We start from the raw sequence: 55,754 nt of genomic DNA on the forward strand, positions 1-55,754 counted from the left end.
TTTTATTGTAACATCTACGCTGATTTTCCTAAATCCTGACTCTGAAATATGCAATCCACACAAAAAGAATTAAAAACAAATTACAAACAAAAAGTCAAAATGAACTAAAAATAAAAAAAACAATTAGAAAATACAAAACTTTATTAACTCCTTTCTGAAGACTTCCATGTGAGCATTTGTGATTTTAACATGAACTTGAAACTTGCACAGAGAGCTGATTCACGTCTGACGAGTCCGATTTTTCTTTCCTTTTAGAGGCACAAGATTCATAAAAAGACAGAGACTCTTATCTTTGTTTAATCCATTCAAAAAGTACACTTTCAGTTACCTGGCAACTGGTACTCAAAGTATAAATAATCACTTTCCCAAAATGTTTGATTTCCCTTAATTACACACAAAAAGAAATGTTGATTAGTTTCCATATGAAAACACAGGGAACACGTCATTCCTTGATTAGAACGTTTTCCGACTAATGCCAGAAATCCTTCACTGCTGTAAACTGATTTACGGTTTGGATCAGATAACGTCTCTGAAGAAACTATGATGAGGGTTACCAACAATTGCCATTTACTCCAGCCTGGGGTTAATGACGGTGTCTAGGCTGAGCCTTGCCATTCTCCGAGTGAATCCCGATTGTTCAGATGTAATTTTTCAGCCATGAACACAAGACCATTGCTTGACTGTGATTTTTGACTGGTCGATTGGGGTTGAGATCCTCATTAAGAACAGGTACTGATAAAGCAACACAGCAAAGCTTACGTGGTCCTTTGCAAATGTTTAAGGGGACTTTTCTGGTTCTTGTGGGCTATGCAGAGAGCGGACGCCCCTCCCTGTGTGTGAGCTGCTCTGTGGTGTTTGGCTCCCGAGCTTACATGACACCATGCGTCTGTACACTGGCCAGCCTAACTTTCCTTCTCGTTTGACTTTAGTGACTGCTTTTATTACAGTCTTACATTCTACTTTGCAAAGAAAGTGAGAAAGTGGAGAAATGATTTCAAAGCTCACGCGGAGAGGAACAGGAAAGCTGTTTTACAGACCCTCGGGGCAGAATGTGTCTCATTGGAAAACTCTCAGGGCAAACTCCTTTAGTTCTTAGAATCTGAGGTCATTTTGTTGCAACCTCATTTCCCTCTCGGTCTGGGCCGTCCAGGGGATCGCTTCGCACCCCATTATAAATATGATGCAGTGGCAGGTCCGGAGAGATCGGTAAATACAGGAACCGACAAAGGCTCGACAAGCCGTGGAGCCCATCTTGTCTGATCGCAATCAGCCAGTGCTCAATGTGAATTGAGACAAGCAGAAATATGACTTCATGTCAGCTCAAGAAGCATCAACATCTGCAGCTCTGCTTCTCTTTTCCCATCTTCCCACAAAATATCAGAAAGCCCTCGGCCGAAAGTGTATCACCCCGTCATCTGGTCCTCTTTAACGCCTGGCAGAAGAACCACCCACTTGGGCTCAGTCATTGCGTGATACTTTAGCTGGACATGGCAATTTCTGTTTTTCTTTTTCATTTCTGGACCAATTTGAAGGAATTTCACAGTCTTTTTTTTTTTCAAAGCTACTTTATGAAAGAGTCGATTCTTTACCTTCCAAAAACAACAACCTGCACGTGTTAATTCTCGCTAGAGCTGACAGTTTTGTGCCTGTATCAAAGTGATTTAAAACTTAAACTATCGATTAAGAGTATGTGGAATAACTGTGAGGAAAAAGTGCAACGTGTCATTTTAATGGAAAATTACAAATCGGTCCACGTCCATTGCCACCTGTTTGTCATTTCTGCATTCCTCAGAGTGTAAGTCAACAGACTGTTGCTATGTAGAAATGCTGTATACAATCCCACAGCTGACCCTTGGGGGAGAAGATCCAAATTGGCAGCAGGTCAAATGGCAAGCTCAAGACCGCTCAGGACAGTGGGAGGAAGAGGGGGACGTGAGGGGGCAGGGAAGAGAGGGCTTTGAGTCACGCAGCCCAAAGGAGTGAATCACACCTCTCTGCAGGACTGGCTGACAGACTGATTGACTGATCCGTGTTTGGATCCATCACAGGCGTGGAAATGGCTGCAATCTACGCCGCGACTGGGAAGACGCTCCACATGTGTATACTTGACAGGAGTGTGTGCATGATGGGCCACATGCACTTGCATCAAAAGTCACTTTTGAACATAGACGTGAAATTTAAAAGGGGCATTATGCAAATGAAATCTTTCCTATTCATAGAATCCTAATTGTAGTGTTTATCAACGTTTTTCACTGTCAAGATAATTATAAGATCTGTAGCTCTGGGTAGGACGGGACTTTTTGTAATCGCTACATTGGGATCTGAAGAGTGTGTGCTTCCAAAAAACAAGCTCTGTCTAAGATGGTTTACATACCACAGATGAGACAGATTATGTGGACACACAGAGCAGAGACAGGAACTACGACATCCAAACACAAGAGGAATATTTCACCCTAATGCTAAAGCTGTACTTGACCTAATGCCAGTTTCAGACTGGGACTGACGAAGCTAAAATTAGACACGGAGGGGATATAAGACGACTGTGTTAGATGAAAAAAGATGAGCTTCTGCCCCTTATTTTTCCCATCACTTCCTGTGGGCTTGGGAAAGTCGCTCGGTCAGACGTACTGTTTGCTGTCTGATGTTGCTCTCAGATTACTGCTTGTCTGAACCATCATGTGCATCCCACGTGAGATTTCTGTTGCTTAAAGGCCAACTGAAGAGACAGCCTGTTTCTTTCTCCACAATAATCAGATGCCCAAAAGTGAATAGAGGCATAATATTAAATGTGTCATATGAAGTCATTCTTGTAAAAGCAGGGTTGTGCTTTTTGACCCTTGAGATAAAACAAAACAGATTTCCACAAGTTTCATCACAGTAACCTTTGTGACCTTCTTCAGAAAGCAAATGCTCTATAACCACAGTAGGAAGGATGGCCAGTATTCCCTCCAAAATATTTTATCTTATTCTCTCATGTGCTGAAATGTGGAGGATAGCCATAGTTATCCTGACTGGGAAGTCTTAAATCAATGGCAGAGGTTTGCTTTTTCATTCTGCACAATCATCCTTCTCTTTCTTCCCTTTATGCAATCATATCGTGGCCTTATAAGCCTCTTAGATGTCATTTTAAAAGTGTTGGTCTTAGTGAACAACAAACAAGACTCAAACTGAAAGGAGATTTATTATTTGAGTATAAGGTACAAGCTGTAAAGCTTTTTAGTGACTATAAGAACATTGTTTATGCAGTGTTTGGTTTGGTGTTTGGTTCAGCAAGTTTCACACAAGAATTCCAGTCAGTGTTGGAAAAAACCAGGTCAGGACATTGTTCAAAGCTCAGACTTTCTCACATAAAATTCTCAGTTTGATTCAGGAAAAGGTGCTACTGGAGAGCATACAGGTGAGGCAGAATATTTTTGTTACCATAAATTCACCTGGACAATTACAGTAAAAGAAAATACACCCTCTGTCTGTTCTATTTTTTTTCCTTCAGTCTCACATGCATTAGAGAGTTATCAGGTCCAACTGAGATGGGCATTTGTCTTCTCATGCAAGAAGCAAATGTTGCATCATTTGTAACTTTTTCAGAAAAAAATCCGCAGTAAGATTTTGTGCATTGCATTTGGTAGCCAGGGAATCTCAGAGGTTAGTATCCTGTCTTTTTTCTAATATTTTCTGACTTTGACACATCATTTTCTAGAAACCTGATCATCATCATTTAAATGTAGAAGAATATTCCATTTCAAACATAGGCAAGGCAAGTTTATTTGTATAGCACAATTCAACAACAAGGTGATTCAAAGTGCTTTACAGAGACATTAGAAACAAAAACAAATAAAAAGCATGATTTATAATTGATTAAAGCCAGCAAACAAACTAACTAACTAATTAACAAACAAACAAACAAAACAGTATATATATATATCTGTATATAAAATCAAAACAGATAAAATCAGTAGTTAAAATGTAAGTTTTGAAATTTAAGCTTAAAGTGTGGATTTGGTGCTTTATTCAAATGCAGCTGAGAACAGGTGAGTCTTCAACCTGGATTTAAATAAACTGAGTGTTTCAGCTGATCTGAGGCTTTCTGGGAGTTTGTTCCAGATATAAGGAGCATAAAAGCTGAATGCAGCTTCTCCATGTCTGGTTCTGACTCTGGGAACTGATAAAAGACCGGATCCAGATGACCTGAGGGATCTGGATGGTTCATACTGGGTCAGGAGGTCACTGATGTATTTTGGTCCTAAACCATTCAGAGCTTTATAGGCCAGCATCAGAACTTTAAAGTCTATCCTCTGACGGACAGGCAGCCAGTGTAAAGACCTCAGAGCTGGACTGATGTGGTCCACTGTTTTGGTCTTAGTGAGGACTCGAGCAGCAGAGTTCTGAATGAGCTGTACTTCAACATAGAGGATGAAGTATTCCGTAACATGTTGTGCTAGTTTTATACGGAATAGAAAAAGAAAACATCTACGGTGATGGACATGCTTGGTTGCATAACCAACCGAAGTGAACCCTTCCTAAGAACACAGAGTACAGAGACTCTTCAGAGCTTTTGATATCTGGATTGTCGTCTTTGCTTTGGCCTGGTCTAAGTTAGAGGGATCAAAATGTAGCAGCAGACCAAGTCTCTATCAGATAAAGAGGCCCAAAGACTTGAGAACATTTTACACACTATGCGGTCTCAGCACAGTTAAAGCCCAGGGAATGCTGGGTATGAACATAAGAAACACCCAGAGGGCAGGTCAAAGCCTATGAAGTACATTAAGTTTTTTAAGTTTTTCCAGGGATCCTTTCAAAATTATCCAGCAAGAATAGCAAGGAAGTGGCTTCTTACCAAAGATCAATTCAGCTGGAATAGTGTGAATTCTTTTTATTTTAGAATACAGACAGAACTGTAAGTCTTTTCCCTATGCTGCTTTCTTTGCATATCCACATCAAGCGCTGGTCAGCACGTGTTAGGCATGTGCAGAGAGAGCCTGGAGTTTTAGGGAAACATCAAATCAGCAAAAAGTGCTTTAAAAAAGGTGTGATTACATTAAGAATCCAATCTAAACTCACCACTACCTTACAAAACGACTAACTGGCCTTTAAGTGTGAGCTGTTCTGTGTCCGGATGCCGACGTCTAATTGGGATGACGTTAGTGCTAATGGTAGAACACGACTGAGGTGGCAGGAATAACACAGCAGGCTGCCACGGGGACTGCATATCCTATATTCTGTTGGTTTAGGTTTGGTGGGAGAACAAATATTGAATTCAGCTTTAAAAATGAACCCTGCACGCCTCTTTTCTCTGGAACTTGCATAAAGAGACGGCGACCGCAACGTGCCTTCCTTTCTCTCAGCAGCTGCACAATTCTCATCTGCGGCACACCAGCTTCAATAGACATCTCGTTTGACTGCTGTCAGCATGATCATTAAGTCTCTCGATTTGGGTCTGTTTAAACAAGCTCCTCTGACGTTCAGTGGCCGCACGAAATCATTTCCCAGCCACGGGATGATTTCCTTCTCTCTACCCGTGGTCACGCATTGGTCCATTTAACGGGTGGTCAAACATACTTACTGTAAGGCAGAATAAACACTTCAAGTCATGTTTGTGTTATCTCCCTTGGCTTGAAAGAGTGCAAAAACTGTATCCACCTGTTTCTGTTATCACCCACGGGGAATGTAATGTGTTGTTAGTGTGTGGCTTAAATTTGGTTTTACGCAGTCACTCTGAAACCGACTCCTCACATATTTACTGGTTTAACAAGCCTAGAATAACAGAGTTGTGGTGCCGCACAGAAAACAAAAGAAAGAATGACATTTTTACCTGATCTTAGTGCTTAACTGAAACATTTTGAGGTCATCAAACCTTTTACTATTCATCATAAATAGGACATAAACCCCTTGTGTGATGTGACGACATTTCACTCAAGCACTCCAAGCAAGACTTGAAGAACTACTAGGCTTTAACTTCTTTCCAATACTTATAGAGATATTTTGAGGAGTAAAGGGAAACTTTGACCTAGATAGAAGGTTAGTTCAGTTTCACCAAAGTCAACAGGATTACGTTTCATCCATCGCAAAAAGTGCAAAGAATGATTCAGATGGCGTACATTGAGTTCCAAGGTATCCTCACAGGTCTAGACGGAGGACATACCTTTCTGTCTGAGTCCAGTTGTAGCATGTCATCAGACCAAGAGCATCAATGTCCTCTCATGGAAAAACCATCTGCTATGCTGGTCAAATTCTCTGAATGCTTTGTGTTCTGTGATTTGAGACATGTGTGTTTTAGTAGCGGTGTAGTAGCGGCTGGTAAGGAGGAGGGGTTTCTTTTTTTTCTCCAAAATACACCGGAGATCTACATTATGGATTTATTTGATTCTCTGATTCCTTAATAAATGCTAAAACCACCTTGCCTTCGGTGGAGAGGTCTAATATGCTTTAAAAAGCAATGCTGGACATTATTTCCTCATGATGATTACCTTTACAGTCTGAAATGTGGCTTGGAGGATATAGATGCCACATCTTATTCTCTTTTATCGTTTGCCCAATGGCAGGCATCACACCGTGCGTGCATGCACCCTTTTTGGCCAACGCATCGGCGAAAGCCAGAGGCCACACAGGGCACAACTTTGTGGCCATCTGAATCTTCTCCAAGTCAGGGGAGGTCTGCCTTGTTGACACATGAAGTCAATCTGAGAAAAGAGCCTGTTATGCCAGACTCACCGAAGGTGGGTAAGGAAAAATGCAAGCTTTGGCTGGTTTGTGAGACGCTGCTGTCTCTGCTGAGTGCTGAAAGATCCATCAGTGTTTGCTTCCCTACCAACGTTCTCAGTACCAACAAAGTTTACTGAGTAATAACCTGTACGAACTCCCAATGGGAAATAAGGTGTTGAAATATTGTCTTACGTCTAGAGTCAGGTTATGCCCTTGTCATAACACTCCTACAAAGCTAAATAATTTCCTTTGGGTACTGCTGGGATTGCTTACCACTGGGTGATTGTTGTGTCCAATAGCAGCAGCAGGCATGTGCTTAAAAAGCCCCAGAGGTCTTGCGGTTTCTACTCTTCTATTTGTTTCCTAATGTGAGGAATATGAAGTATGTCCTGTACATGTGCCTGGCAGCCTGTAAACACTCAAAAAGACCTAAGGCACTGTATGTGACATTTTTAGGGGGATAAGAGTTTAAAAGTGCAAACCCCATTACAACCATTAATCATGTCAGACATTCTCGATTCAAGTAATACTTCAGTAAAAACTGAAGTATTCTTTCAACTTCTTTACTCAAGTGAAAGTGAAGAAGTACAGGCTCTAAAATGTACTCCAAGTATAAGTAAAAATTAGATTTTTGGGGGGCATTTTTACCAACTATCTTTGTGAAAAGCTAACTGAACTTCATGACCTATTAATATGATAATAAAATAATACAAGTGAATACAAACTCTGTTTCAACCTGAATTCTAATTCTAGTTAATTCACACAGTTTGAACACTGTTATGTAGAAGACAACCAGAAAGGAACAAAGGGAATTTAAAAAAATATAGTGTAGGTAAGTGACTTCTTCCACAGCTAAACAGAAAAATAAGTACAGTCAGGGGTTAAAGTTGGTTTTTATGGGTGAGGAAAGGTGTAGATTTCTATAGTGCGCTCCAATAGATTTGTGTACAGTTGACCTGTGCTGCTGCTGCTGCTCTGAGATTTACTGCTCTGTGCAGATTTACATCAAGATATTAATTTCCTCTTATGTTGTTTTTATTGTTTTACATTACTGTTTTATTTACTGTTACATTGTTTTATATTTCCATCTCCTGTGTTGTAAAGCACTTTGTGATTTTTATCTGTGAAAAGCGCTATATAAATAAATTTTACTTACTTACTATATAAGCAGAGCCATGAACTGATTTCCAAGCCTTAGACAGTATAAGGTTGGCTGTACTATACGGTACTATTACTAACTATGTCTATGGTTGAAGTTTACTATATCTCTGGACTGGATTACTTCATGGTGGCACGCTGGGTCGAAACCATGGTGCAATTTTGTTTTGATGTAGCTGTTGAGAACATGAGAAGAGTCCATATTTTAAATGTATTTGCTACCCAGCTGGTTTGCTTATTTAGGTATGGGTACATTGCAAAGACAAAGATCCTCTGTAAATTATTGCAGTACACAAATAATTTTAAAAATGTATTAGACTTTTTAGAATGTCTATTAGCATATTTACCCACATTTCTCATATAACTGCCTTAATAATTATCTGTTGGGAACAAAGCTTTTTTTTTTCTTTGTTGGGCGGTTAAATAGTTTGAAGGTGGTTGCTATTGGCCATTCCTGCTCTAGTTTTTGGCACATGCATTCTGGATATATTTTCAGTTGCCACGTTGCTTAGCTAATCACAATAAAGAAAACACAAGCACTTGTTAGCTGGTTGGTATCACTGCTTTAAAATGTTCCTTTAGCTAAAGCTAAAGGGGAAGCTAACTGTAGGCTACTGAAACTTACACATTTCCTGTATATAAGAACTCTGGTGCCCACCAAGGAAGTTTTAGCTTTCCCACAATATAAGCTGCATAAATAATATGAAAATACACAATCAGGTAATAAAGGTAACACTGACTATTTTTTATCAGTGGTTAGCGCTGTTGCCTCATAGCAAGTAGGTTTGAACTTCCTGCTCAGCTGGGGCTTTAGGTTAATAGGTGATTCTATATTAGTCAAAGGTATGCATGTGGTTTCTGTTTGTCTGTGCTGGACCTTTGCTAGGTGTTCCCCATCTTTTGCCCTGTGATAGGCTCCAGCCTCCCCTGTGGCCCTGAGTTACATAAGCAGTTAAAAAAAAAACTAATGTGTGCCTGACCTTGTTATATTAATGTCATTCAGACATCTTGTGGTGACAGAGTGCACGCAGTTGGGCTCCAAAAGAGGTTTATCAGTTTGGGGCTTTAAACTTTGCTTTCAGTGTTATTTCAACCCAGCCAACCTGCTCCTCGTGGCTTTAGGAATATTACTTTCATCAAACGCCCAGTCTGATCTATTTTGGTTTACATTTTTCTTTTGGAGAAAATGTGCTTTGTATTTTCCCTCTTTCACTTTGTGCAAGTAGAAAAACAGAACTGTTTAAGCATGGGTGCTATCTTGTTTAGTCCAGATTTACTGTGGCAATAGACATGGTTCACATCTCCTGTTTCGGTTGATGCTGTGTTGCCAAGCCCTGTAGGTTATTGTGGTGTTTATATTGAGAGTGGAATTATGGTAAGAATGTGCCACGATACCACCAAAGCAACAGCAGGCTGTTCTGGCTGTTGCTTTGGTGGTGGTCTGAGGCTGCTTAATACTGGCACTTTGGTTCTGGAAGAGCATTGAGCCTCTGGATTGATGAAATACCGCCAAGATCCAGCATCTGAAGCTTGAATTCATTACACATGTTCCCAGTCTCCCTGTGATCATTTGCCGGGCCTTGATCACCCGTGGGGAGAAATACCACACAGAAGCCCTCCTGTCTCCTGAGGAAGCTTGTTGTTGAGAGTGAGAGCTACTAGAGACTCTGAAAATAGATAAATATTATTGGTAAGCCACAGAATTTAGCTGAAGAAAATTTAGAGAGTCTTCTCAAGAGGCTTCACAGCTTTTTTGCTTTATAGAAAGAGACATTGGCTTCCCAATCTCACATGTGGTCCAAGGAGAGTTCATTACTTTCTGGGTTTACTCACCAATAAGCTTGGGGTTGGATAAATAGCTGTTGTGTATCATTAGAATTAGCCTGCTGTGATGGAGTTAAGCATGAAGACAGAGTGGCCCTGCCAGTGTCAGGTTAGTTATCTAACGAGACAGAAGATCCGGTTTTACTCCAGTCATCAACTTGCCATGAACTTCAGCTGAGTTAAAGGGCAAATTCCAGTCAAATGTAACACATACTGTAGCCCTTTGACCTCTTGCACTGGTGTTTACAACACACGTATCTATACGATCAGTGAGCAGCAAGGTATTTTAAACGGTTGTTATCAGTCTCCTTAAGTCTTGTTAAACTAAGCAAATGAATCTGATTTCCATCGTTCTGACAATTTCGCCTCTAAAAAAATATTTTGCAATGTGTAAGGCAAGAATGATATCTGTTAACAAACGTCTTTGACCACAACACTAGAAACCTGCTGTGCCTCTTGCTGTAATAAGCCATATTTCAAGCAAAAAACGTGCCGTCTGAAGTCACATATTATTTTCTTCTTGGTCTTTTTTTCCTGGATTGTGATCAAAGAAAAGGAAATCACATGAACTAATTGATGAGGAATGTGTTCGCCACAGGACTTGCTCATTATTTAGGGCAAGAATTTTCCATTCGTCCAGTTTTGCATCATATGTTGCACATAAACAACTGTCTGGAAAACAACAAAGTCTTGCTGGATCATATATATTTGGTTATTTCCATGTGATCTCGAGCTCCAAGCTGGTCTAGACAGCCTGTACTCACTCAGGGCCTCCTCCTCTTCCTGGTTTGGGGTGAGTATGGAATGAGAAGGTCAAAGGTTAGGAACTCCGTAGTGGAGGGCCTACTCCACAGATGAACTTTTACAGCCGTGAAGCTGTGTGTTAGTGGCAGTTAGCAGTGGGTAGACATGCCAAAAAGCATGTGAGCGTGAGGTGTGATCGTTGTTCCCCGTGTGTCTTTTTCCTATGCCAGACACACTGCACTGTGCAGTGTCGACATCAGTGACAAATTCTCGGTTGGCTAGACGCCTGACTTTTGTGTTTCCACAACAACACATCAGCTTCTCACTAATTTGCTTTGACAGATCTTGCGGCCCTGCTCACATTTTGTCTTTTCTTTGATAAGTTCTTCATTTGTCTAAAATAAAATCAGTGCATCCACACGTTGCATTGCATGTGCTTTGGATGAAAGCGTCTTACGAATACAATGACGTATCTTACGTCGTTTGTAGCGTTCATGGATCGCTGCGTTTCTGCATGTAGAGCACGTTGTGTCAACAGAATTGTACAGAGAGATAATAATTGCCTTCTGGCGCTAACAGACAGCTAGACGGCTCAACACACAGATCTATGCAGATGTGCAATGGCTGTCTGCCAGTAGTCATCAGAAGCAGCATGGTGTTATTAGGGACTAATACTGCCACAGTGGTAAGCGTCACGGCATGAGAAACATTCTGGAGAGTCTTGTCTCACTCTGTATTAGCCAAAGCCACAAGCATCCCTGAGTTGCATAATAGTGCTTTTGTGCAGGCGTGAGGTTCCATGTGTCTTTCTGTCTGACGGCCACACAGATGTGCTATCAAATAAGGTTCCAATAACCTGATAGGATTAGCCAAGGGAGAATCTGTCCTCTTGATAGCCTGATAGAGAAGAGACCTGATATGTCTAAGTGCATTTGCAGGTTTTTGAAATGAAAAATATTCTCTAAGGGGAATGCAGATTTTTGTCTGCCAGATTCATCCTGTCCGATTCAGGCAGAAATAAAGGGACCTACATCTACTTTCTAAAGGAAAGTTCAACTAACAACTGAAGCTTACTGCAGTGGATGAATTACAGTGAGAAAATCCAAATATAATCAAACATAAGACATTTTTTTATTCCAATGTTCATAGAAAATCAGAACACCTTTCAGTAAATTACAGTCACATTATATACAGCAAATTTACAGTAGAGTATCAGACTACCGTATTTTTCAGACCATAAGGCACACCGGATTTTGCGCATTAAGCAAAACAAACCAGTCAGATAAGTCAAACTTTACTGAACTCATTCTTCTTGCTTCCTCCACTTCTGTACCATTGATTCATTAATGTTGAATTCTCTTGCAGCTGTTCTAGTCCCATGTTGTTGCAGTATATTAATGACTAACCTCGTATTGTGGATGGATTATCTCAGTTGTTCTCCTGACTGAAGTTTGGTCCGTTTACAGCATCCTGCCATGCGATTGCATTTGTCTCTAACCATTAGGAACCCTCACATTAACTTTCGAGTGGAAAAAGGTTGGCGTTCATCCTCCAGCTTCACTGTGTTTGTTATGCTAACATAGCTGTGTCGCTAGCAATCACGTAGCACATCAATATATACCAGCTAGCACTGCTGTTTAGTTTTCTGTCTTCATTTATGCTGGAAGTGATAGCAGAGCTGTACCTTTTAATTTTCTCAGAAATCTCTCAGTCAGAACATGCTATATCATGCTTAGGTGGAAGCTAGCGAGCTAACTTCCTGCTAACTTCTAACTGTTAAATTTAATAGATTCTGTTTTCATGGATGCCTGGATGTTAAACTTAATTGATACACCTGGTAAAGCAGCAACGCTGATCATTTTATTAAAGATGAAAGAATTTAGACAGTTTTCAACTCTCAGTAATGCCATAGTGATCGTTTGACTTTGGGACCTGAAGAAGACGGAGTTTTGGACCCAGATTACTCCACAATGCTCCTGACTATGGTAGCCGTAATGCTCCGACAATCCATCAAGCGTTGCGGCTTCGTAGCTTACCAAAATCGTACTAAAACGTTTTTTGACAGATTTTTGAGCACAGTGTACCATATAAAATCGGTTCAAAGTCAGTAAGCACAACCAGAATTCATACATAAGGCCTACCGGATTATGAGGTGCACTGTCAATTTTTGAGAAATTTAAAGGATTTTAAGTGTGCCTTATAGTCCAAAAAATACGGTAGGTGTTTTTAAAATTGCACAAGGCTCAGTGAAATCAAATGAGCAGGAATAAGTTTTATGATCACCGCATAATTGGTTTGGAGGCAAAAAGTACTTGTTTTGGGCTCAAAGTGCATTTGCTTTAAGAAAGACAGTCTTCATACCCGGGCAGAGAAGCCATGTTTTTCTTTCACCACCCATATGCGGTCAATCACCTTCCCATTCTGGAACACACAGAAAAGTCTTTGTCATCATCCGAGCAATATTCCTTGGTCGTAAAATGAATCGCACTCACACATTCTTCCTCGTGTGCTCACCTGGTCATCAGACACCTGCTCCAAGTACAGGTGGGTTCCATTGACCACCTGCATACGGCTGTAGCCGTAGTCTCTGCTGCGGAAAGCACTCCACTCTTTGGGGTTTGGATTGAACTTGTCAGTCTTCTCTCTGCAGCCCTGCAGAAGATTAACCAGGAATTACACAGAGCCTTTAAGATAGGAGCCACATGCCTTCCTCAGACTCTGACATTTACAACTGCGGCTGTGCCTCGGTGTGAGTCTGTCTGCATTTTAATATCCCAATGACTAATCCCTCTGTGGTTGGATGACAAAGTGTACTCTGCACTGTTCACCACCACATCAGAAAAGAGTTAACCAGACCAACAGATGGTACTAAACTCATGTAGCAGACCAGCTGCTGCACAGACAGAGCTGTTTACCATACATAACGGCATTTCTGTTGATTTCACTGTCACTTTGCGCACTGACCTGCACACAAAAATGTTAACAGTGACACAGTGACGTGAAACTACTCACAGCAGAGCCTGTGATAATGTGGACTGGAGCTTTGGGGTTCACGTAAGGCTGTTCTCTGCTGCCATTGAATACCTTCAAGGAGCAAAGCACAATAAGTTTGGAACACTGGTTTACAACAGGGGAATGCAAGGATGAAGGATGGGGTGAAGTAAGAATGCACCAGCTGACCTTATCACCATACACAGGCCACAGCCTCTCATACGTGTGCTCATGTGCCCACAACTCCACATCCACTCCTGTGGGGGGAAAAAAAAAACCCTTTCATAGATGAGAAGCATACACAAACAGCTCAGTGGTGCAACTGAAAGTTCCTCAGAACCTGTGCCTATTTAATTTGCAGATTTCTCAACAAACAACAAAACCTTACGATCAGAGAAACAAAACCTGACAGCGATTCATCACAAATTAAATAATTAAAACCGAGCGAAAAGTCTGAGAAACGTAATACAGGAAAAACATTTTGAAAACAGGCTGTTAGCATTTCAGCCAGACAGAAGGCCTGGTGTTTGGTTTGCTCTGCTGTTAGGACATTAGTCTAAGTGTGCAAATTTGCAATATTAAACACCCATTAGCAGCACACAGACTAGGTAGCATACCATAACGGTAAAATAGATCCTCAAGACCTGGAGCCGGTGGTTTTGTGTCATTCCTTCCCAGACGGACCTGAGACATAGGTGAGAGAGGTATAATGACAATATGAATTGACATTAACATCCAAACCACTACCTGCTGGGTGAAACACTATCTGGCAGGCATCCATTACCTGTGCCTGCCTCACTCTCAACAATGCCAAGTGTTGAGAGAAGCAAGCCCCGGTGGAAACTATTTGCTCCAAATTACAGTGATTATGCCAGCACGCCGTGCTGCTTATGGGTTCTGTGGACTGGCCAGTCTGCAACATGCTTGTCATGTCTCCTAGCAGGGGCAATTTAAGTGTAAAGCAAGGCTGTGAAAATAAATCCTGCAAATAACATTATGTGATAAAAATAAAATGTTTAACAACACAAACATGCTGCTGTTTACATAACCGGGAACACAGCTCCCAATTAACAGCAGCTTCTTTAAAGCCAAGGCTCACGGTATTTTAAGGTAATGACAACATGACGTTTGCAGTAGTAAAATTACATCACACCTATAGAGTGAATTACCGATATGGTAATACAGAATAGTACTAGTAAAGAGTCTGGAATTTAGCTAAACAACACCACACTCATACCCCACAAGGCACTGGTATGGGTGGCACTATCACCCTTTACTAAGCTAGACATTCAGCCTGTCTGTACATGTTTTCGATCATTTTTCTATAAAATTTTAGACATAGTCAAAGGTTTAAATAATGAGCCCAGCTTATGTGAACCAAAGCTCAGCCTTCAGATTAATCTGAATGTTTAATATTGTCATATGAGGAACACAAGTCGGGCTTGCCCAACTTCTGTTTTGTTCAATCTTGTATTTGCAAAGGACAACCAATCAGAAAAAATCTTCAAAGGGGGAGCGAAGGAGTTAAAACATCTTCTTTCACACACTGTATTATCTGTGGGGATTGTAAATCATCCAAAGCTACTCTAGTCCAACAATAAAAACATCAGCCTGGGAGTTACATTAACCCTCCTGCCATCCTTTAAAAAACTCACACCCATCACCCTAGGGACCATTCTCAGCCACGCCATAAAAAGACCATATATCCATATTTTATTCCACTTTAAATTAGCCAACCTTGTAAAACTACTTCTCCCTGAAATATTCATGTAAAGTTTTAATTATATTTTCGTTGTTTTAACCCTTCAAATCCCAGTGTTATTACATGAGCGCCCTGTGTTATAAGCCCCAAAAACCAAAAAACGAAACTAAATATTTCCACAAAAAACCAGTTGAAGTAATATGTGATTGTCATTATAAGTAGGCCTTTAGATGGACCAAAGATTGGCACCAACATACATTTTGACCTGCCATTATTTTTTTTGCATTTTTTTTGCAATTTAAAAATTAAAACTTCAAGGCCCTGAGTCTTCATTGACATCCAAGAAAAGAAGAAAAAATAAAATCATATGATGATAATTTGGGGTTGAAAAATAGCATTTATAATGGAAGTCAATGGGCAGGAAATGGTCCCCAGGGTGATGGGTGTGGGGATTTCTGCTGCTCAGCCATTTTAGGCTGATTTAAGGAATTCACACTGGAATATTAACATTGACAGGTAAAAACTATCCTGTGGCAAGTTTGGTTATATTCCACTGAACACAGTGGAAATGGCAGCCATTTAACACATAGCAGTGGCACAAAAAGGTCCCAAGAAGGCAGGAAGGTTAATAAGTGCCCTACACAATTAATTGTGAAAAATTATTATATAATATAAACCATTTCTCACTGTAGCAATGTAAGTAAATTAACAGACAACACTCTTACATACATAGGATTCAAACTTAGTACAGTCATCCTGGTCATCATCAGAGCAGTACATGGGCCGGTGCCCCATGGTTATGATCCAAGGACGCACTGCTCTGTTCTCGGGCTTGTTGGCCTCCTAGATGAAACAAAAGTGGAGCCACACATGTGCCACGTTAAAACAGGGAAACAAATTCAGCAACATGCTCTTACTTTCACTGAAATGAGAATTCTGAATATTATAATGATATAAAATGACCTTGGTCTTAAAATGAGAAAAAAAGAGGTCAAAGCAAGTGTGGGAACAAAAGAAAGGACTTAGCCACAGTGGACAGATGGAATTGTTGTGGTCATTAACCTCCAGGTCTTTCTCCAGCCAGTCGTACTGCTTGAAGAGGAGGTCCTGGCCAAAGTCAAGATAGAAGTAAACCTCGGTGGAAATGGAGATTATGTGCGCTGAGCCCAGGTTCCAGCTGCGGAGACATTGTTAAAATAATACACTGCACTGACCCAGGAGAGGAAGCGTGTTAAAAGTCATCTGATAAGCAAGAGCAGGTCTCACTTTAAACCGCAAAGTGTGAAAAATACTCCGAGATCCAGACGACGTTGCGTCACTCACATGTTGTTATAAAATAGACTAAACTGCTCTTTAAAAGGCCGCACTGTACTGTGAGTGCTTACATGTCCGTGCTGTAGGGTTAATGGAAGAGTGCCACTGTACATGTGTGCTTAATGTTATGAACAGTTTCCAGTTGCAGTCAGTTGCCTGGATGGAGTTTCTCTTTGCCTCCTAACTGTGCACATGAGTGGAAGGCTCTCAGCCAGCAGCCCTGCCCAGAGAGTGGGCAGCTGGCCTGTGGTGTAGCAATGTACTGTATTATCTTACTGTCTGACAGAAGGAGGCCTGTGGTGGGCGATGAGTCACACCTGTCAGATGTATAGCTCCTTTGTGTAGTCTCAGTGTGTGAGATAGGAGAAGTAAGCTATACTAAGAGAGCTCTATACTCCTCTGCTGACTCATTAATGCTTACTGAAATACAGCAGGACGTTTGACACACTTAACATGACACTTCACATGGGCCCGCTGTTAGAAAACAATGAATTACTCATCACGAGTGGTGTGTGCAGGGCTTGCAATGACATGCTTTCGTATTCGTTCACCTGCTTCGGTGCATTAATTGATTGCTGTTAAAGCAGCTCCCTTACCTGTACCACAGGCTCTCGGTCTGGCCTGGCATGCTGAAGCGATTCCTGTAGTTGGAGAAGTTGCTGTGAACAAACAATATAGCGAGAAACGCAATGAGATGGACTGATCGTGCACTCTACATTCCTTGAATAAATGAGAAGCAGCACTTAGCACCTCAAACTGCTGCTTTCTCATAGTTTGAGATGATTATACCAGCGCCTGGAAAAACTGCAATCCATTCAGAATAGATTTAAGATAATTCCAAGCTTTCTCTGAAATACAATAAACCAGCTGTTCGTGGAAAAAAAGCCCCTGCATTTGGTGCAGTTCTTTTGATTTATGTGCTTTTTCATTTGTCATCTAAACCTGGCAGAAGACTTGGAGTTATACCTCATCGGTTGAAAACAACCATCAACCTCTAAGACCTCCTGGAAGGTCATAGATATTTAAAGGAACTATAAACACTGCTACATGCAAGCTATCAGAGGATCCCTCTCTAAATTAAAGGCTGGGCAGAAACGCAAAGTAGCCTCTGTGACATCAACCTATAGCTTAGTGATGGAATAGTCTGAGGCTTAAAATCATGGTCAGCAAGTGGAGCCAGATAATCAAACTCTGGTCAACATGAGGGAGCTTGGGTGGAGCCGGACATGGGATAAGCGAGTAGGAGCCACCATGACCGAGAGTGCCACAGCTGTCAATCAAGAACATGTCTCTAAATATACCTCTCTTAAAACCATGACATCGTTTTAAAAGAAGACTGTAATTTTACATCCAGCAGTCATCAGAGGAATCCAGTTTTGAGGTAGTCCTGCAGTGGTTTCACCACCGAGTCATGGCGGTTTTTATTGATCTAGATATAGCCGGACACTTAAAGTGATCAGTCCATCGCTGTTCATTGCACTACATGAAACAGACACATACTAATTGGAAACTCGAGAGATGCTAAAACACTATCAAACCAGCATCTCCAAATTTTACAACGCAAAAGAGTAAAAATTAAAAAAAATATTTCATGGGAAGCTCTCCCAGACTCCAATCTGTCAGACTCTTTTCACAGTTTTTAATTTAGAAGGCAGGAGCCAGTCTTCTCAACAGGCCATTAACTAAGCAAGGTGATGGGAACAATTATTTTCTTATCTTACGTAGGGGAGGTGGGAAAAAGAGGCAATTTCCTCGGCAGCAGCCAGAGTAGGGTAGCAGATCCCTGAATTGACAAGTTTAATGTAGGGCTAGGGGTAATGTTGAGTTAGGGGTAACTTGAGAGCAGCAGGGTCAGAGGTTAAAGGCCAGGATTCAGGACCCAAAAGGAGGATCACAGAGCTCTTAACTAATGCTGAATAAGTCTTAAAGTAATGTCACCTGTAGTTTGGGTGGGCACCGAGGTCAGGTTTAAATGGTCAGCATGATAACCCAGCAAAGGTCAGTTTGTGAGCCGCTTGTTTCAACATCATTTCATGTGCACAATGGCAGGCTGATCCTACAGATGGCACCTTTAAAATGTTAAAAATAGCTATAGGTACGAACTTTATTTCAAAGTTATTATATGAAGGACATTTTTTCATCTTTTAGTATAGATAATACAAAAAAATCTTTACTTAAGTCATTCACCCTAACGTAAAAGCATAAGGATGAGCTCTTTATCCCAAACAAATCTGTTGTGATTGAAATTTCACAGCCAAATGTGATCACTGTGGTGAATAAGGAAGAGTCCTAATATAATATATATAATATATGGTGTGGTGCTATCTTTTATGGTGTGGTCTGCTGGGGCGGCAGCATCTCTGCTGGGGACAGGAAGAGACTGAACAGGGTGATCCGAAGGGCCAGCTCTGTTCTAGGATGCCCTCTGGACCCAGTGGAGGTGGTGAGTGACAGGAGAACGGCGGCTAAGCTGTCATCCCTGATGGACAACATCTCCCACCCCATGCAGCAGACTGTGACAGCACTGAGCAGCTCCTTCAGTGGGAGACTGCAGCACCCACGGTGTGGGACGGAGAGATTTCGCAGGTCTTTCCTCCCCACTGCTGTCAGACTCCATAATAAAGACTTTAACTGATCAAGCACACACATCCATACATATGCAATAATACTAAGTGCAATAATCCTTTCTGTCATCGTTGTATTTTTACTCAGTTGTATATAGCATTCGTATTCTATTTTTATCTTATTGTATATTTTTATTCTATTTTATTCTACTGTATATAGTATATTATTTTATTCTATTCTGTACAGTTGTGTACTGTATTTATTCTTATTGTATTCTAATTTTTGCGTCATAACTTTTGCACTGTCCACTTCCTGCTGTGACAAAACAAATTTCCCACGTGTGGGACTAATAAAGGTTATCTTATCTTATCTTATAAGTTCATACTCCCATCTTGTGGCTAAAAATGGTATCAGCAGGCATTTTAAGGATCTGGGAACACAGAAAAAGGTTTTTTGTTCTGTTTTGTTTAGTTTTGAATCACTGGATTTTTAGACATACAGGAAATGTATTCACTGGCTGAAACTAAATCAAAAACAAGCTATCAAGTCTGTAGTTCAGCAGTGGAAATGTAATTTGGCACAGACATGACAAGCGTTCATTTGTGTCATTGATCTGTATAGGAGTTCAGCAAAAAATGTGAGTCATTCTAAGTCAGATTGTCATCTTTCCAGCTAAATGTGTGGGTTTTTTAAATTAACACTGAGATAGAAATCTGGATGTCAAATTCAGAACAACCCGTCTGCTTCAACTGGCCCAGTAAGATTTTCCCTGCTCGTCAACTCTTTCCTTTCATCATCTGATGGGCTAAATCCAGGCAGTATGACAACTTAAAGGATCCAGTTGTAATATTCATGGAGCATATCATTGTTTCAGATGATGACCGTTGGTCTGCTGAACCACGTGCTCATCTTGGTGAACAAAGACAGCCTTGACTGGGGCCTTAGCATCTTCCGTGGACCGGCTGTTCTCATGCAGCTGGAATGCTGACTGAAAACCTTTGTGGTCGGCTCCGTTTTAATCGCCTTTAACTCATTAGGTTTTGAGGTTGGAAAGCGAGAGTAACAGAGAAGTACAGTGAGACGGAGCACAACAGAAAGTGAGGAAGAAAAGCAGGGCCCAGCTGCTGGGTATACTTGGATTCTGGACGACACCACAGAACGAAACACATATTTAGGTATAGAAGAAGAGGGGGCGGGGGGGAGAGCTGCATTTCTGGTTATGTAATGCACCGAGCTGGTTTTTGATATCAGGTTCTTATGTCGGGATGCAGCGCCAAGAAAAAGAGACTACTGTTAGCAGCTCCTTAATAAAGAGGCAGACAGTAGTCCTATTACACATGGCAAAGCCAAGAGAGTGAGAACGGTCCCCGTATAGAAGCGGCAAGTAAATATTATGGTGCAGGATCAGACACCACTGAAAGTTTCTAACTCCAGCAGATGTTGTTGGAATTCAGGGATCCATTCGCTGCTGATCCTCATGATAAAAACCATATGAATGTCTATAGAAGTCTGACTTTAACTATAACTAATAAATGTGTAATTTAATGTACTGAAACAGTTAAGTGACATATTGTAATAATGTGTTTTTTTATTTTATAAGGGAGAATTGTCAAGTTGTAATTATGAAGCTAATGGGGGGCAACCCACTGAATAATATCTATGCATACATGATTGCATGTAGAGTCGCACTGTAAGCTGGGGGGTTTTTTATCATCAATTAATCTGCAGATTATTTTATTACATATGGCTCTTTTGCTCTAAAACATTCACTGACTATTTACTGCACAGTTTCTTTAACCCAAGCTGACTCCTTCAGACTGCTTGGTATCTCCAAAACAGCACAAAAGCCTTTATTATATGTGATTTACTAAAGTGTTATAGATAAAATCAGGGAAAGCTGTAAAACCTGACATCTAAGAAGCTACAAGAAGCAATGTTTCAGGGTTTTGTTTGAAAAATTATGAAATAGTTTACTTTAATTTAAGATTTTACCATTTAACTAAGGCTTTGTCTTGTGTTTTCATCCAGATAAGTTCCCACACTCAGATGCAAAGAGCACATTTGGTAACCGTGAGTGAAAATACTGACAGTTCCCACCACCGCAGGCCATCTCTGGAAACTCAAAAACAGATATTAAGCTGATGATTCCCAGTCAGACTAATGTTAGTTTTGGACAGTGTTGACTTGTTTAGAACTTGGTGGCTCCTAATGCTGCTCCAGACTTCGGAGACAAAAATAGCTCCCATCTGTTCAAACGGTACAGTAAAGACTTTTCAGGACTAACCGAGTGTGCTCTCTATTTTGCAGAAGAAAAAGTGCAGCTGATGGGGCTAGCCTTGAGATATAGCATGCACTGCTGTTTTTCTGTCCAAAACCCATTAATTACACTCCTGGCTCTGTGAGCAGAATGTGGTGCAAATATAAAGAAAAAGAAAAACAGAGCTGAAGGCAGACAGCAGACAAACAGATGCTGTGTGAGAAAGAACGTGTTTTTGTAATGAACGTGTGCCTGACTTCCACCTATGGATGCATCGTATGAATGAGAGAGACAGCAGAGAGATTCAGTTGAATTTCACCTACTATGTAGCTTCATGGTTGCCGGGACAGGTCATGTAGGGCACGTAGGCAGCTATGGACTCGATCTGCCTCATGAACTCGTCTCCAATCCTGGCATTATCCTGGAATCACACAGTGTCATTGAGCCATTAAACATGATGTCAAAGAACTTCCTGTTAAGACAGTGTTCATTTTTGCACATTCAGTCCATTTTCCAGAATGCTTCAGGAACGTAGCACAGGCTACCAAATAAACCTCAATGGAACTTGAAGAGTTCGTCTTAAATATCCCAATACTGTCTGCGGTGCTTTAAAAGCACACCGCGGTTCATTTCTCCTCTGATGGCTTTTACCTGCCACAGCCATTAACGACCTTTCAGGCTAAATTCTCTCTCTGTTTTTCTATTTATAATATCAGCGAAGCCGCAGGTGGTGCCTGCACATTCCAGCTGAGAACACAGCTCAGATGAAGTATGGTTATTAATTTTTGCAGCAGCCTGATGATTGCATTTTACATTCTCTCCCTATTAAAAAACAGCATTAATAACGCACAAAGTTATTTAAGGGAAAATGATATTAGCATCCGAGACAAGGTTATGTCCTCTAATATGAAAGGTGACAGCTGTGAGGATTTCATATGAGCCAATATGTTATTGGGACTTAAGATCTGTGGTTTTGAGTAGCACCACTTTTATTCATGAAATACTTGGGCGACACAATCCGTACTCTCATCTTTCACTGCGGGCTTAAGGCGTTTCACAGCAATGCTAATGTCCCAACCACAGCTGAAAGCTCTCACATGCCCTGAGGACAAACAGTGGTGTGCAGTAGAGAAAGGTAAAGTGGCTTATCTCTTCTGTCTTATTGGAATCAGGGATGTATCAGAGTGATTTTAAGAGTATAAGAACTTTGCTGTCAGTGACCTTAATTGAAACTAGGTGCAGGTTTGATCACATTTCACAAGACTGGAAAGATAGAAGGGTAAATTACCTCATGCATGTCATAGGCAAAGTCTCCTGTAAAACAAGCACATAAAATCTATAGATTAGAATCTTTTACATGATTTCACTCTTTGCCAGCATAATGTAAAAACAAGATGTGCAGATTAAGTTTCCCCAAGCAGTACCATCTAATCAGCTTCACTAGATTTATATTGTCAGAATTTATTTCAAGAGAGCTGAACTCTTACGTAGTTTTGGCATTTTGCTGTTTCGTTTCTAGTGTTAGATATAAAGAAGCTAAACATAATGAAGCTAAAACCACAACGCAGCTAGAAACTGGGAGACAACTAGTCTGACTGTGCCTATCATCAAAACCCCAAAATGTATAAATGACAGTTTATAGTTTCACGGGGGATTACATCATCTTGCTTTTCCTTGCTTTCTGTTATTATGGGAAACTAAATTAAACAGTTTCTCTCTATTTTCTTATTCCCGGCACAGACACGATCGCTGCACCAGTCTTTACAAGAACTGCTTCGACAGTTTGGTGATTTAGATGTTGAACAACAGCAAACATGTCCAGCGATGACAGAGTTATTGTAAAAGTATAAATAAACCATTTTAAGCCATCAGTCATCACACTTGAAAAATGTAAACTGGTATTTGAAGCAGAGATGTACATAAATCTGCTGATCTCTAACTTTGTGTAACTGCTTGTGATAAAGCGCCATTTGTCAACAGCTGCTCTCTTTCACTTTAAACTTCAGATGATCCTTAGAAATCCTGACTCTTTTTAACTCAAGAACAAGAAATGTCAACTTAAAGGCCAATATGTTTAAAACAGTAAAGTTTACACTTTACTGTTTTTTATTGGAGGAACTAGATTTCAAGGATTGGTTGATTATTATTTGATGATTTTCATGCATTTTCCTTTTTTCTTTCGTGATTTTTTTTCACAAAAATTGATACTTGTGTTTTTGTTTCTGAGCCATTAGCTTGCTCTGAATTAGGAGGATGGTTTTTTGATTGAACCAGTTTAATGTAACATTTTCTCAGGTTGGTGGTGCATGACATGAGCGTTCTTGTTCGTGAATTATTTAACAAAATATTGATATTTGATGTCACTGTACCAAATAGAATATCTAGCGAAATATTGCAAAATGTGAGGTAAAGGTTTTTTTCCCCACTTTTAATATTACCAATATTACACAAACACAAAATCTATGAATGACATTTGACTGGTACAAAATAACTAAATGCACTGCTTCACCCATTATTCATACATTATGACTTCACAGCATTAAGATCACTCAGATGTCTATATTTAAGAACTAATATATTATTAACCCCCTCAGCAAGTTGTGTTGCAAATTGTACTGCTGTGCCTTCTTGAACCAGCGGGAGAGGTAGTTCACTTAGTGTTTACATTGAGGAGAAATAAAAAGGTAAGAAACATTATTTCCTATTATTAAAAATGGAGAGATTATAAAAGCTGGCGATCCAGTGAATCAAAACTAGGTTCTTTGGCACAACAAAAACCTACACTCTGCAGTTTAATCAGTGAAGTGATGAATAGCAGGCTAGTGACCAGAATCCATCCCATAATGCTCAAAGCAAATAAGTGCAAATGATGACTATGTGTTATTATGGTAATTACAGTAATTACCACAATGATATATTGCCTCCTCATTAGATATCTCTGTCGGATGTCAGCTGGCTTAATTGATTTGATTTATGTTAATACAAGCTGTGGATGACTAATGCCTTAAGCTGCGGTTTATATAACTTAATGCCTCTTTTACAATGATGAATGATAAAATATCTAGAAGGGTAGAAGTTACCTATGTGTAAGATGACATCGTACGTTCCGAGCTGAGTTTCCTTTTGCAGTCGAGCCAGAGACTGGGGGTTCTCATTGCCGAGGTCACCATAAAAAGCAAACCTGGGACTGGACGTAGTGCTGTCATTAAGAGCAGTGAAGAAGAACACGTCGCTCCAGCCTTCTTCACTGCCACAGTGGTAGACTGGAAAAAAATGTAGGAAAAAAGTTTCACAGTTAAGTGATCCATGAGATGGTGTGAGAGCCAAAAGCTAAATGGAGAATAGATTCGTTTGTATAGAGTGCTCTTCTACTCTACATGAGTACTTAAAGTAAAGCTTTATATAACATCCCTCATTCATCCATACGTACAAGCATTTTTTCTACCTAAGTGCTTTCTATCTAACCTTCACACACCAAGGTGGGTTTCAGTATTTTAGGCATACTCACTGGAGCAGCTAGGGATCAAACCACCAACCATCTAATTAATAAAGGACCTACAGATACAGCCACCCTAATGTCAGCTATATAAAAACTCCACCCACCATACGAAGCTGCCGGTTTGAGGCCTCTGAGTGTGACCCTGTGAATGAACATCTTCCTCTTTTCCGTTCCCGAGTCAACAAACAGAGTCGCGTGTCCTATGGCGCTCATCTCAAAGAGCCGAGCCCCCAGAAGGCTATACTCCACCTTGCTCTCTGTCTCATTGAAGGTTGTCCAGGTCACTACCATAGTGCCTGGCATTCCTGAAGAAGAAAAGTCCATTTATTTGAAATGTGATGCAGATTTGTCTGACAGGAACATTGGATACACTTACTGGTGCATTTATTAAAGCCAAAAGATGCTGATGTGAAAAAGCTGACTTTACAAGAGTGGAACTTTTGATCTTGCTGCTGGCAAGATGAAGCATTATAAAGGCAGACTTGAGTTGGCCAGGTACTTGCATAAAGACATCAGTTCAATAATGAGTACCACATGTTTCACCTTCATAAGAAAAGAACAAAAGGGTTTTTATGCTGCATTAGATACAGGTTTGGAAGTTTAGGTAATTAAACGGTGTCCTCAACCTACATGACAAAAAATACAGTCAGGGAATATTTCTGTGAACCTGCCTGAAAAAAAGTCAGATGTAGTCAGTTAACAGAATATTGAGCAATTTGTACAAAACATCTGTAAATCTGCAAGTGACCTGGATACTTGTGTGTATTTCAAAGGGGAAAAATATGTCTGTGAAGGTTCTCAGTCATCCAGGTCATCGTAGTCAAAGGAGCTTGCAAAGAAAAGCGTCTGGACTTCTTTAAGTTGCTTGAAGACGTTTCATCCGAGAAGCTTCTTCTAAGGTCAAATGGTGGAGAGTCCCAGATTTAAACCTAGTGGGAGTTTCCCCCCAAAGAGGGACAAAAGGACCCCCTGATGATCCTCTAATCGCCTGAGCCAAGGTGTGAAACTGGGTGTGGGTCCCCACCATTTGACCTTAGAACTGAAGAAGCTTCTCGGATGAGAGGTGAAACGTCTTCAAGCAACTTAAAGAAGTCCAGACGCTTTTCTTTGCAAGCTCCTTTGACCAAGGGGAAAAACTGTATCCCACATGTGTCAGGTGGAAAAGGTCAAACACTTACCTCCATAGGAGAGGTGCACCTGTTCTGGCTGGGTCCAAATAGGAGGAACACTGAGCACCAGCAGGGGTGCAGCAAATAGCAAAGCACAGGCAGCGTGAACAGGCGACATTTTAATGCTGGACCTCAGGGAACAAACGTCTGATTAAAGAAGCCACACACACACACACACACACACACACTTGAATCACATGATCTCCGACTTCTCATAACAAAAATCACATGACTCTAAAGGCACTAGTATAAAAACATTTGGAAATATTGACGATATTTAAAGCCTTCCAGTAAATGACATGACCTCAGGGGAGGTTTACACATGCTGAGTAGTTAGGATAAACAAAGTCACATACTGTGTTTTGGTCTCTGTTGAGTATGTCCAAATCAGTTAACCTCCATTCAGCCCATGAAACTGCAGAACCAAAACAGCAGAGTCAGCAACAAGTTTAGAAATAGATGATGTGACAATAAAAGCATGTGATGTTGCTTTTCATTGTGCAGTACTGCAGTGAAAGACAGAAGAGGTAAGCTCACATGCTATGGCTTGCCTCAGATCAATTAAATGCAAAGGCAAGCAGCTGCTATGCTGGACTTACCAGAACAAAGACACTATCAGTGTCACAGCCCATGAAGACAAAATCGTGCTTTTTAATTGAGTCAAAATCTACTATACCAGATGATCTGATCTATCAGTTACATTAATTGTCAGTTAGGCTGATCATTGACGATTCTCTTAGCTGTGTGTTTTGGTTGTGAAACGTGCACCAACACTGTGTCAATAGCCGATAGAGGGTGCACAGTCCAACAGCTGAATGATGAATAGGCTGCTTTATTCTCCAATGATGGGCGGTACCGCCGGCTAGTTGCGTAAAAAGAATCAAAGTGTTTAACTGTCATATCTCTGTTTGGAGAAGCAGCGCAAAGTGAGTACATCATATTTACTGTGAACGCTTACAGGTTTGTTTATTTATTTCACTTTAAATGCTGTGACGCATTTATTTTCACATGTATTTCCTCGACCGCTGGTTGGAACACAATTAAAAAGCTTCTTTCTTTTTGTCTGGTTAGCTGTTAGCTACCTGACTGTTAGCTACCTGGCTTAATTACTTGTTAGCGATAATTCAAAGCTAATACTTTGCATTAAGTGCAATAGGAAACAAAGAAATTCATGCCTCTGTACAACACTTACAGTTAAGCTAAAGGCAGTGAATGATCGTCTCCAAAAGCGCAAACGACTTCTGTTCTGAATAAATTACATTTATTCAGAAAAATAAAAACTTCAAAAAGTTACAGCTAAGCTAAACTCAACCAGCTGTTTTGGCTGGAGAGCGCTTCCTGACCACGTCATGTGCAGAACGATAACAATGGCCGAGTGGATTGTGGGAGATGTTGTTTTTCAGCGTGTCGCGTTATAAACAGAATATTAGATGAATAATTAATGATTGATTTACTGGGAAAAATGTATTATTACTATCTTACTTTGTTTGCAGTGGTAAACGGTGTATTTGGACATGTGTAGCCCGTATGTTGTGGGGACAAGATAATGTTTACACTGTCCACAATGTGTAGCCATTTATGGCCAGAAACACAAGATTCATACACTGTTAACCTCTAAAATCCTGTGATATGCATTTTTTTAATCGCCTTAAAAGTTTTTATCTTGTCTTACAAAAATGGTAAAAGTTAGGAAATGAGCAAAAATTATATAAATAATACATTAAGTTGATCTTAGATGATTTTCAGGCAAAGGCTCTAAGGTTCAGTGAGGTATGTATGTATTTTGTCGTGTTTATAAATTTGTTAACTCATTCATATATCCTTTCTTTTTAGATATAATGGACCCCAACACTGAAGATGCAGAGAGCCAAAATGTTGAGGATCGCTTGCATCATTATGCAGCACAGTACAAAGTGAGCTATCCTAAAGGGAGAAACACAAAACAGGTGAGCTGGGTTGGTCATTATGTTGCACAAATCTATTTCTGGTTCCTGGTGCTTTTTATGCCTCTAGCTGTGTTTGTGCATCGCCATGTTTTGTCTTTTTAAATTCAGGCGGATGATGCTGCAAATGAAGAGTGCAACAAAAAGAGGTATTTCCTGCCTGTTTTGCATTTTTTTACAGCCATTTGTTTTTGATTAAAAGCTATATTTGGAATTTTACCCCATCCAGATACCCGGTTAGCCGCTCTGGGAACAACCCAGGCAGAGTGAAGCGGGTAGTGTCATGTAAAAGGAAGACTCATCATCTGACTGTGGCTCGAAGAAAGCAGCTTGGGTCTGGGAGAACTTGTGATGCTCCAAACAAGGAAAATGAAACAAAAGTCTTGCAGGGCACACAGCAGGATATTTTCAGTATGGACCCCTGGGATTTCCCATTTCATGTCAATAATATCAATAACAACCAAGGAACTGATAGAACTGGTTGTGAAGAGGCTGACTACTGTGTACTGACTGAGGTCAGTAAGACGTTTGCATTGTTTTATGAATTACTTTTCTTGCAAACACGCAGCTGAAACTACTTAAAGCTGACTATGTTTTCCAGCTCACGAGGGATCACAACACGCTGACTGACGTGCTTTTTGGAAGAAATCTAAGACTCAAAGTGGCTTTAACGTTGTGGCAGAGAAATGTTGGAGAGCTGCTGACATACTTTCTGAGGTGTGCGCCGTGCGGCTGCTTTCAAACATGCGCCAATGCTTGTTTGCTAGTATTTCCAAAGTTTGATTACATCATATTTTTTGTACAGTATCCAAGATACTGGTGTGTTTGTTGACTTTCTCCCGCTCATAAGCAAATGGTGAGCACTGAGTTTTGCAAATATCCTAGTAACACTGAGATTATAGTGTTACTACAATAATTTTTATATTTTCCCTGCAGCATTGATGAGGATTCTTCAAAGATAACCATCGGCTGTTGTGTCGACCTCTTTCCTTTAGTTGGCAAAGTCCTCAGCAGTCCATATGAAGAGTGAGTAATCCTTCTGAATAAAACACTTTACACATGTACAATAACATTGTGTTTAGCAGCAGGATAATTATTTTTTGTATTTTCTTTTATAGGCATCTTACTGTTGGCCTAAAGTGGGTAAATTCAGTTTTAAAAAACTGATGGGAGGATCTAAAAGATAGTGGCTTCAGTGGCTCAACAAACTCTCTGCTGGATGAGTAAGTTTAATATATTTATTTTTAATTTAAAAAAAAAAGCACAATCTTTTGACATTAATTTGCCAGAGTTGTATGATTTATTCCTTTGTTGCAGAAACTTTCAAGTTTTTAATCAGCAGTTATGGGAATTGTGGCAGCAGGAACCCTTTTTGAAGTCTGTTCCAGGACCTGCAGGAGACATGGCAAAGGTAAACATGCAGAATTTAACACTGTTAGTTATATGTGTATATATGTGTGTGTTTATGTTTTTGCATTTTATGTACATCTTTTTGCCCCTTAGGTCATCGATTCCTTCCTGTCTAAACTCACATGTCAGCAGTGAAGATCCTGAACGCATCGTTCTCCGTTAACAGTTCAATTCAATTTTATTCGCCTCAGGGCGCATGAACAGTCTCCTTAGTTTTGAAAGTGTTATTCATAGTAGCTGCTGACGTTTGCACTGACTGGCTCTTAGTGTGGGCTGGATGTATTTGCAGAGCAGCTTAAGCAACTAAAGAATTGAGCAATGTCTACAACAGCAATGGTGTGACAAGGCCGATAATTTCTCTCTTAAGTAGCAAAGTAGTATTTTGTAAATAATTATCCACTTATTTTCACAACGCAGATATTGTGATGACTGTAAGATTTTTGTCCTTTTAACTGCTTCATTAATGATTAACACTTTTTTGTCATTTGTGATTGATATTATAATGATATGTTACAAAAACACTAAAAAGGGATGCCACTAATATTTCTGTTTTATGGCTGCAAAAACAACAATTGCATCTTCCGTAAAACTGTATATGACTGTCTTTACCTTAAGTTGAACTAGGGGAGACCGGGGATAGTTGTAACATTTTTGACATTTCTGTCTGTAAATTGGAGCTCTTTTAAGGTAGTGGATTCAAAATGTAATGCAAAGTATTTACATGTCTCGGCTATTAAATAGTGCAGCTATTTTCTCTGCAGCACAATTACCCATTGCATGGTATGGCCTCAAACACAAAGAGTGAAATGTTACAATTAACCCCATAGTCTGGGTTAGTTGTAACATATCCTGGGGTGAAATGTAACACAATGAAATAAGGGTACTAACAAAACATTAACATGTAATCTTTGTTTATTCAACACATGAATGCACTTAGAGCCATTTATGTAGTTATGTGTGTGTGTGACAGAATGCAGAAATCTAACTTTGAACATATTCCAACCCCCCAAAAAAGAGAAATTATGGAATTTTCTGCAACTGAATATTTCATTAATTTTGGTTGGTCTTCCTTGAGTTTGGCCTCATTGGCTCAGTGGGCATTATAACCTACAACTCTTGCACCAATTTTGAACATAACAATGAAGCTGAAAAAATGTAGTTGTTCACCAGCATCGCAATTCCATTACTTTTTATCATGGCTTACCTTGGTGTGGTTTGCAAAGTGCTTCAGAAAGATGAGGGAATCTGTTTCTTGCACCCATCCTGATTTATTTCCACTACCAGTACTTCCTACTGGTCCATCTCTGACACAGTGTGAGAATGTGTATGTGTGGGAACACAAACAGTGGAGGAATTGTGTTGCCAATGGCATTAACCGCATATACAAATGCGACCAGTGAACCTCTCTCTGCTGATGTCGTTGCCCCAACTTGTTTAATATAAGTTAAAGTAATAGTGTGGCAAGTTGTAACATCTGCATTATTGTTACAACTAACCCAGACTGTTGCTGTTACAACTGACCCAGACTCCTATAGCCATGAACTAGCTAACATTACAGCCAACGGCTAAAACATTAGCACTAAAGACTTACACAGAATATATCCCCATAGACATACAAATAACATAATTTAAGTTTGATGAGTTTAACTGCAAAGCAGATAATGCTATTAAACATTGAAATAAAGTAGAAAAACTTACTTTTTGGCATACAAATTACTTTTTTTCATGTTAAATTGTTTGTGTTTGACAAAATGTGCTGATTTTTCACATGTGATAGCACAACTGAGTTGGGCATGCACAGGATTAATCACATCATTTGAAACTTAGCCCTGATTGGAGAAATTGGAAGTGTTACAACTGACCCACGTTACAACTATCCCCGGTCTCCCCTACTCTTGAACTAAACTGTCAGATTACAAGCAACACTCTTTGAAAAAGGTCAACTAACACTAAAGAACCAGATGTTTCTGGCTCTTTAGTGTTTATGCTTCTGAAATGGGTAAAATTTGAAGGCAAAAACAATCAGCAGAATTCACATGGGGAGGAAAGACTGATGGATGTTACATGACATAAAGAAATAAAAGAGATCAGAATTTAAAAAGAGGTCATTTAATCAATTCTATGTGTAAAATGCAATGAACATGCTTCAGTTCTGTGCAGCGTGCTAACTCAAAAATGAAACCGTACTCTGTGTACTACTCTAATACTTCTGGATATATACAAGTCCTATGGGGCAGTTTTTTTTCCTCATACATATCCCAGTGTCCAACAAATAACAAGGGTCTAAACTACTAATGATACAGGAGGTTACAGAATCACCAACGTTAAGTACTGTAGCAGAACACAACGCTTGTTAGATATAAATCAAGATAATAGGCTTGTGTTGAAGCAGAGGGCAAACACCAGTTGAGATCAGGGGCTTTCACACTCCAATTAACTCACAAAAACACTCAATAGGAGGAGGAGTGAAATGAGCAAAGGCTGAACCTTTAGAGTTCAGTCTCAGCTGGACTTTAAACCTCATTCACAGTTGAAGTGATTTAAGTAAGGCAGAGATATGTGTTTAAATGTGGGTTTTATCTCACTTTGCACAGATAAGTCGAGGACTGGTGTCTATCATTTTAAGGTGAACCTGAGGATAAAGTCCAACTCTAGCTAGGCACGGGCACTGCAATTCAGTCTCTCAATCCGAACTCAGCTGTCGGCCATTGTGTTTGTGTTTCTGCTGCTTGTCATTCGATCAGAGGAGACAAATACAGAGTGGGAGACGGTTCTGGTACAGACAACACATTTCTACACTGTGTTTCAGGACACAGGTGGCTCTACTTAATGTAAGCGCTTTGATTTTATATTTCTTCAGCACAGTTTTGTATTAGGAGGTGGCCGGGGAGAGGGAGGTCTGGGGTTGTCTGCTTAGGCTGCTGCCCCTGAGACCCGGCCTGGATACGCGGAGGAAAATAGATGGATGGATAGAGTTTTGTATTTGTTACATCAGCTCATATCACTAAAAAAATGCTGTTGGTTTGATCACAGAAAAAGTAAAGGATGAAGTATTTGAGATGCCTGTCGCCAGCAGTGGTTTTGCTGCTGCTTAGTGTGACTGGACTTGACATGGAGCATCTCCAAGCTGAAAACCTAAATCTCCTTTCACCAGATGAGCATAAATTGGTCCTGAACCGTGGAATGAGAGGTATTTATTTATGCAGGCTTTCACTTCCTGTTTGACTTTTCTTTCCTGTCTGTTTCAGTTGTGGATTTGGACAAAAGCTGAACATGATTTGGGAGAATTTTCAAAACACTAGTCTGGAAAATCATTTGATTTTTTTTAAACGCTGAATACATTCATATCTGTGATTATCTGTGAAGATTACTCTTGTGGATGTGAGTTTAATTCCAACCTCTAGATCCAAATCGCTTATTGACTCACTGATGATAAGCATTAGGTCCTCTGAGGTTATTTGTGCATTTTTAAAAGGCAATCTATTAGAAAACTTTTAGAAAAGCAATGTTTTATTGTGCTTACCTGGGAAACATTGAGAAATTATTTTGTACAGAAACATATTTTTTGAATGTGATCAGACAGACGGTCCTTTCACATTCAGAAATGTTGGACAGAATTGTTACCCTGTCCATGTAAAGCAGATCAGCAGACTTTATTCCAAGAGTGTGATTTGTAAGTAAAGGCCTCTCTCACATTGGTTAATATCAATGTTCTTAAGAAAATTATCAGGAGAACAGTGAACAAGAGCAGTGTGCATTGCAAGTGCTGCAAGCAGAAAGCCACGGCTCTCTCAAAGCAACATTTCTGCCTGTCTACAGCTTTCTGTTCACGTAAGGTTGTTGGTAATATTAGAAAGATTATCTTTGAAGAAAAGAAACATGACATCATAAAAATGTTTTCCAAGGCACAATTGAAGGAGTAGGATGGTTTGGACATGTTGTAGTCCATCTGGGCCATGTGTAAATTTATTTAAAGCTATTTATTGCTGCACAACAGCTGCACAATAAACCAGATTCCAAAAGTAGAAGATCTGATATTTTGTCCCTCAAATAAATAAAATGATCATTTTCATAAAGTACTGGATTTTTTATAGACTTTTAGCACTTGTGTTTAAATCTAATCATGCCTTGGGTGGAAAGTAATACAAGGTAAGCAAATTTTCAGACATCACTACAATTCCTGACCTGCATTGTTTGTACCAGACCGCAACTATTCACTGAACACCTGAGGGGTCCTTAAATTAGACATAACCAAATTGTGCATGGATTGGGTTTAAAGAAGTTGTTTGGCAATTTGAAAAACAGTTGGGGGGCGGTTCTGTTTCTCTAAGCTAGACGCTAATGTTAGCAAGCTAGTTAGCTTGGTGTAAAAACTGGGAAAAGCAAACAAAGCTTCTGCGTCTCCTTTTGAAGACTTCAAAACGAATGTGCAGCTGAAAAGCTCACCTACTAGCAGCTTGTAATTTGTTTAAGTTATTTAAATTTCACATTTCAATCACGATAATATTACAGAATTTAGAAAGCTACTCCACTGAGTCGAGGATCAGTACATAAACTTTGTGAAATAACTGTCATTTTCACACGTTAAACCTTTTTGTACTAAATGAAGACAAAACAAATATGTGGTAATTATCAAAAAAGCTGGTAATGGAGTAATAGACTCGATGTGTGATGTATATGATAAACCTGCCTAATTCTTAGCTATAAAGTAATTCTGATTGCCCTGATTGATATGACTGATGTTTAATTGCTCAACAGTGCTGCCCAGAGACTGCTATGAAATGCTGATGGCCTCTTCAGGCCGGGCCAGAGACGGAGTGTACCTGATCCAACCAGGGGACTCCCCCATTGTGGCCTACTGTGCCATGCAGGAGGGAGGCTGGACCGTGGTGCAGCACATTACTGTGAATAGCAGTGTGAATTTTGATTGCACTTGGGCTGAATATAAGAAAGGCTTTGGTTTTATCACTGGAGATCATTGGCTTGGGAATGACTACCTTCATCAGCTTACCCGTGGGCCTGCACGCTATAAACTAGGAATAAAACTTGTGGACCAAGATGCTGTCACAAAGATGGGAGAGTATGATCCATTCCTGGTGGAGGATGAAGCATCAGCTTATAGACTGAGACTGGGGTTGTTTGAGGGAACGACCGTAGACGCTCTGACGCTGGATACAGAGAACTATCTCCATGACAACCAGAAATTCACCACTAAAGACAGAGACAATGATAACTACTTCCAGAACTGTGCCAAACTGGAGTTTCAAGGGGTGCCGGGAGGAGGCTGGTGGTACGACGCCTGCGCCGGCGCCAATCTGAATCGCAGAAATGTCATCTACTGGCAAAAAGACTGCAACAAGGAGCGGCTGTGCAAGTATGCATGGATGATGGTGAGACCTTCTGACACAGTGAAACTGATTCAGAGTGGAGACTGCAAGAAGGATGAGCTATAAGGACGTCATTCCCAGGATTTGTGCCAGATTTGAGTTTTTGTCATTAAACACAACAATGGGTGATATCAGGGATTTTCTTGTAGTGACTACTGGACCTTCTATTGACCACATTTTATTCAAAAATGCATGGACATGATCACAAAATACTGAAAAGAAACAAAAACGCATCACAAACTTGAAATACAGTAAAAAGTCGCAGTACAGATTTAGCTCTAGCTTTGTTTCCATCACACACCAAGTCAGTATACTTGAAGCAAAGCATGTTTTTTAGTTTTGTTTTTTTCTTTCTGAAAATTGCAAGTGCAGACTCCTGGTTTATCACAGTTACCAAGAAGTGTTTCATGGCATTATAGCTTATGACAGATAATAAAAAAAAATAGCCTGTGCAAGGCATCTTCCATTCAGTGGGTACACAAAGGAGCAGCGCACCAACATATTTTCCACAGTACATTACAAGTTTGCCAGAAATACAGTGATATTGATTTAGCCACAGTAAAACATACTGTAGTTCAATGCTTAATGAAAACGAAAATATCCTGAGAATAAAATGTAATAAAGAGAATTCATAAACAGTGTGAGCTGTTAAATCCTCCACAAAACTTCCAATGTAAACACTGACATTATTAACAAGTTAGTTATTCCCAATCGGTAAACTCAAGTGATCCATTAATGCCTTTTACGCATGATTCCTATAACCGTATTTTGCACTGGGATTTCGCACGACATGAAAATCATAGCAAGTGATGACAAAACAATGAAGCTGACTCTCTACACATTTATTCATTGGACAAATTACAGTGGCACACATTAAAAGGCTTTCATGAACATCAAGTAAGTGTCTTGACTTAACGAGCAAGAGTCCGACATCACGATGAAGCATATTAGCCCTTTTAAATAAAAACAACGACAGCCATTTGGAAATACACCTCATCAGTACAAGCACAATACTTTAAGAATTAAAGAGCTCTGTGTGTCTTGTGACATTTTGGGTATGAGTGCATCAGCTTGACTTTTTAGACTGGAGCAACTTCACGATGGTCTCCATATATCAAAGTGTGCTGCTGTGTAAATCAATGGCGTAAATGTGCTTCAACTTGGAGAAAAATACTGGTTTGTTTTGTATATTTTTGACCCTACATACAGTGTACAAAATATATAATATTCTTCCAGCAGCAATTACCATACACTATAGCAAACCTACTGATTAATGAGCAGCACTATAAGATGTACTAGGCTCTGGATATCTTTTGATATCACCTAATACGTATGCACAAGTTCATAAAGCCAAAGTTATTGGTGCAAACATGTGATTTACAGCCACTGTCTCACAACTTCTTCATGTCATTTTAGAGCTGACCACAGGGTTTTGTCCATACCAGTATAGTTTCTCTTCAATCCTTTTCTTTTTCCACTGGCAGAGTAAGAGCATGCGGAAGGTCTTTTGGAAGGTCTTGTTGCAAAGGGCGTAGCACATGGGATTGACGGTGCTGTTGACGTAGCACAGCCAGTAGCCCAGGTGCCAGAGGGAGACGGGGATGCATTGAGAGCAGAAGGTAGAAATCAGCACCATGATGTTATAAGGAGTCCATGTTAAGATGAAGGCCAGCAGGATGGCGCTGAGAGTTTGAGCTGCCTTTCTTTCCTTGATCAGCACCATCCTTTTTCTCTTGGTGATCTGGCTCTTCAGCGTTGTGTCTATGGGCTTGGACATGGTGGAGGTGGACGGAACGCTCATGGACTCGGCCGAGGAGAATGTTGGCGACGTGATTTTCGTGTCTCCGTTTCTGCTTTGGTGCTCCGTGTGACTTTCCTTGGTCACTGGTTTAAACTTGTAGGACACACACTTGCTGCTCTTCTGGGAGTTGCTTTTGGGTGGCGTCTGAAAGAAACTCTCTTCATCGTAGCTGCTGAGCTGCTCGCTCTCGCTGCATACTCCACTCTTGGTGGCTTTGCAAGCCTGGTTCCCAAAAGAGGTCTGGAAGCCTCCTGGAGACACTGGCCTGTCCTCGTCCTCAGAGGAGGCGTAGCTGTTAAAGGTGGTCAGCTGACCAGCTTTGGACCACTCATCGCTGGTGGTGGCCGCTGATTTGACCGCGTTGCTCCTGGTGGAGGAGGACCACGAGGCCTGGTTCCTGTCTTGTGATGCTGAACTTAGTTTACAGCTAAAACAAGATCTGATGATGGTTTTCTGAGGCTGAGCCACCCCAGACTCTGTAGAACAGTTAATCCCTTGAAGCTCTGCAAGATCTTTGGTCCTCTTTTCTGTCTCCTTGTAGATTCTGCAGTAGAGGATTGTCATGACAGATACAGGGACGTAAAAGGCTGCAATAGCTGTCCCAAAAGTAATTACAGGCTCAGAGAAAAACTGGATTTGGCATTGCCTCTCGGGTACAGTCCTCTTTCCAACAAAGTACTGCCAGCAGAGAATAGGCGGGGCCCACAGAACAAGTGACACTAGCCACGCTAAACCTATCATGATCCCAGCTCGTTTAGGAGTCCGTTTGGCCCTGTAAGTTAGAGGCCTGGTGATGGAGAAATATCTGTCAAAACTGATCACCAGCAGGTTCATGACTGAGGCATTGCTAGCTACGTAGTCCAATGCCAACCACAAGTCACAGGCGAGGTTTCCCAAGGCCCAGTAACCCATCAGTATGTAAGAGGTGTATAGATTCATGGAGAAAACACCTATGATGAGATCTGCAGCTGCCAGACTCAGCAGGTAGTAATTGTTCACTGTCTTCAGCTGGCTGTTGACTTTAAAGGAGACCATTACTAGAACATTCCCCACAATGGTAATGAGGCTGACTATAGCCGAGACAGTTGCAATGGTGATCACCTCCCAGAGACTGTGGGTGACCAGGTGGATATCCATCGTGCTGGTATTTACTGTGGAGTTCATGTTTTCTCCTTCCATGGCCTTCTCCTGGTTATTGGCATCCAAGTATCGCAGGAGTCTTTAATACCAGGTTTGTCATTTCCACTAAGCCCTCCTGAAAAAAAGAAGAAAAGAAGCATTACTCTGTATGTCTGCCACTAGATGGCAGCAGTTCAGTGTACATGAACTAGTCAAACCTGGACTTAAATTCATGTTGGGGTGTTAATACTGAGGCTGATATGTTTGTGTCTGTGACAAAATGCAAAAAAGGACAAATGATTTTATCTTGTGTTAAAACTGAAATTCTGAAACAGACAAGTGATGATGGGGATTGTAGTTTTGTTATTCATTCAGCCATTGCAATTTTAGAGAGTGAATATTTTAGTAATCATCCTTCTCTGACAGATATTCACTGCATTTTGAGATTCTTGTTGAGAAACGAATTGTTCGCTCACATACAAATATGTTCTATTTGTAATAACAAGTTTCTTTTACATGTGTAAATAAAACAGTATTTTAAATATCCCTACTCGAAGCGCCTAATATATTTGCTTAAGTAAATAAGTACATTTATTTATAAAGCAATATCAATTTATATCCAACAGAATGGAGCAGACCTATCAAGTGATGATCTATTATTTTTGTGTACTTACTATGTTACACGTTTGCTGCTTGTGATTGGCCCGAGCCTACAAACAATTGTCAGATGCTTGGAAAGGTTGGTGGCGCTACTAGTCACATGCATTGTGTGTAGTCGACATGATTGTCAATTTAACATGTTTTTGGAGGGAGCGTTAATCTGCTGGAAGATGTTTAATTTATACATATATTATATATCATTTCACAGATCCAGTATAGGTAGTAATTGCCTGCATACACTTGAGACTTGCTGTCAGCTTATTTGCATGTATCAGTCTGTTGTCATTTTTAGGATGGACCGCATTTAATTAGCAAGTAGGCAAACCTGATGTTTGATCATTAGCTTGGTTTCTCCTGCTAATGCATTTTCTTGGATGTAGGGGGGAAAGTAGCATATGAATGCAGGGACAGTAAGTGACCACTACAGCTATTAATTCACAACTGATCACAGTGAAAAATCGCACATGCACATGGAAGCTCACAACATACAGGGTTCCTCCCTCTCAGGTTAGACCAGGTGAAAATGTTCTTCTGTGCTGGAAACTACAGTTAATAGCGAGTGTGAGGCTATCCACCCAAAGCCCGTAGGAAATGGCTATGGCTTGATGCCTCGTCTATCATGGAGTACAAACACATCTGTGCGGTCTTGCACTGACTTTGATCAGTTTGAAATCTACTGAAGCAAGATTAAATCCTGTGAAACTGAATATATTTGCATATACAACTGATACAGATTCATACCCATTCATGTAGACTATTTGTTTATATATAAATGCTACTTGGCTGTGAGGCACTAGTTTTTCTCTTGTTTCTACGAGTTAATAGGCTGTCGTTCCCTCTATCTTTCTAGAGCGGTCAGTCTTCCCTCAGGAAATGCTGCAGCCAACTGGGCACCACGGCACTGGTATTTTCATCCCTGCCACTTGGTCTGCTTAAAATTAGGAAATCGCCATGTTACAGCCCAGCATCTGTGTCCTGTGTACGACCTTCCAAACTCTAAAACTTTATGTTCAAATTCACACTTATTCTGTTCGACTGAAAATAATACAGCTACGGCATATGGTGAATCTACCATCGGGGAGGTGCAGATGCTCTGAGACTCTCAGTGCAGAGCAACAATGAACTCAGTGCAGATAACCTCCATGTGGGTAGCAGCAAATGCAGCCTCAGGCTGTCAGCCAGAGTACTGGCACACATGTAGGTACAGACAGCTTTACATATTACCCTCTCAGCCAGCCTGTTCCAAAACACAGGCACAGCTAGGACAGCAGTCAGTGTTGTGGAACTGGGTTTCAGACACGTATACAAGCATTTATGTTTTAGCTGACTAAGCCTGGACTAAAAGACTACTTTCATTTACTAAGTAAATAACCAAATGTAGATATCTAACAGTATCCCAAATGGTAACCTTAGTTTAGGCACAAAAAATTGTTTAAATCTTTGAATCTAAAGTCGTTAAACTCCAGTTTACTTAAAATGACTTTGTCAGAGTTATTTTGAGATTATTTTGTGATCCTGAAAATGCTGCTGGAGTCTGAGCTCGGGTAAAAGGAAACTTTCTCTTAACGTCACGCTCAGGTGGATAACTCCTCCAGAAAGAGATGTATCGCTGTCCGCAATGTAATTCTCTGGATATAATCACAACCTCACTTGAGAAATAACGTTCTTATTCACAGGCATTTCTTGGACAGTGCCAGGTAAGCAGGAGTGCCAGTGGTAGCCTGAGGCCCGCACAAATAACATTACAGTGACGGTGCGACAGTTGGAGTCCTCCGGCAGGACTTCAAATGTCCCTCATCTTGTTATAGAATAGCATTTCATATCACATTACTCGAATCCCTGCATCATTACCCTGCTTTGAATAAACTATTTACAAATTTCAAATATGGGCGGCATGCTGTGGTTGGCGCTGTCGCCTCAGAGCAAGAGGGTTCAAACCCACCGGCCAGCTGGGGCCCTTGTGTGTGGAGACTACATGCTCTCCCTGAGCTTGAGTGGGTTCTCTTCTAGTACTCTGGTTTCCTCCCGAAGTCCAAAGACATTACCCACTCCCATAACAAGCCTCAAGCTGAGAGAGTTTTTGCCATCACCATCTTAGTGTTTTTAATCTTGATGTGATGAGTGACCAGTGACTCCTGTGAAACTGAGGATTAACGACTTCAGTCACAAATCTTAATAATTCACATTTCTGACTCTTGTAATCAAAATCAACCTAAAGTTCTAGTGATTTCAACCTATGACTAGTAATTTAATCCATAAAGTCAACATGAAATTATTTATTGAGATTATAGAGCAAGGTGCCTCTTGGACTTCAATATAACCAGAAGTCTTTGGAAACCAGAGTGTTCCCCTGTGGGCCATTTAAAATAATGTAGGTTAATGGAATTTCTTTGTTGGCTTCCTTTTTTAGACCTTTTATAGCATCAATCAACTATCAGTAGCCAATATACTAAGACTGGAGACACTAACATGCTAAAATAAGACACTGAATTGACGATGGACTTTGCAGCTAGTGTGATCCCATCAAAAGATGGATCAATTTGTCAATGTTCATTACACAAACTAATGTCAGCCTCAGTTAACATCTTCCAGATAACATCATGTTAGTGTCAATGTAGCACGACAAAAGTAACATGTTGAATAGCATCACTGTCATTTGGAGTCCATATTCACTCCCTGTTGGTTTCTTTTTATGGTCTGCTAAACACAAAGTAATTCTGCTGCTCAAACTTCCAACACGTTCACAAGCTAGGTATTAACTAAGCCCCATTCATAGACTGTAAAAACAGCACATATGTTGCCACCTTGATGCCATGCGTCATTTTGTAAAGTCCTGTTAAGTCTTTAAGTGCTTCCAATGTTGGCATCTTGGAGTTTTGAAGCCAGGTGTCAAACAGTCAGAGCTTTCCAATCACAAGGTAGGCCTGACCTAAAGTATACACTGTTTCATCATCTATTTTACTGTAAATGGAAGTGCTTTGGGAAAATCAATATTACAACTTGTCACGACACAAAAAGCTGGCAACTGAGACCACGAACTAATCAGACTTCTATATTCAGTCATGGTATCGGGCACCGACCCTTAATTCTAAGGGTTCACATATCAGGATATGATAAAAAATTATCTGGTTCTGAGCTGGTCTTAAAATTAGGCAAATATAACCTCAGATAAACAACAACATATGACATATTATACCATGTAATTATTTATTCAACAAAGACTAAAACGAAAAATGAAAAACGAACTATATCCCATGATTTAATAGCTTGTTGAATCACTTTTAGCCACAATAACTTGGAGTTTTTGTGTTCTGTGTGACTGTAACAGTCTCTCACATCATTGTGGAGGAATTTTGGCCATCTGTTCTATACAGCGATGCTTCATTTCATTGAGGCATTTGTTTATGCACAGTTCTCTGAAGGTCCTTGCTTAACTCTAGACTGTCTGGACTTTAACCATTGCAATATCTTGATTCTTTTGTTTTTCAGCCATTCTATTGGAGATTTGCTGGTTGTAGGTGGTCTCTCCTGACTCATTTTTGGCACGCTTTGGATGGCCTCTCACTTGTCTCTAAAATACTTTGGTATACACAGGTGTTCATAGTTAACTGCAAGGTACCCAGGTCCAGTCCCTGCAAAACAACACCAAATCATCACCCCTCAAACCCTCCGCCACTCGGACACTATGAGCTGATATGCTGTGTTTCATGTTCACCAAATGTGGCACTTTGCATTATGGCCAAACATCTCCACTGTTGGGGTCTTTGAGCCACATCACTTTGGGGTGGCAGTTATTCAGGAGGCAGAGCAGGTCCCCCAGGAATCAGACGTTTGGTCGTTCACTCCCTGACTGCTCAGTCCAGTCTGTAGGCAAAATATCCTTGAGCAAAATATTAACCCTAAGTTAGATGCATCCATAAGAGTGTGAATGTTAGAAAACACTTAAGCATAGAAAAAGGTGCCAGAAGTCTTAGTTTGTTCAGAAACAACTTTGCAAGTCATGCTAACTCATGCTGCCATGTTCTTTTTAGAGAAAAGAGGCTTTCTTTTGGCAAACCTTGTAAACAAGCCGTACTTCTTCAGACTTTTTCTAGTTGTACTGTCAGGAACTTTAACATTTAACATGCTAACTGAAGCCTGTAGGGTGTGAGATGTAGCCTTTGGGAGGTTTTTTGCAATTTCTCTGAGCATTGCACAGTCTGACCTTGGCGTGTGCTGTGACGTCCACTCGTGGAAAGTTGGCAACTGTCTTGATTGTTTTTCACTTGTGAATAATCTTTCTCTCTGTCGAATGACAGACTTCCAGTTGGTTCTAAATGACCTTATACTCATATCCAGACTGATGTTGTTGCTGACGTCTTTCCTTCTTGCAAATTCTGTTAACACATCTGACCAGCAAACTGCACTGAAAAAAGTCTAACATGCAGTCATTCATTCAATCTAATAAGTGCCATTCAAAACAGAATAAAATCATTGATTTGATTGTGAAACCCTTTCTTTTTGCATTTTAAAATACCACTTTTGATTTGGATGAAACTAAATATCTGTACAAAGGACACAACGCAAAGTTTTTGATTTCTCTCAAAACATATATTTCTTTTCATGTTGAACAGATAATATCTTTAATTTGAGTCAAAGTGATTTGCACTTGAACACGCCCACCAGAAATAGACCGGGACCCATTTTTATTCTGCATGGCTGCTGGAAACATCATGTCACATCTTTGATTAATTTCATCTGAAAATAAACGTAAGTAAAGCCAAGTGTGTTACAAAAGCTTTTATAATTTGTATTGCCAAAATTGCAGAAAATAACCCCATTTAAGCTGGGTCGACAGCCACCCCTAATTTTTGCATGATTGTAGCTGCTAGCTATAAGCTAGCTAGCTATCCTGCGCAACGTTAGAACTGGTTACCAGAAACCGACCATCACAGTCGGGAATACAAGTTAGTATACTGGTAAAAAACGGCTTTTTGCCTAACTAGCTAGCGTTACCACGATGCATCGGTGGTGGATAAAGCTAGCTAGCATAAGTTCATAGTTCATAACATTCATAGTATAACTCCGTGCTCCGCTTCGTTTGAATTTTTCTGGTGAGCTCGCGGTTTCTAGACACAAGCTTGTGTTTGTGCGCGCACGTTTGTCTCTCTTCATATAAATATCTGTGTGTTATGTGTGTGTACACCGAGCGCAAAAGATAATTATTAATGTGCATGATTTAGAGACAGAAATAACAAGCCAGCATATAAGATCAATGACATAAGACTAATTCCTTCAATTGACTTTCAGGCGCAGCTCGGAAAAATGTGCATTTTCTGAAGAAATTTTAATTTTAACAGCAAAAAATTGACCCTATGCCAAACTTAGTCGCTAATGGCTGGTCTGTAGACTGTTTGGTATGTCATGTTACGTATTTCTTGGTTTTTCTATGTAATGTGTTTTATAGAGAAGTAACATTATTCTTTTTTTTCTGTATGCTTTCAGAACCACAGATCGCTCCATCCATTCCATGGCTGAAGCATACATTTTCATTTAATCTGAACAGGTATCATTTTGCATTTACACTGCACATCCTTTTTAAACATTTCATAATAATCTAGACTCTCCATCATTATCCTCTCATTCACCTTGCTGATGTGTTGAGGACTTGATAAAAGAATACATGGTATGTCCATATCTGTTCTGTCTCTACATGAGATGCAGTCTCTTGATGTAAATTTGACAACTCTGCTATTAAATGCAGTGATTAATGTAGGACAGCAACGATTAATCAACTCATCAAGTTAATATCTTAGGGTTCTGTATTGTTTTCTTTTTTTTCTTGGGCTTTGTGGAACATTTATGAAAATTTAATTTAATGATTATGCAATTCACAATCTGATTAGTCAAATAATTGTTCTAATAGTCTGTGACCAAACAACTATCAAAATAGTAGTTTATTATGGTCAAAGATTTATCAGGTGTGCCAGACTTCAGTTCTTCACTTGTACATTTTGTTCCATATTTTACCTCAAGATATCCCAGAAAGATGAAGCTGAGGAAGAGCTGCAGAGTAACCACCATGGCACTCTTCGTCTTCAGGGACAACTCAAGCTTCCTACATCAGCGTCGAGACATCGGGATAATCATTGATGGTGTGGAAGTCCTGAATGAGTTGCCTTCTGTGGCAGCTGGAGTGGCAATGGTCTTTGGACTCTGTTATGCTCTTAATATGGAATATCCACGAGGATTCAGGTTCACCTTTGAGGCTCTTCAAAAGATTATGATGGAGCTTGACTTTAACAAGATGACCTCTAAGATTCGCAAACTTAATTGTGAACTTAACACTGCACAGTAGTGTGTTTGCATGCATGTGTGCATGTGTATGTGCACATGCATGTGCATGTGTGCTTGGTTATTTTCTTGGTTGGCCTGCAGTGGTATTCTACATTCAAAAATTATAAGAACACCCATTTGAAAGGGAGATTTAAGTTGATTTCATTGATACATGTGTAGATTTTTTTTTTTACATTGTACAGGCACAGTGCACATATAAACATTTTTGAGTACTTGCAAATTGGTTTAAAAAGAGTTTTTATAATGGTTTTATGCCAGTTTTAGACAGGTTGCAGGTTTTATACTGGTTTTCAAAAGGTTGCAGGTTTTATAAAACAAACATTTCTCTAATCATTTCTGCCGTAGCACTAAATCTGTATATTACTAATCCTCTCTATTGATTATAGTTAAAATGGTTTGGAACAATAAATAATTTTGAAATAATTGGTTGGCCAACTGTCTTGTTTTTTATAGGAAATGCAGAGCATTTTTGAACTGAAATAAAATGAAATGTAAAAAATATAGTTTGAATATATGTAAATCAATTACCTGGCTTCAACACAAACATATTAGTTCATGTTAATTTGGTTCGATGTGAATACATTAGGTTGGTTAAATTTCAATATATTAGCTTGGTTCAATAATTAAAATATGGTTCTATGTAAAAAAATCAATTTGGATCAATGCAAAATTTAAAGTTTCAGTCAAGTCTAGTAATATTGTTTATATCAACATAAAAGTATCAGGTCAAATCAAGTGACTCAATTTGGATTCTCTGAAGCCAAATATTTTGGATGTGACAATTGGACATCATTTTTTTTAATTTGAATAGGGTTATTCTTTTTACAGTGTGCCAAAATCTCTTCTTTTATAGAGGTGCTCACAATTTCTGATGATCAGTTAATCAAGTGTATTTAATAAGCAGTACCTGGCTGCTACTTACCCTCTTAACTCCTATGGAAACAGTAAGGCTGTACTGAGTTTTTCATAAGGTCTCTGTGCATTTTAGCTAAATTTCCTCTAAAAAGGTTAATCTAAGGTTGTATTTACCCAATTTTCATCCGCCAAGGGCCAGATGATTTTTATTATGTCCTGATCCGTGAAACCTTATGAGAGAAAGAGGGCGCACTTTTACCATGACTAACTGGAAGTCGTTTTGGGTACTTTTAGCTTCTTGCAGAAGAATGCGGGTTTAAGACGCTTCTCTCATGGCTTACTTTTTAATCCTGCAAACAATATCCAATCTATGGTCACATCTTCTATTTTGTTTCCCATTTCTTCCTGAAACAGCCGTGTGTTTTTGCCACAAATGATGGTAAGTGAGAGTATAAATGTTAAATTTACTAGTGGACACCCTAACGGTTGGTTGAAGCTATAAAGCTGAGCAGCGCTGCCCATAGCTAATAAATCTTTATTAATCACTATGAGAGGCACACACTCTTTCCACATAGTCATCTGATACATTTTTTATTACAATGGTCATAGGCTATTTAATGTGGCCTGGAAAATATTACCCTCTCTAAACATAACAGCTTTGGCAGTCTTGCGTGAACATGTTTGCTGGCGTAGCACAGATGAGCCCAGATAAGTCAGGTACACTCTCAAAACGCACAGGCGTGGACTATTTCTTAGCTGTCTTTGGTTTTTCTGTTAGTTTTTCCAATTTTGTGATGCAAGCAATCTGATTACCCTTTTTCAGAAAAGAATGAATTAATGATGATAGGTGCACAGAGATATTTCTGACTCACTGATGACTGATGTGTTCTAGGCTTACAGGCACACACACAAAGAATAGACTTGTTCTGCTGCTTGACCTCAAGTGGTAGAACAAGTCAAGCCCGCTAATAGCTTCTAAATCGAAGCAGGAAGCATTTTAATGGTACACTCAGAACTCAGACTGTGGAGTAAACATGGCCTCTGCCTCACTATAAATAGTGAATATCGTCTGTTGTGTCCTGTTTTTGGAGCTTTTTATGGATGAAGCTTGTTATCAAATGTGACGTACACTGGGGAGTAGGCAGAGTGCATCAGCTCCAAACAGTGGTGCAAAGAAATCGTGTTGCTCTTGCCAAGGAAACTGAGTCTCCCTTATTAATTATACATACTAAGGCTATCAGACCATTCTCTCAAATATTGTGTTGGTATGCATAAGTAATGGTCATTGATCCAGTGATTAACAGTGTGAGTCCGCACAGGTAGCACAAATCTGGTCGAAGGCTGGCTTCCTGCAGGTCCTCTGGCACCTCGCCATCAGGGCTCCTGTGCAGCAGCCTCATACACTGCCCCCACTGAGCCTCCTAGTCACAGGTAACCTTTCTTTACATTGTCCTTTGGTGGAAACACAAATGCACAGCACAGCGAAAAGCACAAACTCAAATAGCGCGTGTGTGGCATTAGTAAAAGGGAAAGGACATGAGAGTGATCATCAGAAGGAAGAGAAAGCAACACAGAGACAAGTCAAGGGAAAGCAAACAGAGGCAACCATACTGTAGGGCATGCATCTGCATGATGGGCGATGTGCAAATCAGCCCAGAGCTGATGGTTTGCAGTCAGCTCACTGGACTATTGCTAAGAGCTCTCGATTCTGGAAGAGGAGGGTGGCTCTACGATATTGCTTGAATCACGTTTGTGCCACTGACGGGGAAAGAACAAATAAAAATATTCACATTAAGAACTGCTGCCAAGCACAGATATTTAAGCATTAGCGGTAAAAGGATGATTGTGTAGGATAAAATCAGCTAAAGGAAAAGATCAAAATACGAGTTTTGCTGCTTAACAGTTTTGTTTTTCAAACCAGCACAAGTTAAATTACAGCTTTCCTCCCGTGAGAAATGAGGACCACGATCGTTAGGCGAATATTGTGATGTGCATAGATTTGGCAGCTACTGGAGGGAATAAAACAATAACAGTGAGTACTGTTTTATGAGTGACTACAACATTTCATTAAGACCCCATCATTTGGATAATGATCTGGCTCATTTGAATTCTTGTGTGAAGAATTTGCTAAATATCGTTTGTGCCTCTGGGTTTTCTGATGTTTGTTCCCAACTCGCCCCATTTCCTCTGCGCTGATATTACTTTTGTCTGCACAACAAAAGATATTGGAAGAACCAAGCAGCTGAGGGAGGAACACATGTGAGACTGCACACCATTACATGGTACATCTGAGCATGAAAACTCCCAAGTTGAAAACGTGAAATGTTTCACCATAAAATCCTAATTTTACTAATATAATAGTGGATGTTTCTGGTGGTAAAACAGACTACTCGTCCATAACATTGCCATTACTGTTCCATGGTAACTGCTTCCAGGATTTTTCTCAAGAGCACGAGCACCTCTCAACGTTTGTTGTAACACCTCACAAGGTCTGTGGGGACAGGAAGGACTCGTTAAAATCACGCTTCACTGCTTAATCCTTCTCTGTTTTGTCATTTCCAGTTAATCAGAGAGGGGAAGGGAAGAAAAGAGCTTTAGCTTTTGAAGGAAAAGATCGATTGGCTTTGTGGAAGTGAATCAAAATGCCTTTTTTTCTTTCTTTGCTTGTTTAATTCAACTAAAGAAGATGAATTAAACATTTTAGAAGTGTGCAGAAGAAAATCAAATATATGCGCTATTATCAGATGTTTTAAGACGAGGCTAAAGACGGTGATTGGAGGGCTGGAGAGGAGATGGTGTGGGGTAGAAATATGATTGTGCAATAAAACAGCACAACTACAGACAGATTAAGCATCTACATAAAAATGTGTGTAGGTTATCAAAGCATTCAGGAATCTAAAATTAAAACTCCAAAGCAATTAAGGAGAAAATAATTAAGATATGTGAAGAGTCAAGGCTTTATTGACTTAGCAATAATTAGGAGCAGCAACTTTTTTAAAACAACTGACATATGGCTAATAGATGCACATATAATGTAGTGTATGGTGCTTTTCTGGACAGCATGTCTGCCTGAAGAATAAATGTACAAATCTTTTTGGGAGCTCTGCTGCATTCATTAAGGTAAAAGGCTACATTAAAAAAACATGCCGAGACCTCTCAGACATGCACTTGTGCACACATGATGCTATTTCCTCTTGAATCCAGGTCATGCCTTTGTGCATTAATCAGAAAGGGCATGATTCTCAGGAGACTGTGAAACAAACCACTGATGTAAAGGGGGGGAAAAAGAGGAATACTCACAGTTGACTTTCATCAGATCTCACAGTCTTCTGTTTAAGGGAAGACCGTGTCTCCTGGTGAGAGCAAAGTTCATTTTTAATCCCTTTGTTTTGCTTGGGAAGCCTTTCTCCTCAAGTATGGTGCTGAGGAACAGGCTCACAACACAGTTGGAGAGAGGATTGTGGTGGATGAGAAATCCTGCTGACTTGACCCTTGCGTGCCGGAGGGGTCTTGGGGAAAAGTGTGAACGCAGAGGCTCAGGAGAAAGCTGACGGAGAGTGGGAGGAGGAGGGTGGGTACCGGAAGATTTCGGTCATCCCTGCTCAAGAGGCGCAGCGTACGGCATCACATTATTCTCAGCTGTCCAAAGCGGTCTGGTCTGTCCAGATGAGACAAGTATCCTTAAAGTTGCAAGGGATCCTTCCTCTGGCATTAATAAATTAAATAAGAATCTAAGCCAGAGCCAAAGAATAAAAGCAGGAGAGAAGTTTCCCTGCTTGTCTGAGCTGAGTGGAAACGGTGCTGCCTCTCAGTCAAGTTGAAGCAGAATGTCACTGAGAGCCAGTCTGATGCCTGAGCCAAGTCACTGCCATTGCCACACTGCTGCTGCTGCTGCTGCTGTTGGAACTACACAGACACAGATGTAGCTGACGCTAGCAAACTGGGAGGAGAAATTCCCATAGGGCTGGATGGTTCATCACGTTTCGGGACAGTGAGCATGCAGCTTAGCCCACAAAGTGTGAGAAGAAGAAAAGAAAAGGGGGGGAGGAGGTTGCCGGGTGGATTGAAGGGGTCCGTTTTGGAAGGTGTGGGTGTGGGAGGGAGAGCACGAGAGGGAGTGCGTGTGTGGAGGTGGCGGCGAGGGTGGTGTTTAGTCAGACCAATTGAACCAAACGTTGTTACTGTGTGGCTACATGTGTCACACGAACCATTAATTACCTCCAATGGTATGTCCTTTGTCTGTGTTTTACAGAAGTGCAATAAGAGACAGTGACCCTGGTTATCGCTGCTCTCTCACTGTTTGAACAGCACTGAGGCTGAAGCAGTGTGGCTATCAGCAAACTCATCTGCAGAACATAAAACACCACTGCTGCCTTTGTGCTCACTTGGGAGAGTACTGCCATGGCTGGGCCAGATAAGCAGACTACTAAAGTGACAGATGGTTTTTTTTTGTTTTTTTTACCAGCACCCTTGTGTGTGAGATTGTGTCTATGCGTGTGTGGCTATTAGGGAATTATTTGCTTGGGATTAGCAAACTGGTGGATGGGTGTACAGTCGAGATGCTTTAATCCGGATAAAGGGTGCCTATCAGTCCCATGAGCTCCAATCAGATCACCAGAGAGATACACCAATAAAATCAAGTTGCTGCCAATGTGTTACTTTGAACAGTAGAAAATAGCACATTTTTTCCTTATCTAGTTCATCTGTAATCTGCATATTGATTAGCTTGCAGGAGAAAATTGACTCACCTTGCGAGTCAGCACCCTGCTTGGAAACATGCAGATGAGGACAAAATTACTATTAGAAATGTAAAGTTTCTGTCAAAAATTTCCTTTACTTTTTTTAATATATATATATATATATATATATATATATATATATATATATATATATATATATATATATATATATATATAACTTCAGCAATGGTTCCAGTCATTACTTGAGCTGGGACTCCACTTCTGCAGAAGCATTTTAAAGACAAGTTGAACAAAGAGTGACTGAAAGCACATCCTTTGGTCATGAGATGAAACTAGAGCTGTTTCCCCACAGTGAGACATGGCGGTGGGTGTATCATGCTGTGGGATGCTTCAGTGAGTTTGGTACAGGGAATCTCGTAAAGCTGGAAGGGAAAAGAATTAGTGAAGATGTTAAAAGAAGAACTTCAAGCAGTCAGCAGCAAAACTGGGCGTTGTTCATCGTTTTGTCTTTCAACACAACTATGACCTAAAACATACGTCGCTGAGGATGAAGAATAAGCTTCAGGAAACCAAAGTGAACACTGGTCTTATTGACGGTAGCGAAGCAAATCTGTGGGGTGACCGAGGAGGAACAGCCTGAGATTGTTCAGGAGACATTTATGGAAACTACAATAAATGACTGCAAGCTGTTGTCCAGCTAAAAGGAGAAAAAACTGACTTTTTGCATTTTGACCCTGTGAAATTTTTGTTTCTGTTTGCAGACTACTGTAACATAATGTCAGTATTCAAAATAAAAACTGTGTTAAAAAATTCCTTGCTTTGTTTAACAGGACTTGGGAAATGCTTTTTTTTTAAATGAAATTTTCACGGCTAATAATCCATGGCTGCTGGAAGACTACATGTTTGGAGCGAGAGTCGCAAGTTCCATTCCCACCCTGTATCCAGTAAGGGTCCTGGCTAGACCCCCACCATGCTAAAACCAGGCCCTGGAATGGCGTGGATACGTCTGCAGCCTGTCCACAGTTTGGACACAAGCATTTCATTACATGTTGTACTCTGCATGACTGTGTGTGTGGCAAATAAAGATTGTACTTGTTGTTGAATTCTGTCATAATCTGTACATGTAGCTGATTCATACATGATCGATTAAAAAAGAAAGAAAGGAAAATGATTTCACTATCACGCGCTGTTTTTTTTCTCCTTCTTCTTCTTTTTTTTCTTCTTTAACATTTCAAGCTTCTTAAATCTTATTAACTGTAACAAAATAGTTGGCACAGCAGGCACCTAACAGAAAGCTCGGGAACAAGCAGTCTGAATACATCGGCTCATACTAATTTATTTACAAACTGGAATAATACAAGTAATACAAACTGAGTGAATCTTTGATTTTCACCATGTCTGTATATCAGCTAATAGAAAGTCCCTCACAGGAAACAAAATCCATAATCAGGAATATGGAAGTAATAAATAAAGCAAAGGCGAAAACTGAAAATTAATTACCCAGCTATGAAATGATTAGACTTCTGCGTTGCAGAGAATAGGGCCGCTCTTCCCCCTGTGGAGCAATACAGGCTGGCGAGTGGATAATATACAGATGACACTCACTCCTGCACTTCATATTGACATTTATTATAATGCAGCTCTCACACTGAGATGATTTTACTCCCGGATCAGAGCTAGATGCGAGTGGCGTGACTGATGTGCTTTGTGAAAATCCCACCACGTCCCTTCTAAAAAAGCACGGCATACACCCACCCCACCCACCGCTACACCTTCCGCCCTGCTTGACAGTCTAATCTAATGTGATTTCCAGGCAGCAGGACAAAGGACAGACACCTTGCTCATCATTACCACAGAATCGCTGACCTGCACAAAGTTTACAGTGCAGCCATCATTTTTACGTGACAAATCCACACACTGACATGCACACAGAAAAGTGCAAATTTGCATACATGTGCATCATTGCCTTGGTTAGAAATGTCTAACTTTTGAATTATATCCACTTTAAAATGTGACCTTTTGCCTTTAAAGCTAAAATATGATGACTTTCCAGCGCACCTCAGCGAGCTGCAGTGGATATCTTTTTGATTTGGACTCGCCTCAACCCTCTCAGCAAAATCACATTCCTCCCTATTGATATCTCATGAAAGCAGATGTCAGGAAAGCAGGGAAACCTCGCTAGCATCCAGGCATCATCCTCACCGTTCGTCTGCATCCTAAAGGCACGACCGTTTTTCCACAGGTCATGGTCTGGTCCCTGCCTGCCTGCGAGAGAGACAAGATGGGGGAGGACATCAACGCAGCGAGAGATGGATTGCATCTGTCCACAGTCCACGGGGGCTTGCTTATCTCCTGACCCAATTGTGCACCCATATGCTGGCAAAAAAGATCAGCCTCTACTTTGTGCAGCTCTAATATCTCTTCCGTCTCTCTGTCTATCCTCAAGCTTATTATTGAAGTGTTTTAGGAGTTAAGGACTGATCCATTACTGCCCTCATCCCCTCTTTTTTTATTATTATTATTTTTTAGCCAAATCACATTAGCTTCTATCAATATAAACAATAAAGACGCAGCGATTAATAGCTCACTTTGGAGACCTCTTTAATCTAGCTGATCTCTGACATGCGTGGCCCTCCACTCTGGCTGAAAGAATCGACTCCTCTGATGTCCCGGCTTAGATGTGCAACAAATGTTTATCTGCTTGTCAGGCCTTTCTTTTCTCCCTACATCCCCAAGCAACAACTCCTTTTTGACAAAATGATTTGCCAATAACTTGCACTGTTTGAGCGGATTTACAGGTCGCCCTGCTGCGGCACTCTCCTTTATCCCCTAGTAAAAAAGCGAAAAGAGAAGAAAAAGGCTGTCCTTTTTGGTGCTCTTAAGATGATAAGATACACAGAGCTTTTAATTTTCCAAGCGAATGACTGCACACATACAACGTTTAAAGACATATTAGAAATTTTCCACCATTTCATCAGAGCTCTGGATCATTTCATGTTAAAACTAGGCTCTAAATTAAGTGTCTGTCAAGGGCTTGGCTTTCCTCAATCAGCCGGAGCTGGGTGGCACATGAGCTCTCCCTCATTCCACTGCAACTTTAATGTTGCCTTGACAGAGGAGATTAGGTGGTAGGCAGCTCTGATTGAGCTCTTCTTGCAGACCTGTGGTTTCTACTCCTTTAAGGACATCCAACACCGACTCTTCAGACACTCCTGCGTCAACAACAATGACCTTGTCTGGATGAGACCGGGTCCAACCTGTGCAGGTGTGAGTGTTTGTCATGCAAAGAGAAAGCCAACTGGATAAAGGTTTATCCCGCAGCCCCACAAAGTACAGGATAATTATATTATAATTATATTAATTAAGAAGCCAAATATATACCGCGCACTTTCACTTCGAAGCAGCATTAATTGAGGCTCACTGGAATGCTCATAACACACAGATAGCATTTGCATTTTTATGTTTACGTTACATGTAAACAACTTATTTTTTTGTTTATTTATTTTGCAAAAGCATGCATGACTAATAGCAGTAGTTAATGGCTTTTTACTGTCAAGCGACAGTGCACTACCATTAGAATATAGCATTTCAAATGTGAGGCTGTCTGTAACACCATACAAGTGAGCAGTCAAACAGAGCCGTCCTGTCAAACTTTCTCCACTAAAATTACAGTTACTCGCATTTTTTTCATAGCACCAAAGCACAACTTTAGACTCAGATGTTACGACATTGTTATCACTGAACACTAGCACAATATGTGTAAGTTTAGCGTGCTTCTTAAACCTTTTCTCACACATCTCCTGCACACGTGAACGCTTGTAGAAATTATCCTAAGAGTCAGAATGTGCAAATTTCCAAGGCGTCTCCCTTGCGCCCATGTGTTGGTGTGCAGGTAAGTGCACGTACTACACGATGTGAATCTCCTGTTTCACCACAACCCAAAAGTATTCTGTTGGACTGAGATCTGGTGACTCATTGATGTGTTCAAGAAAGCAGTTTGAAATGATCTGAGCTTTGTGACATGATGGGTACACTGCGGTCATGCGGACATGGTCAGCCACAATGCTCAGTGTTTAAATGATACGCAGCTGGTACAAAAGGGGCAAAAACTGTACAGAGAAAATATCCTCAGCACCACCAGCCTGATATGTTGATACGAGGAGGGACGGATACAAGTTTTCATGTTGTTTACACCAAATTCTGACCCTACCGTCCGAATGCTGCGGAAGAAATTGAAACTCATCGCCTTTCTTCACCACTGTGATGCTCGTTTTACTTGTGCAGTATCTGAATCCCGTCTTCATGCCTTTATGCACTGAGATGCTGCCATGTGAATGGCTGAACACATGCATGCTTTGTGGTGCGTGTATATAGATAGTGGCTTTATTGAATTCTTTCCTACATCTGTCTGTCGCTATATGCAACTAAAGCATGAAGGTGGAGCTTACCATAAAGAGTCAAACTTTGTACCTGCGACACAAATCGATATCTTGTTTATTTGAGCCATAGAAAAATAATAATAATAATATATTATATAGTTATAAACATTACACTTTGTGTTGTCATATGATGATGGATTATTTCTTGATAAGGCACAATGACGTCCTGTAGCTTTGTTGCCTTACTAATTATTAATTAGTGATGTGAGTTTTCTGTGACAGTGAAGCATTTTTCATGTTGGCTGTAAAATGTATTTCTTATTGCACAGTACTGTCTATCACCAGAATAAATATGCTAAACTTTGCACTTGGCATTTGTTTCGAAATAGCTGAAATGAACTTCAAAGCGTAAACAGTACGTGGATGACTGCACAGAATTTATTCGTATGGCGTAAAATATCTGGATTTGAACTAAAGTTAGGAGCGAATGTGCCTGACAAACACACAGCCCTACAAAATGAAAAGGAGAATAACAAGTAAGCACAGCTGGATTCGACTTTTTCCCCCTTTTTCACACCGCTGGCTCACTGACTCGACATTGTCCTTGTTTGTGCAGGTGTGTGAATTATGTATGTGCTCATGTGCATACTGAAGCAGATGCTGCTGGGCACATACTGTGTACAAGATGTCCAGACTCGCTATCAGTCACGGTCCGTTTAAATTATGGGCCAAAAATGGGTGTCAAGGCTTCAAATATGCTAGGTCGATGTCACAGAGACTCGTCTGAGAAGAAAAAGTTAAACACCTTTTCAACACAGTTAGCCTCGGTTTAACCCCAAAGTAAAAACCAAGAGAACGTGAAAAAAAAAGAATGAAAAACGATAAATATCAGATGTGTTTTGCTCTGCCTCTGCTTGCCTCCCTTGGCGCTGCCCTGCTCTCATGTGGGGTTGGCCTTGCAGGGCTGTCTGTGTCTTTTTAATTACTGTAATTCAGGGCCGCCCGCTGAATGCCTCCATCTGCCTCTATCCGAGGTAAGAGATGTAAAAATCCCGAAAAAGGGAAAGCACATCATAACAGCAGCAAAATAGAACCATCACGCCAGTAACTATCCTCTATGGATGAGGAGATGTCCAGAACAAAGCACTACTGCAATAAATCTTCTTTCTTAAGCTGATACTTGGAGTCTTTTTATTCTTCAGGGAGTCTTTATACTCACAGTTCATCAGTACTATCACCCCT

At 40.3% G+C, this 55,754-nt stretch overlaps 4 protein-coding genes and 1 long non-coding RNA gene across 5 annotated transcripts; 3 read left to right on the forward strand and 2 right to left on the reverse strand.

Annotated features, from left to right (window-relative positions):
• Positions 1–11,555: 11,555 nt before the first annotated feature.
• On the reverse strand, positions 11,556–27,257 carry acp7 (acid phosphatase 7, tartrate resistant (putative)). Its single transcript, XM_080871468.1, has 15 exons — positions 27,115–27,257; positions 26,279–26,337; positions 25,932–26,069; positions 24,858–25,058; positions 24,335–24,517; positions 22,543–22,568; positions 21,578–21,675; positions 17,029–17,091; positions 16,181–16,295; positions 15,848–15,961; positions 14,034–14,100; positions 13,606–13,673; positions 13,438–13,509; positions 12,940–13,077; positions 11,556–12,846 (listed from the first exon to the last, which is right to left on the reverse strand). The coding sequence occupies exons 3-15, from the start codon at positions 26,038–26,040 to the stop codon at positions 12,781–12,783; spliced, it is 1,320 nt and encodes a 439-aa protein (XP_080727594.1). The 5' UTR covers positions 26,041–26,069; positions 26,279–26,337; positions 27,115–27,257; the 3' UTR covers positions 11,556–12,780.
• On the forward strand, positions 26,545–31,480 carry LOC308389880 (KATNB1-like protein 1). The gene is given in 11 exon segments (XM_080871474.1): positions 26,545–26,882; positions 27,756–27,868; positions 27,977–28,014; positions 28,095–28,380; positions 28,467–28,582; positions 28,671–28,721; positions 28,802–28,891; positions 28,984–29,029; positions 29,033–29,088; positions 29,183–29,276; positions 29,369–31,480. Coding segments are annotated over 10 exon segments (927 nt in total). The 5' UTR covers positions 26,545–26,882; positions 27,756–27,760; the 3' UTR covers positions 29,411–31,480.
• Positions 31,481–31,903: 423 nt separating this feature from the next.
• On the forward strand, positions 31,904–35,944 carry LOC308389881 (fibrinogen-like protein 1-like protein). The gene is made up of 3 exons (XM_080871475.1): positions 31,904–32,106; positions 32,309–32,465; positions 34,034–35,944. Exons 2-3 carry the CDS (start codon positions 32,321–32,323, stop codon positions 34,726–34,728), a joined length of 840 nt encoding a protein of 279 aa, XP_080727601.1. The 5' UTR covers positions 31,904–32,106; positions 32,309–32,320; the 3' UTR covers positions 34,729–35,944.
• A 107-nt stretch (positions 35,945–36,051) lies between these two features.
• On the reverse strand, positions 36,052–49,319 carry chrm5a (cholinergic receptor, muscarinic 5a). Its single transcript, XM_080871467.1, has 2 exons — positions 48,734–49,319; positions 36,052–37,718 (listed from the first exon to the last, which is right to left on the reverse strand). Exon 2 carries the CDS (start codon positions 37,640–37,642, stop codon positions 36,065–36,067), a length of 1,578 nt encoding a protein of 525 aa, XP_080727593.1. The 5' UTR covers positions 37,643–37,718; positions 48,734–49,319; the 3' UTR covers positions 36,052–36,064.
• On the forward strand, positions 42,657–45,001 carry LOC308389882. Its single transcript, XR_013970352.1, has 2 exons — positions 42,657–43,787; positions 44,258–45,001. It is a non-coding gene; the product is annotated as an uncharacterized lncRNA (long non-coding RNA).
• Positions 49,320–55,754: the final 6,435 nt, after the last annotated feature.

This window comes from Rhamphochromis sp. 'chilingali', assembly GCF_963969265.1.
Source record: "Rhamphochromis sp. 'chilingali' genome assembly, chromosome: 21".
Classification (NCBI taxonomy): domain Eukaryota; kingdom Metazoa; phylum Chordata; class Actinopteri; order Cichliformes; family Cichlidae; genus Rhamphochromis; species Rhamphochromis sp. 'chilingali'.

Coding starts and splice junctions, on each gene's coding strand:
- acp7 (XM_080871468.1), bottom strand. CDS start 26,040: ATGTCGCCTGTTCACGCTGCCTGTGCTTTGCTATTTGCTGCACCCCTG. Junction 24,518..24,857: donor CAAACCGGCAGCTTCGTATG/GTGGGTGGAGTT, acceptor ATTTTTTTCCAG/TCTACCACTGTGGCAGTGAA. Junction 22,569..24,334: donor CGATGTCATCTTACACATAG/GTAACTTCTACC, acceptor CTTGTTTTACAG/GAGACTTTGCCTATGACATG.
- LOC308389881 (XM_080871475.1), top strand. CDS start 32,321: ATGAAGTATTTGAGATGCCTGTCGCCAGCAGTGGTTTTGCTGCTGCTT. Junction 32,466..34,033: donor CCTGAACCGTGGAATGAGAG/GTATTTATTTAT, acceptor ATTGCTCAACAG/TGCTGCCCAGAGACTGCTAT.
- chrm5a (XM_080871467.1), bottom strand. CDS start 37,642: ATGGAAGGAGAAAACATGAACTCCACAGTAAATACCAGCACGATGGAT.